At 39.0% G+C, this 72089-nt stretch overlaps 1 protein-coding gene across 1 annotated transcript; it reads right to left on the reverse strand.

Annotated features, from left to right (window-relative positions):
- Nucleotides 1–5122: 5122 nt before the first annotated feature.
- acsf3 (acyl-CoA synthetase family member 3) lies at nucleotides 5123–37068 on the reverse strand. The gene is made up of 10 exons (XM_023332613.1): nucleotides 37012–37068; nucleotides 35426–36247; nucleotides 32778–32933; nucleotides 28391–28545; nucleotides 26429–26574; nucleotides 22306–22403; nucleotides 21003–21129; nucleotides 10374–10508; nucleotides 9787–9898; nucleotides 5123–6460 (listed from the first exon to the last, which is right to left on the reverse strand). The coding sequence occupies exons 2-10, from the start codon at nucleotides 36149–36151 to the stop codon at nucleotides 6346–6348; spliced, it is 1770 nt and encodes a 589-aa protein (XP_023188381.1). The 5' UTR covers nucleotides 36152–36247; nucleotides 37012–37068; the 3' UTR covers nucleotides 5123–6345.
- Between the last annotated feature and the right edge of the window lie 35021 nt (nucleotides 37069–72089).

Raw genomic sequence — 72089 nt, forward strand, 5'->3', positions numbered from 1 at the left:
ACTTCATAAAGGTAAAGTCAGAGGAATAATTTTGTATTGTATTTGTATGTTTCTTTTTTTTATATAGACTTTAAATCAAACATCCACCATCACACCATCATTCATCCTTTAATGATTGAAAATGTCCAAACAAAAATGTTCTGCCAGTTTATCAAAGAGTTTGATGCACAACATATGTACACCCCTTCTAATGCACAACATGGGTCAAAAATGACCCGCATTCATTTTCCATGTTATTTCATGCTGACTGAGTTTTTCTTTGCTCTGTGTTTCGAAATCAATTCATTTTATGATTGAATATTCCAAGTATTCTTTAAATATATTGTTTTTAATTACCACAGATCATTAATTAATTTTTTTTATTTCCTACTTTATGAACAAAAATAATTTTTATATTACTATACATGGGTCATCCAAGTGTGATTTGAAATTAAATGTCTTAATACTATAAAAAACAATGTTTCAAGTAATTACTTTAGCAGTGAATGGGGCCAAACAGTTATTTATTTAATACTTGCAACACGTTTGTCATTTTATCACACATACACATAAATCCTGATAACAGATAACAGCTATTGAACTGAACTTTATCTGTGGTTGAACAACTGTAAACTGGTGAAATGTGACCAAACAAAATAAAACACAACTGAATACATTAGTAGAACACAAACTGCCATCTCAATTTTTGCATGCCTCACAAATGATCACTAATTTTTTGTGCTCCTTGCACACCGGCCTAGTGCACTGGGAACACCAGCTGCTGGCTTTTCTGTCTTTCGAAACTGGGCAGATCGCGCACCTCTTCCTCTTCCTTTGGCCCTCCTGTCTGATGTCCTCTTGTAGCTGAGTGGTGGCTGTGTCTTTTTTTAACCCACACCTTCCCATTGCCTCAATAATATGCTTCTGGAGTTTGGGTGTGCCCTCCATGCGCCTCTTCATATGTGGCATGACGAGCTCTTTGCCCAGCTCCTTGATAAATAGTCGCCGTGCATTATTTGCACCACCCATATAATCAGGGTGATGTGCACTGAAGTTGGTGTAGGCATTGAGTGTGGCAACATCCAGCATATTGTACCAGAGAACCATGGGCCACCTCCTTGTTCTCCGCAGACATGTGTAGGTGCTAACCATTTGATCCATTGTGTCCACTCCTCCTTTCGTTTTATTGTAGTACTGGATCACTTCTGGTTTCTTCTTCTGACTGCTGCTATCCACTGCTTTGTCATCATGCATGGTGCTCAGTAGGACAACAGCCTTTCCTTTCTTCTGCACATAGCTCACCATGGTCATGTTGCCATGGAATCCAAATTCCGAGCTATGAAGCTCCCGTGATTTGGATGGCTTCATGATAGATGGTATGTCAGGCTTGTTCTGGCGAAGAGTCCCAACGATGGTCAGATTGTTCTTGAGGAACTTCTCAGCCAGAGGGACACTGGTGAAAAAGTTGTCCATTGTCCATGTAGAATTACAAAAACTGTGCTTGTTCATAACTTAAGAAAGAAAAAATAAAAATGATGATTTGTGGTAAACAAAAACAAGATATTTACTGCATATCTGGAAAAGTAAATGATAAAATTAATTTATTTCAAAAGTATATCATAGAAACACTCAACCATACATGAAGTAACCTGGAAAATGAATGCAGGTCGTTTTTGACCCATTTTGTGCATTAGAAGGGTAGTGATACAAAAAGGGTTTTTGTTCAAAAAGTAAGAAAGGAAAAAATTAATTAAGGATGTATGATGATCAAAAACAAGTTAATTGAGGAATACCTTGAATACTGAATGATGAAATTTATTTATTGCAAAGATATAGAAGATAAAAACTCAGCCGGGTCACTTTTGACCCATGTTTTGCATCAAAGGGTTAATGCTACAGGGAAAGATTGCCCATCACAGCGACATTTTCAGGCCTCAAGCGATGCTGCTAGTAAGACTGAAAACGCATTGTGGAACATCTCAATGACACTCAGCAATAAGAGGCGGGGAAGAAAAACAGTAAGACAGTCGTAGAATAAGAAAAAGAGTAAAATGTCAACGAAGAAAAGGCAGCATGAAAACAGAGAGCGATTCAGAGGAAGTTTCACAGGAGTGAAGCCCAAGGCTGAGCCAGTGAGGTGTAAGTAGCTTTAGAATAAACATGAGCTCCATATAAACAACAACCTGCCAGTACAAGCATCGGTTAAGCACCCACACAGGCCTAGTGGCACTCTGAATCCACTCATGTGTGTATGTAAACTTGGGTGTCCCTGGGGCTGATGAGCCTTCCCTGTCATCCTCCCATCACTCTGGCTCTCTGCCCACTTACATTCATAAAGTCTGTCATGTTGATCAACTAGCCGCAGGCACAGGGCCTTTTGTGACTGTCAAAAGTGTGCATGTAAATGTTTGACTGTATAATTATAGCCCCATTTTCTGTTTGCTTCTGGAATGTAAAACAGCACAGCGGCGTATGAACGCTTTGCCATGAATCCAGAAGCTACTGTGTTTGTTTGTCTCGCTACTTGAGTCTGACCTGTTTATTATTCAGTTTAAAGAGAAGAGGGAGGGACTTTGTTCTCCTCCAGAATCATTCATGATGGATGGCTTTCATGTTCAGAGAAGAGTGGCAGGCAGAGAGATGTCTGCGGAGTTGCAGCGAGAGGATGTGTGTCAAAATAACATAAAATATACGTCCAAATCCTCAGAGAGAGCGCTGCTACATTGCTGACCTCTGCATTGTGAATCAGGCTCTACAAACAGTGATGATCTAAGCATGTTTTAAAATTGCTTTGTACATGTACACTATAGGCCAAAAGATGGGAAGCGACTTTAACTTCACAACATGGAAAATCTGTTTGGGAAACATTTACTGCAATACTCAGTAAATTTGAATAGAAGATCTTAGAGCCAGGATTGAAAAGATTTACAAGAGTCATGACTTCAATGCAATAGTTACAAAAAAAGAAGAAGAAAAAAACCACTTTGCTCATTGTGTTTTGATGTGCACAATATGAGTAAGTGGCCAACGCGTCCCTGAACAAATCTAGTTCAAAATCTAAAATACTGTATCATGCTTTACTCAATGTTTAAAGTTGTACAAAACCTTTTTCTTATTTGTGAAATCACAAACATGAAGCATTTTGGGGCTTTGCTTTTGCATCAAGTTGACCAGAAAATGAGATCAGAATAGAAATACGCCTCAGAGCACCTTCATAAACAAAAATGTAACATTAAATAAAACATGTTAGCATATGACATCATGGGAAGTATTTTGTATAATTTTGATGGGACATACATTTCCGATATTTTCTGTGAGCTTCTGTCTTTAGAGTTCTCTACAGCCGACCGTCTCCCTCAACTGAGCACCAAACCCTCTTCATCCTTCATAACCTCTATGAAGGTTCTCTGTAGTTTTTTCTTCCTCAGAGGAAAACCAGACGCAAAAAAACACAAAACCTCACCAAGCATTTCTGATCTAGTTTCTAAAAACTAATCGTACAAGTAACTTTTCAGCAAGATACAAGGACTTGTTTTAAGTTAATAATTCCTTAGAATGGATGAAAAATTACTAGTTCCACTGGCAAATTATTTCACTTATAAGATGGGAAAATGTCTTATTAAGTGAACTAATCTGCCAGTGGAACTAGTACTTTTAAGCTTTTATTTACTTAAAACAAGCTCCTATATTGTGCAGAAAAGTTACCTACGAGGTAGTTTTGTCTTATTTCAGGTGCTCTAAGGTATTTGCACTAGACCAAAAATAGTTGGTAAGATTTTGCATTTTTACAGTGTGTGAACGAAAAACTCACTCAATTTGTAGCCTTTGATGGGACATGATCACTATTCAGACCTTGCAGGCAGGGTTGCATTCGATGTGAAAACACAACCACAAAGACACACACTCTCTTTCCGAATCTTAGTAAAACCAAAACATTTTTGAAAAACCTTTTGCACTCCATTGACACTCTCTCTGTCTCTCTGCCCTAAACAACCTCGACGGCATCCCTACTGGCCCCACCCTCCAGGACCCTAGAGCCCAATAAGCAGCCATCTGTAGACAACCTCTTTCACTACGCTCCAGCAAACAAAGGCAGAAGGTGGTTGAATGCGTGTGTCGAGGAGACAAAAAGAAGAGGTGAAGGCAGTTCAAGGGTACAAGAGCAGTGCCCTTCGACTGTCTGATCCCCCCCTCCACTCCTCCTTGACATCGAAAAACCTCCTCAGCACAACCTTCACACACACACACGAGATGTTTCTGCATACCCAGGCCTCCTTCCAGTGGCTCCAGCCGAGGACCTGAGTGTCTTGCTAGGTGGGGAACCTGAGGGGCATTGGAGCTGTCCTCTGACTCCTCATCCATCCTACCCTGCCAGCCCACAGATCGATAGCACTGCTCTCTTAATCAGGTCTCTGGTGGCTGTGGGCGAACGAGTGTGTGTATGTGTGTGTGGACAGGAGGCTGTATCAGCTGGGGGTTGCACTTCTATATCTTTCCATCTTCAGCTCCCTGCCCATTCATCATGACATGACTGTTTATCTCAACCTGATTTCTGTTCTACTTCGTCACCAACTTCACTTTGCATCACTTACTCAAAACTCCATGAATATCTTCTTCCCATCCTTCCCCTCCTACCAACTTTCTCTCGTTATCGCTTCATTCTGGTATAAAGTTTTTTCTCCACTTTCAGTCATTTCCTCACACACACCGTCTACTCTGGCAGCGTGCCACAGCTCATTCAGAAGGAGTCTGGCAGCCGAGGTGATCCGTGCGCCGCAACAATCTGCTGTGACTTGTGATGAAGACAGAAGAGGCGAAGTATTGGATAAATTGAGAAGAGAATGGATGAGAGGCGAGGAGAGCGAGCGGGGTGAGAGGGTTAGTCAGATGGAGTGTGGGGCATCCAGCTGTGGTGTTTTGCCTTGCTGCAGAAGCTGTTTTTGAGCTCTCATCACACCTGTGTAGCCAAATTTATACACACACACACACACCCCCACACTCCCACACATTGAGGAAGCCAGTGTAACAACATGCACAGGAGACAAACGTGTAAAAAAAGTTGGTAACTTTAGACACATTCCCAAAAATTTTTAATTACCACATCTGTTTTATGTACAGATATTCAAGTGAATCAATCTGTGTGTTTTTTTTTTTTTTTTTACAAAGACAAAGTAGTTTTCTCTAATTTAGAACAAGATTATCTGTTGTTAATTTATTCGTGTGTAGCACCATATCATCTTGATAAAACCATGATGGCTTCAGGAGCAGCGAATCCTACAATAGTGCCGACTGCCGTCATTCATTTCTTCTGAACTTTTTTCCTTTACATTAAATTAATCATTTGTTTTTTTTAAAGAGATATTGCAAGTAAAGCCCATTGCAAAACTATTTTTTTCTACATAAAACTTAAATCCCAAAAGTTGATCCTATAAAGTTTCACGCTGCCATGTGTTATGAATCCAATGCAAAATGTCCTGTGTAAATACTAAAGATTTATAGGGGTTTATGTTATTGAATAAATCTATGATGGAAAGGTAATGTGTTAAAAATTAACAATGTAGCTTCTGCTTAAATTAAACCACTTGGAAAGGTTTTCATATTTCATTAACTTTTTCACATGTTGGCACATTATAACTACAAACTTCAATGTATTTTAATGGGGTCTAGATCCAGTAGAAGTGGAGGGAAAATCTCAAAAGTGAGGCCTGACATTAGTGAACAACCATCATCATGAAGACCAAGGAACACAGCAGGAGAAAGTTGTGAAATTTAAAGCAGAGTTAGGTTAGAAAACAATATCTGGATGTTCAAACATGTCTTCACCTAAAATGTCAGAGCAAATGGAGAATGGCGCTCACTCACCATATTCCAATTAAATATGTTTGTGTTTCACAAAATGTGAAAAAGTTAAAGAATGAAACTGCTTGCTTAGGCTTTAGCAAAAAGTCCATCCTTTTCAGAACCAGTTTAGAGAATTAGCAAACATTTCAAGTCAAGGAAGAGAATACACAAAGTATTTTTTAAAACCTTTTGTCACATAACACACATTTTTGGAAACAGATTTGAATACTTCTTCTTTCTTTCCAAATTGCAAACCAATTTTTAACACACTGCCCTCATCATGGAGCGACTTTATTCTGCTTCATCAAAGTCTTTTAAACACCAACTGTAATAGTTGGGAGAAACAAGACCAGATTTGTCTCTATGGCAGTTTTGGTGAGTTGGTTTCCAGTGAATATTAACCATTGTTCTGTTTCCTTTCACTACATTATTGTGAAACGTCTGTCTGATCTGGAAGGAATATCCTGGAAGAGATGTGTACTTGAAGAAACAAGTTTCACTTTCACAAACATCAAAGACGTCCAGTCACGGAAAAAAGTGTCGCAGGAGGTCCTTCTTGTTGACTTTCCCCATCTGATTCCTCGGCATTTCCTCCACCAAGACCAGGCCTGTCGGGATGATGTAGGGCGCCATGTGCTGCCTGCAATAAACAAGACGCTTTACACACAGATGACTGTTTAGGGGGGAAAATGCAAAAAAGAATAAACAGTCATAAGGAGCACAAGGCTGACAAATATACCAACGTGAATGGGTGAGGGCGCACACTAATGCAACATCAAAACAACACAAAAATAAAAACAATTGCCAAAACAAAGGCTTGCCCCATGGCAGAGTAGTTGAGATAAGGAAAGAAACGTCCTTCATGTGCTCTGAAGCTCTCTGCCTTAATATCCCCAATTCCCTTCCAGACACAGACAATTCCCGTCATACAAAGCAACATAATCAAAACGAGATGAAAAAAACCTCAGCAAATAATAAAGAGAAAAACAGAAGGCTGTGATAATTAAAAGTGTTTTATTTTTCGGTTTTCACTGGTTGGCTGTTGTGTCGAGTCTTTAAGCCTGGAGCAGTTTTTATTATCTTCTAACCTAGTTTGTTTGTTTGCGTGTTATTGTGTGTGCTGCTGTTGTGTGAGTGAACATAATGAGTCATACGGCTGCCATCAAACACTCCTTTCAGCAGATGTCTCCGTCTGTCTGACTCAGGGAGGAGAGTCTGAGTAAATGTGCATGCATACATGTCTCTGTAACATGGCTTGCTCATGTCACCAATTTCTTCCGGGCAGCCGGGGTGTGTGAGTGTGTGTGCACGTCGCCATCAGAGCACAGTGGGTGTGATTCAGATTCAGAGTGACAGCTGAAGCCAGGGCACTGAAGAGTGAGCATCCATCTCCTTGTTTATGTCTCATTTTATCTGCCTCCGTTTCCTCCACACTCTCGACTCGGCAACGTGTTGGCACAGCGGCTCCGCTGGCAGGACCCCCGGCTGTGAACGCTGTGCCATGCGTATGTTTGTAGTTCAGCCCCAACGTGTCAACCTGGGTCACCGGCAGCGGTGCTAATCTACCAGACTGGAGCAGCGGGATCTAACATCTAGACTCCGTATGGAGCCGTCGGCCTGGACAAACCTGAGCTCGTACAGAATGTAAACAGGGAATGTCACTAATGGGATTCCTGTAAATATGAGTGGTTAGAAAAATAACACATTTTTTTTAAAGTGTTTTTTTTTCTTATTTGCCAGTATTGTGTTAATCAAAAAGGTCAGGTAACTAAATCGTTTACTATTGGCTGTAATTACAAATATAAGAATGATTTAAATTTTGAAAACAAAGAAACACAAATAAAGACTCTGCATTTGTGTTCAGAATTTTAAGGACAGAGATTAATTTGATACATACTCTGTAACAGAACTGGAAACCAGACAAGGCAGGGAAGGACAGCATTTTTCAGAGCTATTTCCAAAAGACCCACCTGATCTTTGGAGGAGCTGTACAGCTCAGGTCGTATGTCTAGGATTTAGTATTTGCTATATAACCTAACCCCGCAGTAACCTGTTTCCACTACTTTACTCCCCTCCTGTGTTCTGTCTTCTTGGTGTGCTCACTTATGTTCTCTAATAAAACCTCTGAGGCCTTCACGCAACAGCTGTACTTCTATTGAGATAATAATTACACACAAATGGACTCAACTAAATAGGTGACTTCTGAAGACATTCTGTTTTCATAGATTTCATTTTGTAGCATCAGGATGAAGCAGGTTTATTCCAAATGAAGAACTTTTTTTTTAAATTCTTCTTTGCCAAACATTTTGGTAAATATGTAAAATTTACCCCCTACTTCAAAGTCATGGCTGGGCATACAACTTCTTCAAAGTGCTGCCGGTCCGGTGATGCACATGTGAGACTAAACTGTACACACTAATAACATTTAAACATTTTTTAAAATGTAGCACACCAATTATTGTTGATCACTTGGGACCAACAACTGGAAAACAGTTCAAACATTAAAAGGAACAATCCCAATGATATGTAAACGTCATCACAAAAAACATGTTTCTTCATTATTCCAGAATGGATAATTCTTATCATAATTTCTTTTCACTGTAACAATAAACTGATCATCCAGAAGTAAAGATGATGAAATTGATGGAAAAGATAAAAAAAACTACAGTGTTTGTGTGGAAGCTACAATCAGCTTCAGACAAAACAAACTCCACTGACATTCAGAAAAGGAGGATGAAATATTTGACATCCACAGCAATCTACTGTTTGCTTATCTTCCCCTTTTTTCTCTTCGTTCTCCTTATTAATCCGACTGCGGCTTCTTATTCTTGCACATATTTTTCAATTACTGAGAGAACTTCAGGGTCAGTGAGAGGGAAACCGAGAGCTGGACTTCTCTGTATTAGCGGCTTCTGTTTGGCTTCCATGAATAACAGCACAGTATCAAATAAAAACACACCTCTGTGATAGTGGGATATGGTGGTCTGTTGCTGTTGCAGGCTTAGGATGATGGATTGGTCAGAAGTTATTTAGGTCACAGGCTCCTCTGGTGGTGCGAGTCTGAGTCAAACTGTGGCCACAGTTTGAAAGAGAGCAGGTGGTAAACTTTCTAGACTTTGAGTACTAAAACAACTTCCACTTAACTTATTTTGTTCCTCCACTCCAGATATATTAACCTATAATTAGTAAATATTGAAATATGGAGCATGAAAATCTGAATCGTGGCTGGAGCATTTTTTTGCTTGCCATATATTAAAATATATAGCAAAAAATTCTCTAACGTAAACTGTACTGTCATGCCTGTTTAATCCAGGTTTGAGCCTTACAGCTTAATAACCAGAAACCAATTTGTTAGTTTGACTTTTTTAGTCAGTTTTTTCCAAACATAGCTCACCATTTTCATGTAAAAAAACCTTCCATTTCTTTGTTTCTTTATTTTATTTTCTTATTTTATTGTTTACCAGTTTTCGATAAAACAAGCTGCACATGTTGTTTCTCAGTTTTCTGTCATAGGTTAAGCACAAAAAAATCTAAATTTTTCAAATAAAACTCTGTTGTAGCTGTTATTGAGTACAATACTATCGTAGTTGGTAGAGCTACAATAATAATGGCTATAGCCAAAGCGCTCCAAATCATTTTATTAAATTTAATTTGTGAAGATTTGTATAATGACTTTATTTTAAATAGGGTTATGTTTTTACCTCATTGATAATTTCTGTGTTTAATCGGTATTACTCAGATTGAAAAAGATCTTCTGATATTTGTGCATGAAGGCTTGTTTCATTTCCTGTGCCAAAAATAGACTCTTTTTTTCATTTCACAAAAAAGAGTAAATAACCCCGTTGCCTGAAAAGGTCATCATCTAAATGAATCATATATTTATAGTGATTCTTAAAGTCTGCATAGATGAAACAAATCTGAAAAGCTAAGTAATAAATGATATGGAGCTCAGACTGAAGACATTACCTTGCCCAGGTCTTTAATTCTGGTAGAGTTAAACGCCGGCCTTTCTGCAGCTGCACCACGGCCGTGACCTTTTGACCCCACGTAGCATCTTTAGCGCCAATCACAGCCACATCTAAGTCACAAAAACAAACAGAAATACTTTAATGAAATAATTGCTGAATTAATGAATTTGTTTACAAAATCTAAAAATAAGAAGTTTGACAAATCAAATATAAACTGCATTGAAATTACATTTTCTTAAAGAAAAAAAAATGGAGATCTTAATAATCAAATAATCAAAACGTATTTTGCTCGATAACTACTTTCATAAGTGCCATCAATATAACTTGTACTTTTAGGAACTGAGTAAAATCAGGTAACACTATACTCAGCTGATATTAACCAGGTGATTAGAGAAGCTATCTGCTCAGATAATGTGCAAAAGATGCTTACAAAGTGCAAACTGTTACTTTTAAACAGAGTTACTTTAATAAAGAGATAGATAGTAGGGCGACCTTTCAGCCAGCTGACCAACAATGCGCATTGAGTAATTTAGAATTAACAACAACAAAACAATTGCTTTCAATGAAAGTTTGCACAGTACTTACCAACGATGTCTGGATGAGCCAGTAGGTGTCGCTCCACTTCGAGGGCGCTGATCTTATAGCCACCACTCTTGATGATGTCGACGCTGCTGCGGCCCAAGATCCAGTAGACGCCATCTTTATAGACTGTTGTGTCTCCTAAGACAGAAATGCAAAAGGACACGGCGTGGCACAATGAAAGTAACAAAAATGATTGCAGCCAATCATTTGCTCAGGGAAAGATTAGTGTAGAAGACAGGAAGATCGATTTAAAGAGATGTAATTTTGCTGTATATTTTTGGCACAGGGAAAAGATTCAGGTTCAAAATTAAATCTTTTTACTCAAAAATGGATTTCCATGCCATAGTAACACTTATATTCTGGTTGTGCTTAAAACAGGTCAACAGTGTTTACACTTTCAGCAGCTTCTGGCTTCATTAAACACAAGGAATTATTTGACTCAGGGAGAAATCTCAGTAAAAATATACTAAACGAAAAAAAAAAAACAGAGCAGTGCATGTGAATAACATAAATATAAGAAAGCCAGACATTTGTATCTTTAGGTAAGGAAGTGTGTGATTATGTGTGTGTGAGGCAGAGAAAGTCGGAGTGCAGCGAATGGATGAATCTTTAAGGTCCCCCGACATCCTCCAGATGCACACACACATAGGTGTCTGGGGGCCAGGTGTAGCAGAGTAAAGTATGTGGGATAAGGGACGCAGCTGGGTCTGGGAAAAACGAGAGGAGGAAGTGGGTCAGTATGGATGAGTGGAGAGTGAGAAAAGGAGAGAAAAATGGACAGAGGTGGTGATGAAAAAAAAGATGGAATGGGAAGATGTCCTTTTAGGTTATTACAGGTGCTACTTTCAGGACAGCTGGTACCAGGAGGATGGATGTGATCGAGACACGGCGGTGGAGATAAGCAGAGTGTCGGAGTTAAGAACCGGTTTGAGGAGTCACCATTCACCCGAAGCTGCAGCTGAACACTGGGTGGAGAACAAAAGAGTCCAAGTCCAAACACCGTTTCCTTCTGCTAAGCCTAAACCCATGTCTAGAGCGGAATAATGCTTTGTCATGGCAACATCAACGGCGATATCACAATCGGAAAGGTCTGCTTAGATGCAGTACTTGTTGCCACGGACTAAAATTTAGATTTTTGGTGACACTCATTTGAACAAACTTTTGCTTTAGTTCACACCCAGAGCTGATACCGGGCCAGGTTTTTCGATTCATAAAATGCATAGGTGTGGTTTGTGGTCTGTTAAAAAACTTGTTTTGTACTCTGACCAAAAAAACAAAACAAAAACAAACAGCAAAAAAAATCAGATTTATTAAAACTTTGGTCTTTGCCTGAAATGGAGGAGTTCAAATGTCTTGAGAGGTGATGGAAGAAAACCAGTATGGTCAGTTGTGATATGAATTTATTGGTTAATCAAAGTTCATGAACAATGACCATAAGTTATGGATCATGGACAAAAGAACAAGTGTAAACAGATTTCCATCTAGAGTATCACAGCTTTGCTTAGATAATAAACATCTTCATCATTCAGAGGGAGCTCAGTGTGGAGCCAAAGCTTCCTCACATCAAGGAAAATCAGAGAATGTGCTTTAAACAAGGAAAGGTTTTTGAAAGTTTGCCAGACATTGGATGATACTCCTGGGAACACCTAGAACTCACTAGAACAACAACATATGCACATTTTATATAACTTGAGGTCCCTTTAAAGAGGCTGAAATGTGTTGCTGGAGTCCTGGTTTCCCTTCTAAACAGTCACCTCAATGTCTCCAATAAGAAGATATTAAGATGGATGGATCCATGAATACAACCCAAAATAGCTTTTTTCCTCTACTTGCCTTGCATTCTAATGTAGTTTTTAGGATCAAATTGTGGGGAAGCAGTCTTACAGAAAGTCTAATTACTTCTTATAGCGATATAATAAGCCAGATAAGGATGTGCTTGATGTTCCTTTTGTTTTTGATTTGAATTTCATAAAAAGCCTCAAAGCAGAATGATCTCTAGATTTACATCTTAATTTTCATTAGAAGCAAACAAGATGTAATATGGTAATTTTCTTTCTATAGCTGTGCTTTTTGAAAGGCTTAAATACCTTTGAAATATGAAAGCAACCTATTTCTTCCATAATCAACTTATCATACAATACCATTCTTTTGTTTTCCCTAGCCTGATAGGAATCAAGTATTTTTTTTCAATGGAGTATACAAGTTCTTGGCAGCCTAACATTGAAATATTGAGCCAATAAGGGAATGAAACATGTAGGAATAATATAGCATTTTATCTGCACACTCTGTTTGGTGTCATTGCAGGTTTATCCTATTAGTATTTAGTTTACATCTCTCTATCCGCCTTGCTGTATATAGCAGCATGTTTTCAGTTTCTCACGCTCCAGCGTCTGACCCTCCCTCTCTCTCTCTCACGCGCAGACATTTATTTTCTTCCTTTAATCTCATTCTTACCCTTCATTTTTACCTTTCTACATCTCAAACGTCTCTCACACCTCTGTCTTCCTATCTCCTCTTCCTCCCCTCTTGCTGCTCCACCTCAGCATCAATACAGGGCCCATCTGTTCCCATACATCATGCACTTCATTTCAGTTTATTAGCTGGGATAAATCATAAATATTTCATTATACATCACAGGCGGCTGTCGCTAGCACACCGACAATTTATCACCACTGCCCTCTCTGCCGGCTTGCCACGGCGGCTATAAGCTTTCCAGTCTATTAAACAAGATTGATACAGTGTGTAAATTTAGATATTGGGAATTTCTTCACAGACCACTGCCTCACACCGATAGGCTGGGGAAAGAGAGGGAGGATGGGAGAAGAAGGGAGGCGCCGGCTGGGTGTTAACACCACAATCAGGGTAGTTACAGTCGCTCCTTCCTTTGGATGAGGGATAAAAGAAAAAGAAAAGCACGAGATTCATTGTGCTGAGCTATGTAGCTCTTATTTTATGCAAACAGATATAGGAAAATGATCAGTACATATGTACAATGATAAACCGTTTGTGTAAAAGAGAAAACATGAATAAAAAAGATATACATACATTTGGTTTAAAGGAAAGAGAAGGGATTTCTGAAGTAATTCTGGACAAAATGGGTGAGCGAAAGACCTGAAGACAACAGAACTGCAATGAGTTTGAAGTACTAATACAAGACTCTTTGACCTTGTCTCTGTGAGTAGAGGGAAGGAGCAAAAGATGTTTGGAGAAACATACAAGTGGGAAAAGCGATTGGAGAACACAGACTGATAAAAGAGAAAAAGAAGAATGGGGAAGAGATTTTTGGGAACTGTGTTACTGGGACGTACACACACATGACATACTCTCTCTCACACACACAAACACACACACACAATCACCACTTCAGGCATCAGAGAGTCTGCCATTATGTGTTATGGCGTCTGAGGCAGATATGGCCGAATGGCTTTCTTAATTAAAACGATAAGAAGCCTAATTGCACTGGGCTTTCATCTCATTCTGAGGCATTAAAGAAAGCGAAGGCGCGTAGTGTGGATAAAATAAAGAAATAAAAACAGATCAAGAATTTAACTGAGGACGGAGGGCACGGAAAACTTTGTGTCGTCTTTCATAGAACAGAGAAATTCAGCCGCCTCTGTGAAACACGTGTTCAGTTTGGGTTTGACCAAAACGACAACAAATCGCTGTCGAATTACTTCAAGTCATGATTTTTGTTTATTGCAAGAAAAGAGTAACTCACATTTCTAAAAGAAAAAAAAATCCTTTATTAACAGCTGGGGAGTTTTTAACAACAACACATGACCTTCATACTGTTGAATTTTATGAAAAATCTAAATTGAGTGCGCGCCTAACATTCTCGAAAAATAATCCAAACAAAAAAGAATGAATAAAAGTTAGAATAACTTAGAATAACAATCTGATTTGTTTTTCCAAGGACACAGATTTAGACAGGTGTGAATAAAAATTCTTAGATTTAAAAACATCATATAAATTTTAATAGTAAATTAAATCTGTCTTCAGAATTTGTAAGTCTAAACACTTCTCTTATTGTTTTGGTAAAATCTTTCTGTGATTTATAATTGATTGAAGACAGCTTTTGTCTGATTATCTCTTTTATATTTGAGTGATTTATTTAATTTACAGATTTCTTTCTCACAATTTCTCACATTGTTATAATCTGCATCTAATGTTTTAATATAACATGTTTTGTATATTACATTTATGAGAGGTAATTCTTCATTTTCCAATGAAAACTAATTCTAGTTATTTTACCAACCCTCCATGCTAATTGGCAGCCTGGTAAGGGTTTGTAAACAGCGTAAAAAAAGCAAAACGTTACTCCAGTCGGCAAAAATCTCCCACTGAAAAATTTTGAAAAATAAAGTTTCATAAGAGCTTAACTTGTGTAAAAAGTTTTTGTTGCCTCTAAAACTGAAAACAAAGATTTAACGAGACTCATAAGGAAAAAAATTTGATAACTTCAAACCTTTGCAAACAAATAAAAAAAACAAACATTTGAACTGGAGAGGGAAATGGCATTTTGTGGATGCTTACACCTAACTCATTTAAAATGACACACAAACACAGAAACAGCCTAGACAACTTGAGTTTCTTTGTCAAAAAGAGTCTGGAAGTAAAGGGCAGAGGGTGACATCTGACAAAGGCCAACATAACAAAAACATTTCAGCCTGCTGGCGTTATTCTGCTGCAGGTGTCCACACAGGAGAGACACAACTAAACATTCACAAAACACTTGTGGAGCTGTCAGGACACTGGACACCGAAGAGCTTCAGATCAGCTTATTAAAAAATAAATACACAGAAACAAGTGTTTCTGAGTCAGACTGCTCTGCTTGCAGCCTCTATTTATCTAGTCCATTGTTTGTGTGCACACCTCAGTTACCTTTCTGTACATTAAAACATGTCGACGGTCACAATGAATCTAATTTCTCACTGAAAAAAAAATTTAAAATAGAGAAATTAGAGGAATACGTCAGTGTTTTATGTTGTTAGAGCACTTCACTTTTTCTAGATTTAGTTTCTTAGAGCTTTAGTCCAACTCGTATTAAAATTCTAATCACATATGACAATGTGGAACATCTTTTTTGATAGTAATCCAAAGTCATTAAAGACAGAAAAACAAAGAAATAAAAAATCACATTTACGTTACTATTCAGGCTGTAATCTGTCCTAAAGCTGCATTATAGTACACAGCATCTAATTTGATATACTGTGCGTTACCTCTGAATGCATGGCATTAAAGCATCAACACAAGATTACAACAGTATTAGCTGCAAGCTTGTGACCTGCAAGAGAAAATAAGGCATCTTTGTATGGACAGACATGTTGAGTCTGAGTCCTGCAGCATCTAGAGATATAAGTGAGCAAGCATAAAGCTGGGCCCTCTCTGACGTTTTAGGAACAGCAGACTTATCTGAGCAAAGATGTTAGAGGTCTAAATGTGAGCCATGCTTCTTCTCAGATCATAAACACTTTGCATATATGAATATTAATGTTCCACATTAAAGCCTGATGCCGAGATGGAGAAGTTAATGAGGATAAATAACAGACAGCCAGGCAGTGAAATCTCAGCACTGACATTATTCATCATCCTTAACTTTTGTCACAGCTCCTTTTTTAGTAATTAATATCATACAAGAAGGCACTTTGCACTCGGATGAGTGATCTAATTTGTTTAATATAATGAAATTAAAGGAGCTCGAATTGCTTTATGTTAATGTTTCTGATTATACCCATTGCCGGGGTTGCCTTCCCAGCAGCAGATAACAGACTTAACTTGAGGATGGATGCATGTCTCAGAACTGCGTGTTCATCAAGGAAACTATTTAACTGTAGTTTGCATGCAGCTACTCCGGACTTAATCACACAAACCTGATCTCAGTCGGGAGATGGAGAAAGAAGGAGACTGTTATGATGCCAGAGCTCTGAGATGACAAATCTGTAAACTTTCTTTTTTAATCAAGACACTTTTCAATCTCTTCGCTTGAGACCTGATGAATAACTGTGAGAGGAGATTAAAAACAGGAGAGAATGAAGGCTCAGTAAAAGTCGCTTCTACAGTTCGCAACAATAGCCGGCGCAGCTGGCTGCCTGCAGACGCAGCTCCCGTCATGTGTGTTTGTCTGTGTATATTTGCTGTAACCGATTAAGGATCCGTGCTTGAAGAACCCATGGATCATCAGTTGGGCTTTCTACAATGGCTGGATGTGGTTCTGTCGATGTTCTCCGCGTTCTTCTGCTACTTTTTATACTCTTGGTTGCGGAGAACCTCGCCGAGCGGAGTAGCGGCATTGTTTGCTCGCGTGAACGGCTGATTGCGCTGTGTGGGCCTCTGCTGCTGCTCGGAGACGGGCCTGTGGTCCCGGAGGAGTTACGGAGGAGACGACGGGGCTGCGGGTCTGGAGTTAAACGGAGGTAGAAGAGGAGACGGCGCAGGCCAGCGGTACCGGCGATTATTGTGGGGAACGTGAGGTCTTGGGAAATAGGACAGACGAACTCACGGCGCTGGTTAGGACCCAGAAGGAGTACTGGGAGTACAGTATGTCTGCTTCACGGAAACCTGGCTGCACTCGCTTATTCCGGAATACAGCGTGGAGGTCCCTGGATTTTTCTTGGTGCGCGGGGACAGGGACTTTTCCAAGAGTCGGAAGAAGAGGGGCGGCGGGATTGCACTTATGTGAGAGGTGGTGTAATCCCGGTCATGTTAACATGAAGGAACAGATTTGTAGCCCGGACATTGAACTTCTGACTGTGGGAATGCGGCCGTGTTATTTACCGAGGGAGTTTACGTCCGCCATTTTGATCGCTGTTTACACCCCCCCATCAGCTGATGCAGCGGTGGCCTGTGACGTCATCAGCTCTGCCACAGCCAAACTCCAGACTCAACACCTGGACGTTGTTATTGTGTCTTGTCTCTTGTCTTGTCTTGTCTCTATGCTGTAACTAGGAAGTAATTTCCCTGCTGGGATGAATAAAGTACTTCTATTCTATTCTATTCTATTCTATTCTATTCTATTCTATTCAATGAAGTTCAGAGGCTGACGTGGGGTGATGTTTAACTAGATGTACCTGCAAGTGGTTTTAATAAAACATGGATCCCCATGTGTTGACATCGTTGCAGTAAACGTTATAGGAAGAGCTGGCTTGAACAATGCTGCCAGTGATGGTGGTGGGGGGTGCTGGATGTTGAATAAATCCCCACTGGGAGCTCAAACATTAGAGGACACAGTGCAACTCAAGGTGAAATATGACATCTTTGGGAAGAATGACGGCAAGGAAAAGGGGAGAGTGAAATGAGAAAATGAGTACAAGAGCTCAAGAGAAAATTGTGGATAAAAAAGAGGTAAGGTCACGTAGCTAGTTTGCCAGTATTTTAGATATTTCAAACAAAAAAATAATCAATAATTACTGTCATTGACTGATATGAAAGACTTAAGTTTTTCAAACATATTGCCAGACTTAGGCACAGACCTCTGTCTTTTTGCAAAGAGTGAACCTTGAAAATCTGTGATCTTTTACACTTTTCAAAACATTCAGCATGCCCATAACATTAGTCAGGTAGATAAACCTAAATATATTCTAATTCTAGCTCTTACATGATCCAGATGGCTCAGATTAATAGGTTCTGTTGGAATAAGCAATTAGGAGTGTGAAACTGAGGTAAAGTGACAAAGATTAACCCTCTTGTTAACATTTCTGCCCTTGAGCCCGAGTCTCTCTTAGTTAATTAAATGAGACCTCAGATAAGGCCTGGCTAATAGTCAGCCCCCAAAGCTCAACTTCTTCCTCACTCCCTTCCTCAAACAGTCATCTTAATTTATCACTGAAACACAAAACTTTCTACCTGCTACTCTTGATTAGTTCGCTCCAGCTAAAGCCAAACTTAAAGCATCTCTTTAATTTTGTTTCCCCAGTCACTTCTGCTGTTGCCAACCACATAACAAAAGCTTTCCCCATTTCTAATCGACTGATTTTAAGCTGTGGTCAGTGGACAGACTCCAGAGTGGAGCACAAAAGGAGAGTTAAAAAAAATGAGGGGGAGATCGATAGACTCAAAGATGTTTGTGAAGATGAGTGGAAGGAGAGCAGCCAGGTGACAGCTTCCCTATAGAGCTGCCAATCATGCACGCAGCACCTGCTGACTCTAAAGAAGACACCTCTGACCAGCTGAGAACGTATTGATCTGAAGTCCCACGTTCCGACCGCACTGTTCCTCTGCCGTCTTGTTTACCCCGGCTTTTTATTCACCTTGTCAGCCGTATGCTCTTGTCAGACTTTATCTTTTACTTTGTGCCAGCCGCACAGTGCCGACATCCTCGTCAATGAAAGAGTTCAAGCCGTTTTTGCTCTTCCAGCTCAGAGAAACTCAGTTTTAAGTTGCGGTCCTAGTGAGTATAACAGAACTGGACAGTTAGAGTTAATTTTAACGTATTTTAAAGAAATGGTTTAACACCAACCAGCTTTCCCAACAATGATATCACATTTCAAATCATAGCAATGTTTAATGTTTCCCATGCGCAAGTGGGATATATTATAATTGTTGTTTTAAAGGCCATTAGTTTGTTAATTATATAGTTTTGTGTTCACAGTGATACTTGTAGTGTAGTGGTGCATCAATACATCAAACTCTCATGAGACCAATATAATTTCTGGTCTGATGACATGACAAAATCATGTCACAAAAAATATGTAATGGTAGCGAGGGCTTCTTCATAGTTTCATTCATCATGGTGACGATACCTGGATAGGACTTTGTGAAATAGCCTTCAAATAGACAACAAATATTATATTTCACTATAAGAAGTCATTCCCACCCTAATTTTAAATTAAAACCATACAAATCAGCACTCATCCATTCACAGATCACCATGGAGGATGTTGAAAAAGTTAGACATCCTCCCTAACTTTACAAATATGAGGGTAATAAAAGATCAAGTGAATTCTCAAGTTCATGCTGCAGTCTCTAAGTGTCAAGTTTGAAAGGAGGTGTAAGAAAGAGGTGTAAGGGTAAAAGGTATGAGGTAGTGAGGGGTGACAAGAAGCTAAGAAAGAGAGTTCAGATTGTCTGAAATGTTTCTCTCTGCCAATATATAAACACGAAGAAGGTAACCCAGACAAACTTACTGGAAAGTGGAAAAATATAATTTAACAAACTGCTGACTCAGAAAAAAATCCTAAAAAGGTACAATGAATATGAATACTTTTGCAAGGCACCATTGATTTCCAAGCATTTGATTTTCTTTTAACAGTAATCTGAATTCAAAGCTAAAGAAAATGCATAACATATATATTTTTTTACAACTGTACACATTTCTCTATGTAATAGACGTGTTGATATGTTCCCATCAGTAAAACAGCCACTACAGCTGTAGATTATTAAGTGTGACTCTACATAAAGTGATCTTCGTTTTACTTCACACAGCTATCCTTGCATCACTTTTGGATGCTAATCATAAAATGGATCTCAGTTACTCGCTTTTAAACACTGAAATTAAGTGAAAGGATGTGAGATTTGTGAGCGCTTTAACTCACAAATCAAAGCATAAAAGGCAAAAAAAAACATTCTCCTTGAACCTTGAATGTTTAAGCATTCCTCCTACTTTATAAAACCATGCGTGTGTGCATGATGTGACTGTATGAGCTGGGTGGCTAAGGAAGATGTCAGATACCTTCCTACAGAGCAGTCCACACAGTGTCTGTGGCGGTGTGGCTTGAGGGACCGGTCTGTGGGGAGCTGATTGCAGTGGTTCTCATTATGTGGCCGCTGGCTGTAATGGAGTGTGACAGCAACGTGCTGTGCTCTGGATCTCTGTCCTTCCAGCCTGCAAAGCCAATTAAACACACTTTGCCCTTCTCTCCCGACTGCCTGGCCCTGCTCTGCTCTCAATCACTCCATCCTTTCGCGCTGCCTTCCCACCGCCACCCCAGTCCCGTCCTGTCTGACTCCTCCTCCACCGTCTTTGTACGAGGTTCTTTCGAAAATCCCCGGCAGCCACATCTCCAAGCTCAAAAATTACTCCGTCTGTAAAAAATCCACTTGCATCTGCCCTTCTCGACCCTCTGCACCCCAAATCCTTCCTGTGCCAGGTTAAAGCACGTCTCTAAGTGGCTTTACAGTGAAACACGGCTCCTTTTTGGGGCCGAAGACAGAAGTGGTGGCCTGCAGGGAGGAAAAGCCTCAGATGACAGCTTCTCTCTATGCTACCACACACATACTAGAAGGGAAAAAAAAAGTTGAGGCAGAGAGCTCTACTTGGTTCCTGAAGACCCAGAGCAGTCACAGCCACTTAGGAGGAAAAATGCCCTGTAGCGCCAAAAACACACATACTCCATTTATCACTCCCTCATAGTGCCCTAAAATGTGAGCACACACACCATTCCCACAAGCCTAATGTGTGTGTTTACCACCTGAACTGCTCTCCTGGTTTTTACGTGTCTAAATGAAAGTCCAGCCTGCAACATGAGTTAAAAGCTCCTCCATCTCTCCTCCTGCAGTGAATTGCTCCGACTGCACAGATCATGTAGCTGCAATTGTTAGAAGTATGAAATCCCCTTTTTCCAGAGTGTGTGTGAATAAGCATGTGGACATAATGAAAACAAAGTGTGGCATAGGAAGGGGAAGACGGCTTGGTACCCGTTTTGAACCAGCCATCATCAGTAAAAGCCTCTCTGGTCTCCTGAGGTCGGTTCCAGTACTCCTTAAAAACAGTCGGACCTCGCACCAGCAGCTCGCCCTCTTTACCCTCAAGACCTGGACGTACCTGTGATATATTCAAAACAGAGAAAAGAGAAGAAATAAAATGTTTGAATGGACCAGAGAGTGGCTTAAACAAGTTTATTAATCTATCTGAGGCTGTCATATGATACAATATTAAGAAACTGACAGACACTGGTGAGACTAACCTCCTTTTCAAGCTAGAGAGTACTGTTTCTTTTTAGCAGTGCAGGTATTTTTATAACAACTTGCATTCAAAAAGACAAGTTACCAGCAAGCTTTCTGATGTTGCTTTGAACAGTGGCAGCTGAAAACAGATCATTAGATGAGCAGATATCACCTTGGAGTTAAACAACTCCACCACAGATAGGAGAAAGAATAACAGATGAGCTGTATGTGAACTTTAATTCTGGTTTTACAGAAAGTGAAGGTGTCTGTGCTTCTTTACTGCATCAGCCTTAACACACTGCCAAGAAGGATATATATATGCAGTGATCCCAGGGAGGGAACTTTACTGCTCATTAAGCTGAGAAGGGTCATGTCTAAATAAGGGTGTTTGCTTTGATACATAGAAATAATGTTGTAATATTTTAGAGGGACTCAAAAGTACAACTTCTGCCAAAGAGCTGGTAGAATATTTATTTAGAAAAAAAAGGAGAAACTGTTAAAATGATTTAAATGGTTGATGCAACCTAAAAAAACATTTTCTTGCCTTTGCTACTTTGAAATGTTGAAGGAACTTCTAATAAGCTTTCAATTAAAAAAAATATTTTTACAGTGCAATGATTGAGTTTTAATTAAACAACCCTAAAACACAGTTATGTACTCTTTAGTTTTATTGCTGCTTTGTAAATTGGTTTTCAGGTTGTCAGTGCTTTGCTTAGTGATTTTTCATGTGCAACACAAAATTATTAAAGTCAACTTCAAGTTAGACACAAAGAGTATCACTAAATGATTTTTTTTCTAACATGAAGAAAAGTATTTAAAAAATCCTGCCTCCATGTAAACCATGCCTTATTTTTATTTGATGTAAATATTTTAACGTTAGAGTGATGTGCTATTATGATTTCCTCCTGTCTAGTATACATCACATGTAGAGTCGCTATACATAATCTATACATATACAGATTCCTGAAAAGCCTTTAAAGTCATCTAGAATACTTTTAATTTAAAACCTGTCTGTGGATGGATTGCTTCATTATAATGACTCGTATTGATTTACCTGAGTCTCTTTGTGATTTCCTTCAGCAATCACAGTGTTGGTTGTGTTATTCATGACAATTCGAACCTCTACGTCTGGAAGAGGCAGCCCAACAGCTCCTGTCAACGTTGAAACAAAAGCATGCAAAAAAAAGAATATGATTTTTTTTCTTCTAAAAACACAAAAAAAGAGAATAAATGACAGAGTGTTCACTGACAACCTTCAGTTAAGCATTTCTCAAGTAGCAGGCAGTCTGCTCCTCCAAGATGACATTAACCTCCATCCTCTGGGCATAACTGGTCACTAAAAGGTTTGCTGAGCTTGTAAAACTGGAAGCAATTCGTCTCAGTCAACACAAGCCAGCTCACTTTGACAGTAATGGGAATTTCTGGGCCATGCCTGATGCAGCTTTTTTCCCTCTTTAACAACATCAAGAAAAGCTAAAATAATAGAACAGTTGGGACATTTGTCTTGGGTTGCACTTATTTTCTTCTGAAAAAACATCTGACTGCACAGTGCAATTTATTCCTTCAGTCTTAACTACTGCTGAGTGCCTGACAGGCTTTTTCACTGAAGAACAACTGCAAAACGATTCCGATTTGACAAGTAAACAAACACAATAACCTGCTGTAAAAACTGTGTACAAATGCATGAAATATCATCTGTTCCCAGATTTACTGACATCACCTGCATTTTCCATTCTTGTGTGTTTGCAAATGTGACCTTTAAAGTTAAGTAATTATAACAACGAGTGAACCAGAAAGGTCTCAGTGCTGTTCTCCGTCCATTTGTTTAGATGAGTGTGTTCGAGCTCGCCTTGGGCTGCGACACGATTTCAGAGACAGCGGCTCTCCAAATGAAGAGCAGCTCAGGTCCTGATTACAGAATGAGTTTCTCACTTCATATTGATCTAATCAATTCAGGTCCTGAATGAGGGACTGGAGTTGAATGGATCAATATGAGAACCAACTGAGCACAAAAGTAACCAGACCACTTCCAATGGATTACCAGGGTCATTAACAAGTCCGAGTCAGGCGAACTGAATCTGACAAAGTCTTAGTCCAAACAGCGCTTAAAGCTCGGGAAAAACTGAACTTAAGTTAATTAAGTCCTAAAATGTAAGTTGGTTTAAGAATTATTATACATGTTGGAGGTCAGACTGTCAACAAACGACATAAACCCAATATTTTTCAGGATGGTGCTTAGTCCCTTATATCAGAAACTTACAAATTCACACATATTAATGTGCTTATTTTTTATTCTTGTTTAGTCTATTGTTAGATGTGGATGTTTGTTTATCGATCTCTGTGAAGTACACATAAACACAAACCACAGTCTCTGTATTTCACGTAGCTGTGCTGCAATGTCTAAAAATAAGAAAATAGGAGGTCAGATGGTCTGACAGAATAAAGTAGAGATTGGCACAGTTGCATCACCGTTTCAGCAACTGGAAAGATGTGTAACAAAACAAGCTGTTTTGTGCAATAGCTTCACTGTCTCCTAACAAATGTTTCTACACTTTTACAGCTTAAGTTGTTCATTGGTGGCAAATGCTATCCACTAGTCAAATTATACTTTCAGAGAATAATAAATAAAACATTGAAATTAAAAAGATCAAACTGCAAGGGTGCCTTGCAATTAAAGGGACCCAAATACCCTTTCACTGCAAAAAAAAAAATAAAATTAAAGGATACTTAAAAAAAAAGCTAAATAAATTTATAACCTCTTCACTCTCTACAGCTGGATCTGTTATCATCTGAACACCCTTACATTTTACTTGAATGTCTTTTTTAGTCCTCTTCTGCCCCCTTTTTTTTACTTTAACAAGATTAAGTTTCTTTTAGATATCAGGCAAAATATAAATAAAACCACAGGAAAAAAGAAACTTTTCTGAAAATAAAAATCTTGCCATTGATTTATGTCTGGCAGAGAGTTTTGCTTTAGCTTTTTACTTCACTGCTATTCTACAAACACTAGGAGATAATGAGTCATTGAAGAACTTCCCATCATGGTCTCTTAGACGATAATATTAAAGCAAAACCAATATTGAAAACCAATGAACACACTCACTACACAAATGGTTACAACATAACTATCGAAAATAACTAAATTGATCTACAATCTAGTCATGTTTAAAGGAAAGGTTAATGGGAAGATTGAAGAAATATTTTTTCTAACTTCTTCCAGAGGTTAGTTGTGCTGAAGAAAAATGTCCATCCTCACAAACACTGCTACGTAGAACCACATCTCTTCATCTACTTCTGCTTCTTGTTATCTTTATATTAGCTAGCATGTTATTCAGCCACCATCCATTACCTTGCTAATGAACAGGAGTTTGATGTGAAAATGTATTGTGGAGTCTAGAGGACCAAAAAAAGGATAGAAAACCAAAATAAGAGCAAAAAAATGTAAAAAATAAGAAAAGGGCAGCAGAGTTTGATAATACAGAAGATGGATCAAACGAGTATGAAATAATCCTGCATGCTTACATCTCGACAAGGGAAACATGACCTAGAAACCAATACTATTGTTAGCAGGCTTTAAAACGGCACAAATATGCAGCAAATTTAGGCCAGTCTGATGATTTAAATATGTGGAAATTAATTTAGAAATTTCTGTGAATAAAGTGCGTTTTTGTTATGTTTCACATGGTTGGTTGTGTGCATAAAAAAGAAAATAAAGCAGGTGTTAGGATGAGGGAGAGGACGGCTTCGGCTCACTCCTCTTGGAAGAGTGGTTCCTGTGGTTGCTATTGATCGGTTTTAACCTACTTAAAGATGAGACAGGAACACACCGACTGAAACAGGCACAAGCTCATTCCTGCACGCACACTAACACACCCCCACACACACACGCACACGCAACCGAGGCCGCGGAAACATCAATACAACCGCAGACTTCTTAAAGACATTCCTAATAATCACCTGAGAGGAATCAAACAGTCTGCTCAGTTTTTGCCAAACAACAAATAAACAAAACAAAACCACAACAAGAGAGCAGACAGAGGATTACCCAATCCACTTGCAAGCTAATTAGCTTTACCTGTACAATAGTTGTTGACTGGGGATGGAGATGGTGAGGAAGGAGAAGTAGAGAGGATGACAGGCGAAGGCAGGGGAAGAGAGCAATCAACACGAGTCTGACCTCATTTTTAGACCTAGCTTTTGTTTGTGAGAGTGAGGGAGGTGAGGTTGGGATTGAGGGGTTTTACCTGACATGACAACAGAGAAAACTGCTTGTGATAAACAAAACACACAAAGTAGAAATGCTCGAGGAAGGAGTCTTAAAAATTTAATGACATAAAACAGAGTGGCATGATGTGAACCCACTTCTGTATGCAAACACAACATACAACTGATAGTCTGTTTTGTTAGGAAGCACCGATCGCATTTTCTCCTTAGGATTAATGTTGTTACAGCTAAAGAATTGATTCCTGAATAGCTGAATAGCTATATACAGATGGTTTTTGAGAGTGCAGCAGCTGAATGACAACAGTAGTGGTTATATAACAAATCATCACTCATTCAACACTTTTACCTCTGCAGAAACAGTTGAAGTTATACATTTATATAGCACTTTATTGTGATGACATTTTCCTCTGAGGTTGAAAAGAGGCTGAACATTTACTGGAATTTTGGAAATATTCCATATTGAAAACTTTTCTCGGATATTATGTGCACATATGGGATTTAAGTAGGACAGATGTATACATTTTGTTCTGTCATAGGCAGACATGAATGAAAAAATCCTACTATTTGGAAGTAAAACTTAATCAGATTTTAAATAATTTCATTTAATGATCAATCATTTCCATGAACATGAATGTTGAGTTAAAGACTCCTCAATATGCGAGCCCATCCATTCAAAGGTTAAACTTTGTGATGGACTATTTCACATTATGGTAAATCTGCTTCTCTATAAGCCTTTTTTTTTTTTTACTAATTCCTCACTTTTATTCCTAGAACCTTTTAAATGTTCTGAAGACAAATTGTTCAACAGTAAAGAAGAAGACAAAAACAATCCTCTATACTTTTAATTTTTTATGAATGAATTTACAAAAAAACAAACGCAAGTATTCGAGGAACTTTGCGTGTCTAAAAAAATGTAATTACAAGAGCATGTGGACGCAACCAAGCCTCTGTACCTGCGATCCTTGGGCCCTTCAGAGGGTTGGACAGTGCCATGCCGATCTCGGTCATGCCGTAGCGTTCCAGCAGCATGTGTCCTGTGATCTCCTCCCAGCGCTGCAGGGTGGGCAGAGGCAGAGCAGCTGAGCCTGAAACCATCAATCTGATAGAGGGAAAAAACAGAAACCTCCAAATAAAGCTATCAATTTCTCAGGGGGAAAGACATATAAATTACAGCAGGACAAGGAATAAAATACTGTCAGCAGAAAGGCAATACAATAAAATGAAATCAGTAGAAACAACATAACCACTAAAAAAAAAAAAGAACCAAACGGTAATAATAACCAATGGATGCACTACGGATTTAATAAAAAGAGCCTAAGTCTTACTACAGAAGCTAATAGCGTGTACTATACAGCGTTAAGAGTAACAGTATACTAGTGATTGTTTCCCCTTTAATCCCAGTGTCTGTCAATGTGCCTGCAGCAGCTGTTTTGATGAAGGCTCATTGAAACAGTTTAAGGAACTTTACAACCCTTAAATTAATTGGAAGCACCAATTAATGACAAAATGTCACCCTTACTGTGCAGTAAATCAACCAAAACTAAATCAGCTCAAGTATCTAAGAAGTAAAAAAAAAAAGACAAACTTTGACTCAATGTTGGGCATACTACTGTAATATCTGGACAATAAGCCGTTACTTTTTTCACATGCTTTGAATACTGTGATACGGCTAATAAACAGCCCTTTACCAACAGGTTTGGAAAGACTGGACTACTGCATGATGAAGAGAAGAGGACAAGCTAATGGGCGAAGTTGCCCCGAGATGAAAATGACATTGAGAGCGACAACAAAAGAGAGCCTAAGGAAGTGTGTATGAGTCTGTTGAGCTCTGATACTGAAGAAGACGACTTCAATGGTTTTATTAGTCTGGTAGGCTAATGTATTATTTTAATAGTCTTTAATAGTCTACAAATTATTCTCTTAAACAACAAACTTCACAATATTGCATATTTCTGTTTATATTTATATGTTAGAAAGACATGATTGTCTCCCAAAAAAGATTTACAAAGTACACTAAGATAATTTTTTCTACAATGGATGTTGAACCATATTAATTTATAATAGATTAAAAAAAAACACAACTGACTCTAACCAAGTAGCATTCACAAATACTAAGGCAAAAACAGTGAAAGAGTGTAAAAATGGTGAATAAAACAGCAATGAATGAAAGTATCTTGAATCTTAAATTCAAGTAAAAATAGGACGGACTTATTTTTAGTGTTTTCCTAAAATACATTTTTACAAATGTGAAAAAACAAACTGCAAACGGAATATAATACAGAGAAATACAGATCACAAAAACTTTAATTATACTTTTGTAAGTTAACTAGATATACAATGGGGGAAACAAATATTTCAACAACAAACCAGTAATTTATTTATTCCTATGCTATGCTATGCTATGCAGACACCCAGTCTGCACCAGTGAAGATTCAGTCATCTACGCTTGCTGAATGCTTGGAGTGGCTGACATACCAGCGGCAGTCCAACCTTTTTCTGATTAACTACAAAATAACTAATTGACCACTTGAGGGCACTCAGACACTGTGGATGGGACATTGACCTTTCAGTCACTGATAGGCTTACGATCAATTAGCCAGAAAAAAGGAAAAAACATGGCGAGACCACAGAAAAACATAAACGATTTTGTCTTCATGGAGAAGCACAGTATTTAGTTTGTAGCTAATTCTGACACACTTGAATTGTATATATGAAGAGGAGGCATCAGTAGATATGACAAGACTGGATCTTTCATCAGTTGTTCTCAATTCCTTCAAATTTGGACCAAGATAACAATAATTTTATATTAACCAACGTAAAAAGATGAGAAATTGTGTGAAAGCAGCTTTATATTTTCTACAACCTTCCAACTTTTTTGGATAATAATCAGATTTAGACGATCCCAAGATAAGTACCTGATTCTCTCCTTGCAAACTGCTTTGACAAAATCCTTGACATGAGGCTGTGTGAAGTGCTGATCATAGTACTGGATGAGCTTTGAGTAAATAGTTGGCACGGCCATGAACACATTAACCACTGGAGCCTTGAAGCTGAGGAGCATCTCCCACACCTGGGAACACAGGGAGAGAACGAGTCAGGCAGAGATAAGGAGAATGCATTGCTGAAAAGGGAGAAAAGGAAAATGATAAGGAAAGGTTAAGAGAGAAGCAGCGACTGCAACAAAGGGGCAATGAAAACTAAATTATAACATCCAGATTTATTCCATTAGTGCTGCAGAAAAAAATGACATTTTTTTCCCCTTTCATTTGATGTAAATGGCAGAGTAAAGTCCACGGCAGCCTCATATTAAACCTGTCAACACAATGTCAGAAAAAGACAAAAAAAGTCAAGCTTTGTAAAGGTCAGGAGGAGGGAAAACGCCAACTGCTGAAGGGCAGAGCAGCAACAACGACCAAAACAAAGACCTGCTGTACCGCCACTTTTGACAAATGGGTGAAGTTAAGAATGTCTGCATTTTAACATAAAAAGAAAATCTGTCATAATGCACACTAAAAGCCAATAATTTAGATGTTAAAGAATAGACACCTTAAAAATAACCACTTAATAGAGGCTTTTTATGAGGCATTTGTTGGCTGAAAAGAAGCTTATTTACTTTTGGAATTTTGTTGGACCACTTATTGAATTCATAATGATGTTAGAATAATTTACCAATAAATCAACATAGTTTAATTTAATTAACTCTAACTCTGTGTCATACCAATCCCTATATTATCTAATCAGTTTTCATTGTGATATTTAAGCATCAGAGAACACAATTGTACCAGAAACAAGTATTGATATCTTTTTACACACAAATATCACAATTTCTTTTTCATGTGAGCCTTGATGGCTGAACGGCGACATGATTTAAACTTAGGTGTAAAAATGCTGAACCACATAATTAACTGCGAAGCATCACTTTAACATTTAAAATACACCCACTAAAGGTTTGACTATCAATTCATCTTCATCACTCATGGCAGTGATTTTATAGCTGTCCAAAAAACTCCCTTTATAACTTTATTGGAGGACATACACATTTTGAAATGCCTTTTGAATATGACAAAAAATCACTTTTTCCAAGTATACCCTGAACTTCTATGAGGATCCATCAGCGCAGGAGATGGAAGGACAAGATGAAGAACAGTTTCTCTGACGTTTCTCTCCTTCAGGAGAAAAATGCTGCTCCTTCACTCCCCTCTCATTTCACTTTACGTATCTTCACTTCTTCTGTGTTCATTCTGCTTTAATTTACCAAGTGCTTCATCTTCATTCCCCACACCCTTCCCTGACCCCACATCCTTCCCTCATATTTTTTTTTTTCTCTTGCTATCTAACATTCAGTTACCTTCTCTCTACATTTCGTAATTTCTTGCTCCGCTGCCCCTGCAGTCTCTCCCATATACATACCTGGATATGTACTCACACAGAGAAAAATGCAGACTCTCCTATCATCACTTCCACTTTCAGTGACACCAGATATTCTGTAATGTGCTTCCACTTTTTCCTTCAAATAACCTCATCATTGACTCACCTAGTCTATTATCCATGAAACCTCACCTGAGTTTTTTTGTTTTTTTTTTACCTCTCATAAACAACTATAACAAACACATGAAGAATAAGATAAGTTGATAACATCACCAGAAGCTGATCTAAAAGCTGGAGAGCATCAAGACTAAAACTGTTCTCATACAAAGAGAAGAATTATTAACTGAGCGTGCTCAGACCACTCTGGGTGGTGTCTGTCAAGTGCACTGAAGCGCTTCCACCAAGTTCACTCCAGAGTGGAGGGGAAAGTAATTTATGTCTATCAAGGAGCTGGTCTCCACCTAGGGGACGAGATCTACTGAAAACCCAAAGCTGCAGCCTGCATCCTGAACAACATTGCCTTGTTGAAAGCTCAGCTTTGAGCGAGGGATATCAGTTCACCAAAACTTGACCTGTTCTAGGACAAGCTGCCACAGTTTGGAATAATGTTTTATACTTGCTACTTTAGATTTCACAAAAAATTTACAATCAGTTAAGCACTTTAGAAATGATCAGTCTTTCTAATTTTCTCGACTGGTCTGAAGATGCAAAGTTTCAAAAAGTATTTGTGGAACTTTCAAGATCGGCTTTATGGTATCCCTTTTAATAAAGACCGTCACTGTCTGGCAGTGCAGCAATCAGGATTGTTGAATGAGTATCCAGGAGAACAGCAGCAAATTTACCTTCACAAGTGGAGCATTATGGCTTTTGCTGTAGAATGACACCATAAAAACCTCACAAGCAGCTGCCAAAATTCCCCTCACAAAGCCACCGCAGCTCCACACAGGAGTTGGACACCCCAAAGGCTCCAAGCCCAGACACCATCCAACAGCAACAATGTTGACAAGAGCAAAACCAAAAGCCTCCCATCACCACCAAGTGAAGGATTAAAGGAGCAAAAACTTTTTTCTACATTTGCCACATTTCAAATCTAAGTTTAGCCCTTTTTTGACAAAGGAAATCTGAAATAAAAGCTTTTTTACATTATTATTGTTGACCTGAGACTGACAGGAAGAATACTTTATCTCTCCCTTTGTGCAGAGAAACTCAAAACATAAATTTTTTAATCCATAAAAAAGACCTTCATTTATTTTTTGGGGTTAGTAAAAATTCCACAATCTATTTATATTCTCTGGGAATTAAGGAACCTGCTTGACATTTGCTTCTCCTAAAATCAATGTTTGATCTGAAACCCAGAACAGTTGAATGTGGAAAATTTCAAATTGTCCAAACTTGAATAGGTCAGAACCTTGAACAAAAATTGGAAAGCGGGGTTGGCCAGTAAAGGCTTAATGTCTACATCTAAAGAAACTTCTATATTTGGATTCAAACATTTTTTTTTATGGGTTTGTGCCACGAGCATCAACACATTGAAACTCTCAGTCATGGTTAGTAAGATTGGAAAAGATGAATATCTGAACTAAAACATTAAAACTTGACACTCACCGCAATTTATCAATTGTAGTTTAATTTTTTTGCAACAAAAAACTTTATAATGTATTTAAACACGACCATAAAGGACTGCAAAGAAATTACTTTTAATTGGATATTTGAAAATGTACTCTCCAAGTGGCATAATATGTCAAATATTTTGCTGCCTTGTACAAAATGAATGCTGCTCTCTTTAACCTTAATGCACACTGAAACTGCATTGGTCGCTGTGATCAGACCTCCAGTCCAGCTCTGAGGGACGGTATAGAGAATATAGATTCAGACATATAAACTTGAGTTGAACTGCAGAAGGAGTAGCTCAGGGTTTCCAGGCTGAGTGCTCATCAATCATTCATCAAGGCTACTTTGTAAAAAGTCGTTGCTTTTAGGAATGCATTGCACCGACTCCTTATCTCTGCATCTTCTGGAATTTCTTACATCTCAGCACCTGCTGTGAATATTATAAAAGGTGCTGTTATCCTCAGTCTGTTCTGTGACAGTACATTTGTTTTATTTAATTACCAAATAGCACACAGTGGGATTTTTTTTTCAAATATAATTTTTATTTCTAAGTTAAAATGGACTAAATATAATAGATCACTCTGCTGCTCAGGTTAGCCTTCAAAGAGCTCAAACCATACAAAGGCTATTGTTCTCATTATCAAAGTACTGGAACGTCAGGAGGGAATAAAAGTCTTTTTTTGTGGACCACGAGTCTGTGGAATAAAGCAATCAAAATCAATCTTTTTTTTTGTTACAAGAAAAACAAAACTAGACATGCAGGACTAGTTTTGGTCGGGAGAAATAAATTATATCTGAAACCGTGTTTCTATGTGCCAAACCCTTTCTTTTTTGGCTATTTCAATAAAGAATTACACTTGTATTTATCAGAAAAGATGCAAGTAACCTATTTTAAACCAACTCCTACCCACACACACATACCTCACCCCTCTTTCAGGGCCAAATAAGCACTATCATCCTTCAATGTCATCTCATCGATTGATCTGCTGCTTAAGCCCCTGCCGTGAGTCGGCATTGGTCACATACAAAGCCACACAGGGCAATTCATCACTGAGCACCGACCGCTTAGTTTGACAGTCAGGAGGAGAGCAGGAGGAGAGGGAATAAGAGGAGATCCTTATAAAGGGGAAGAGGGAGAAGAGATGAAACAAGGACAAGTGGGGGAAAAAATGAAAACAGGGAGACTGAAAAATGAAGAGTGAAAAACAAAGAGTGACAGAAAAAGACCCGATATGAAAACATTTGAGAATGCTTAAGTGCAGAATTGTATAACAGCTCACAGAGGTAAAGTGTAACTTAAAGAGCGCACAGAGAGGTTCAGACCTTCTGAGGCTGGAATTCAGGAAGCATGACGCAGGTGGCTCCCACCCACAGGGGGCACAGCAGCTTGTTAACGACGCCGTGAACGTGGTGGAGTGGCAAGGTGTGGAGGATGACATCATCTTTAGACCACGCCCACTCAGAAACCAAACACTGGACCTAAGGCGGTAGAGAGGAAGGGACAGAGAGGAAATCAGAATGTAATGATTCATATCAAAGCCACAGACATTTACAACACTAACCCCATGTAAGGTGATACACATGAAAGAAAATAGCAAACATATGCTTTAATATCAACTAGTAGAGATTAACAGCTTTCATGCATTACTCTCGTTAGTCTTTAAAAAATCCTACGTCTATCTAAGAGACAAGTGCGCGTTCAGCATTCATGTGGATGAACAGAATGAATTTCATTTACAATAGAGAGTGAACGCTCTCTATTGCTGTATCTTGAAAATGCTTTCAAGATACAGCAGATTTCAATAGTCAACATCTTTCTTGAGTGTCTTGTAAATGTATTCAGTGGTTTTGATCTCTAATCTTCCTAAACTTCTTCTGTAAATGTACCCACATTTCATCCGCTGTGTGGAGCAACACCAAGTCAAAGCCACAATCTCCAGGAAGGCTCTTGTTGGAGATAAAATTATTATTTAATCTTTGAAGCGGTTATTTATTGCAGTGTTATGTGCAAATAGAGCAAAGATAACAATTAGTGAAGTCAAAACCACTAAAAATTTAATATTTATCTTTTATGTCATGGAAAGCAAATGACTATACCACTTCATCCCATCATGAAGTCACAACACTGTAACAGCAATAAGAACAAAATTATAAACAAGCATTTTCAAAGCAGTAGTCGTAATTTAATTTGTCTTTAACTTGTCTTTCCAGACTGATGAGAACAAAGGTTATTTATTTGTCTTGAACTGTACATGATCGATCACAATACCATTTCAAATGCAAATCAGCAGATTACAACTGCAGGATATAAAAGCTAATATGTTCAAGGATAATATTAGGGATAAGGATAACACACAGATAATATTTAATAACTTAATTTAATTTGTTCCTTCATCACCACAAGCTTTGGAAAATGAAAAAGTATTCTTGTTTAGGTGAAAGAAAGAGAGGAAGCAACAGATCTCATGATTAGTCGCTGTGCAGTGAATTTGAACTGGAAAACTGAGCTGGTAAAATATCTTCATCTCCTTGTTGCAAGCATAACATTGGTTGTTTTCTACAAGATCTGAATAAAAGATATTTGATATTTAAAGAAACACACTTGTTTTATTTCTGGATTTTGAGCAACAACACAAACCATCTAGATCAAAGTGAAGTATTACACACATTAAAGGATTAATTTTCAGCAGTTCCTGGTAACATTGATGACATTTTGTGCAGCGCCTCATGACGAAGCAACATCATGCACCAGGACATTGTCTCAGTGCCTCTTAGTGATTCAAGTAACGTAATTGCAGGTTTTTCAGCCGTCTACTTTTCATTGCCGTCAGGACTGTAGATACAAAAGCCAGGAACACTAAACTTAATATTTCTTCAATCAAATTAATTTACCAACAGCACCTTCCAAGAATCCTGACAACCTGACGGCCTTCACTTCCAGGAAATCAATCACTCACTAATTTTTCTGGGACAGTCAGAGACAACCGATGCTCTGCCTCTATTCAGGGTGATTTTATTAAGGAGGCTGTGGACAAATAGGCCTGATTGGACAAAAATATTCAGACTATTTCTCTGTGGACTCTTAATGGTATAAAAACAGAATTCTAATGAGAGTTTCTGAATGTTTCGTTTATTAAAAAAGATGGGAGATATATAGTTTTACTCTGGATTGAGCAACTTATGCAACTTATAAACTAAGGAAATCTGACGGGACATGGGTGTTCTGACTTTGCTGCTTAGATAACAATGTTTATTTAGAAATCTGTCAATTAAAAAAAAAGATTAACTTACATTATAAAACCTATTACATAATTCATACTGAAATTACAGTGGATGCAGCAAGATAACCCTGTGATAAACCACCGCAGACAAATCAGTAAAGTAAAAACTATTTCTAATCACTGTTTTCAAAGTTGAATGTGTTTCTATTTAGTGTTAGTTATTAACACCATCATACTGTTTTTAGTAATGTTATTTTTTCCTGATATATGTTTTGTTGATGTTCTGAAACATTTAAAAATGGTAGAGAAAAAGAAAAAACTTGTGTTTTGACTGCACTGATCTACCATCTGCCACTCTAGACAGTGATCTGCAATTCCAGTCCTCCAGTTCAAATGTTCTGCAACTTTAGGATGCATTCCTGCTCTAATATTACTAAATCAAATGAATGGTTCATGGCCAGGCCTTTGCAAGATCTGCTGACATGCCAAGGAGGTAACTCAGGATTTTGCTTCAGGTGTGGGAGCTGAGATGGATCCAAAAGTTGCAAGACAGTGGCACTTAGACACTAGATTTGCTGATTCTTGTTGTAACAAAACAAAAATTGTATTTTCTTTTTCATATAAATTTGTTCATTCTTTTATTATACTATGTTCAATAAAGTCAACGTTAAACTCAAAACAGATTTGTGATAAATGCAAGTCAATTAAAAAAAAAATAAATAAATAAAAGGTTCATAGGTGACTACCTACCATTGCTTGGATGCTGCTGTGTGTATGCAGAACCCCTTTGGGACGGCCCGTGGTGCCACTGGTGTAGATGATCATAGCCGGTCGATCAGCCCAGTCCGTGTTAGCGTTCTCCTCTTCTCTTGAAGGTGTACCAATGTCATCTACAGTGTCCAGGTCCGATGTAGGAGGGAGCGTTAGACATGGAAGCCCCAGCTTCTGTGCCAGCGGTTCAAGGGTCTCTGCATAAGGACGTGCTGCCACCAGCAGTGAACTCTGGGAATCAGTGATGATGTACTCCAGTTCTGAAAGAGGGTGTTTTCGGTAAAGTGGTACCGCTGTGCCGCCACTCATCCAGGCTGCCCACTGTGCCACTACGTAGGAAGCATCATTTGGACACAGGAAGGATATTCGTCTTCCATCAAGACACCCAAAGCCAGAATTTAATGCTGCACTGATTCTACTGGCAAGACTTAAGCTGCTGCAGTACAGCTGCTTGTAGCTGTGACTCCCACTGCTGTCTACGATTGCAAGCGTTTCCCCAAACCCAGGAGCTCTAGTAAAGACAGGCCTGGTATTTGTCCTTGAGGATGGTGCAGTAGTCCATCTGTAAGCGCTTTTCTGAACTAGAATTCCCAGTGACCACCATCCTGGATATAAAGGGTGAATCTTTTTGGAGTAACTTGCTTTCCAGTGAAGAAAGGTCCTCCGTAGAGGGTGTTTGGTGAAGGTAAACAGCTCTGACAGCATGTTTAAATTTTACCCCCTCAAAACCTACTGGAGTTTGCATGTCAAGACAGCTCCATCCACAGCAGTGACCATCTAATTCTAATCTCAAACATCAACCTGGAAGATGAGAAGAAAAAAATATTTCTGTTTGGTTTTAGCAGAATTAAAACATGACTATTTATTCTGGGTTATTATACTAGGTTGATTTCTTCAGAGTATTTTATTGTAAAGACAAAAAAGGTACAAAATAAAAACTTGCACATTTTGAGGGGGCAAAGCAATAATCATGAACAGATGATCACAATGAATAGCCATGTTTTTGCTCTTTTTACAAATGAATTCTGTGTGACTGTAGATGCTGTGAGGAGCAAATTAATCAAATAAAGCAAGTTTAATGCACAAGGACAAGAGTTATTTCTCCTAGTGTGTTGTTGTGTGGTACTAACAGAATGAATGCGATTTATTTTGTGGATGCCTTTTTTCAGTATATTTATTTATTTATTTTTGTTTGCTGCAAACCAATTTCCCCTTGGGATGTGAATAAAAAGTTGAAGATCACTCTTACAGCCGTGGAAGCAACAACATAATGTATCAGGATTTCTCGCATTATTATTATGCGGTCGCTATTTAACGTGACAGTGAGAAAACAGCACAGGAGTAGCTGCTCCTTTAACCTGTCATTGCCTCAGCTGTACCCTGTGCAGTTGACACAAGCACGTTTTATCTGATCTAAATACGAACGCAAACAATTATGGAGGGCAGAAAGATGTCATTCCGACAGAAAACAAAATCTGAAGATTGCGTAATGATTTCAGAACCCACTTATGATCACATCTCCTGAGACAAATCGTTTATTATTCAAGGTTTCACTCTCAACTTACCCCACAGCAAAGTGAAGGACGGTGCAGCGCCAATATGTTGCCGGTAGGAAACAAGCGAGCACGGAACCATTCATTTCCAGTGAAAGGAAGTAGCACATATTATTCAAGTATTTAGTGATAGATAGATAGATAGATAGATAGATAGATAGATAGATAGATAGATAGATAGATAGATAGATAGATAGATAGATAGATAGATAGATAGATAGATAGATAGATAGATAGATAGATAGATAGATAGATAGATAGATAGATAGATAGATAGATAGATAGATAGATAGACTATAGAAAACATTAGAAAAGAACATACACAGAATACACATTAAATTAATCAAGAAATATACCTTGAAAATAAGAACTTAAAGATTTTATTTTAAAACATTTAATTTGAAGTTCATTCTTGCACTGTGTGCTTTTCTCAGTAGAGAAATAAACTTTAAACCACTGTTTGAATATATGACCTGCAGTAATCCGAGTTTGGCCTGACATCCTCAAAAATGAAAAATTGATATCAGCCTGAAAGCTCTAGTCATTGGGACTTAAATAACAAGTCACATGTATTATGCCTTGCAACTTGATGCTGTATTTTCTTTACTAGTTCATGTTCTTTTCCATAGCAGTGCCTAATTACCAAGTATCACATTCCTTTAATCATTTTCACATTTTGTCATGTTACAACTGACTTCAATGTGTTTTTTGGTATGTTAGGTGATAAAACAAGACATAATGGAAAGTAGAAGAAAAAGTCTACATGGTTTTCAAAAATGTTTTACCAATAAAAATCAGAAAGCTGTTTGTTTGGGTGTGTTCGTGCACCAAACCCTTTTCTTTGATACTCCCAAATAAGATACAATGCCACCAACTGCCTTCAGAAGTGAACTACATCTGGTGGAGAACAGAAGTAAACAAACACAATTATGTGGATCAAGAAACATATCTCAGTGTCTAGGAAAAAGTTGTTTAAAATTGGCTAAGAAATAAAACAATGTCCCAAATTATAAAGTTTTTTCGTTCAATTAAACTTTCAAAAATGGAAAGATAATGCAGGAAGCCTTAAAAAACAAAACTTTTTGGCCTCCAAACTGCCTAAAAGTTTCGTTTTCTGTGTGTGGCAGAAAACTAAACTGTCTTCTCCCTGAACACATCAACCATATGGTTAAGAAAATGACAGAGGAGCACACTTGCAATTTTTGCCACACTTCAATAACATCTTCATTTAATGTTCTAAGGAGTAATGCAAATGTACTCCACACTTTTCAGATATTTGTTTGTAGAAAAAAAAATTAAAAATCATCTTCATCATTTTCCTTTCTGCTTTACAATACACTACATTGTGTTGGTCTAGCACATGAAATTGAAATAAAACATAAAGACATTTCTGGATCGCTTGTGACAAAATGTGAACAAGTTATAGAGATATGAGTGCTTTCTCAAAGCACGGTATACTGTGTTCTTGTGCTAAAATCTTCACTCATCATACAGAAAGCCTCTTTTTGATTGTATATTTGCACTTTGAAATCTGTTGTACAAACATAAAGATTATTTAAGAAAACACCCAGACATTTTGGCTGAGCAGACATCAGCAACTGAGAGGTTGAGAGTTTGATTCCAGTTCCTCATCATTCTAACTCACACTCACATGTTTGTATCAAGAGACATATAAGGGAAACAAATCTCCTTAAACAGACCACAGTAATAGAATAAGCTATACAGAGAATAAGAGAGTAATATCAACGTAACTTTGATTCTGCTGATATGTGCCGCCCCTGTTTAATGCTGCTTTTTTCATAGCTACAAAAGAGCCATCGGTTTGTGACTTTTGGAGTTTTGCCTCACTAGAAGCAAATTTAGATTATAAGTTTAGTCTTCTAATTATTCCATTGTACTTGGTGCAATCCTCTTTAGTGCTTCTTGCAGACCCACACACTTTATATCCTTAATAATTACAGATTTGTTAAAATCACTGGAGCTTTCTGTTACTTTGTGGATGCTGGCAAAACCCCACACCCTGCAGCTTCACTGGTGCACCACAGAACCAAGGATGCGAGTGAAGGGAGGCAGTGCAACGTCTATGCAGCCACCACACACACACGGTGCTGCCTTTGGCCTCAGATCACATGCCAGTTCTTTCACTTAGCGTGCCAACTAGCTTGGCTGGCTCCATCATCGCAGTGCAAGTGGGCACATTCAGCCGCCAGCTGGCAGTCGCGGACCTTCAGTAAGAGAATGGTACAGGCATGGCACACGTTCAAAAAGTTTTCTCTTCCCTCCCCAAACCCCCTACTCTGCAGAAGAGGATGGCATGTTCCTAACGAAATTGGAGGCTTTGTTTGAGAGAACCCCCCTCCACTCACAGGAATAGTATCGTCAAAGACCACTCCACTCCCATTTTTAGGGAAAAGCTGCAATTTCTATCCCTGCCTGCACCACTGTTGCTTCAGGAAATATTTTAATAGTGGGAAATTTTCACAGTCCTTGGCCTCTTTTTTCGATGCAAATGGCACGTTTTGTCAGGATTCTGCGTAAAAGTAACCAAATCTCCGAGGAAAGACAAAAGCAAAGGCGACTCGAGTTTTTGGATTCGTTTCCTGGACGTTGGCCATATCTTCATCGTATATGTCGAGGGGACTGGAATCTGAGCCAAACAGAGATTTATTTACAATTATTGGAACTATGCAAAGAGGGAAGAAGAGTAGAGGGTGAAAACGAGCACCACGTATACGTCTGTAATGGAAAAGAAAGGTATGGGTTGCATAAGGACTAGAGGAGGTAATCGGGCCGACACTGCTGCCGCAGTGACCTGGTGCCAGCGTATTTTTCAGAAAACAACACCTTAAACAGTCTCGCCGCTGATGGGTAGAACGACCGCAAGCTGGCGCCAACTCTCATCTTCGAATAGGATTGCATTTGAGAACCAAAGAAAAAAAACAAAACGTAGACCCCCCACAGATCTTCGAGAGAGGCTGAGAGGGTAACACAAACCGTAGGGAGTACCCAAGCATGTGTCAGGTTGGCATCAGTGTGAGAATGTCTTGGCAAGCTCTCGGCTCTCTCCCCTCCCACCTCGGCTCACACACAAACACACTGTTGCCCTGCTTGGAACACATGGTACATCAGCAGCGGCATCTGGCCACGCTGACTCCTGGCAGCTGCGCTTCGTCTTCGCCAGTTGGGCGTCTTGGCACTGCCACTTCATCAACTACCTGTGGCTCCTCCTGGGTAAAAAGGCGAGCAATGAATTATTCCAAGGCTGCAGCTGCAAACTTGACTTTCATCCAAGAGTTTCACTGTAAACATATGAGCGCTTCGGTGAACACATGCCACCCACATACTGATGCGCAGTTGACAACATGGCTTGTGTTTTGCACAATATGATGTGATGCCCTCATGTTACGGCTTGGGTGTTTTGCGATGCAAAAGATCTTCTCTTTGATGACCCTACAGTTATAAAGTGAACTGCAAAGAAAAAAATCTTTCAGGATTTGGGAGCTTATTTACAAAACTGATTTGAGTCCCTGAAGCAGTTCAAAAATTATCAAATATTCCAAAGTACAAAATGGGACTTTATTTGGACCTTATAACTTTCAGACCAACCAGGGGGTCGACTCATAATTTCATTATTGAAATTAACAAATGTATGGAAAACCTATAAACCTTGAAATAACATCCTTGTAGCTTTTCTGAACTTTTCCTCTGTACATTTTTGACCAGTGCCTCCAAAGACAGCTGGAAGATACAAACACCTCTGTCTGGACTATTTATTCACTCTGATTTTTCTTGCACAGCCACCTTCAGATGGAAGGGTTCAAAGATCAATGTTCAATTCTGAAATCAACCCTGTTCAGTTTATCTGGAAGCAAAAAATTCTGGTTGCCACTATTGGTAGACTAGTGTATGTTTTTGTTCATACAAGAAGCAAAATAAGAGATTTGTGAAAGTGAAAGTTGAAATGAAAGTTTTATGAAAGTTTTAAATTGGTTTCTGTATTTTTCATACTTGGCTTTCAGTGTCTTGAGAACTGCATGATGCAATCTGATCTCAAATGTTAATGTATTTCCTGCCTCATTTTATTAGAAAATCAGGTTGTTTTAGCTATACCAACTTTCTGACATCATCTGCCACTCACATTTACCTCTAGATTTTTTTTCTATGGGTGTTAGTCACATGATGGTTACCCAGGGGGGAGTTTCCCCCCCATCTGTGTCAGTCTGACCCATTTTAGCCTTTGGCCATGTCCAACTGTTCTATGCCCCAAACATATGTGGGGTGGCAGGGGGATAAGCGAACCGTCGCCATACGGGACCTGCAGACACACACTGCTGATACAAGACTGGACCCCAGTTTTCTGTGTGTGACCTTTCCAAAGCACCTCTTGAACTGAATGTATTTTTAAATGTTGTACATGTGATTATCTGCACAAATGAAATGAATCTTCTTTGCTGACTTCTTTAGTTTATTTAATTTTCTGCTTTGTCTTTTGTATTAAAATTTTAGGCCGACCTTTCCCTTGTGTCTCTCAGCCAATACCTGCCCCAGGCTCTTGATTTGTTCATCAGACTGGCTTTGCTTTCTTTTGGTAAATTATAACTTGAGCCAGTGAGGGCAGGATTGGCCTGTCAGAGGATAAACTGGGGTATTTTCAAAATGGTCCATGTTGGCAGATGAGATGGTTTCATTGCACAGAGCCTAGAGCCACTGGGGACGCAGGGGTGTGAGGCACATATGGGCAAACAGTCTGCTGATGAGCTGCTTACATGAGCCTCTCATCATGGCCTCAGAGAGTTGTCTCCACCAGAGGATTTGGAAGAGCTGCGTGTTGGAGGAAGATTTTTAGATGGAAATGTTCTTCCTTCTTTTTTTTAAAAAAAAAAACAGGCTCAGATCAAATGTGGGCAGCGGTTAGAAACAAAACTATGAAAATGAAACCTGTTTGTTTGTTAATAGGACCATAGTTTCTTTAAATATTATATATGGACAAAGAGTAAAAATAAGATGGATTTATTTATTTAACTTAAATAAATCACCTCTAACTTCTTGACCTATTGACTGTGACAAGATACAAAATGCTCCAGCATTTTTTCGATGGCTTTCCACTAATGCCTTATTGATTCTCTTCTTTCCCCTTTAACTTCAATATGTAAGGATGGAAACTATTCGGCTTGCTGGGCAGTGATGCAGGCCTTCCGTCTTCAGTCAAAAGCTCTAATCTGTTTTCGCAATAAAATCTCGCCAATAATTAGATCTCATTCAAAAATACATATCAGTCATATCCTTGCACAATAAAGTTAATGTTTTAACTGCAATAGTAACTCCCACTGATGCAAAATGCATACGTTTACTGCAAACTTCAAAGCAGTGGCAAAAAAATTCTGCAAAAACTGTGTAAAAATATGAATGTTTCCCAAAATGCTTTTCTGCGTGAGAGCAATAAATAAATAAATAAAATAATAATAATAACATATTTTTCATCCTCTGCGCAATTTTTGAAAAACTTTATTCAGTCCTGGCCAGCCATCTGTCTTGGTCCATTTTCTACAAACAGTCAGCCATGTACACACACATACACACGCCCACACTCACCCTTGGCCAACGCACACGGGTTGACAAACACACGCACACACACGCCCCTACACACACGGTGAAGCTGCCAGGCTGCTTGGGTGGTGTGCTGTTCACTGGGAGACAGTGCCATATGCTGTCTAGCATCCCAGGGAGGGCAGAGCCTGCTGCTCTGCTGTTGTCCTGACTCTCAGGGAAACCCGGTGCACTGCAGCACCTCATTTACTGCTAGTCCGCACACTTACCTTACTGTGTTTACACACTCATTAGATTTTATGACAAGGTAGATTTCAGTATTGATGATGCTTTTGTAGGGAGACCAGTCAAAGTACACACTTAAAGCTTTTCTCAAAACTAACTATGATTCACGGCAAAATAAAACCCCATAAATGCTGCAAAATATGATCAAATGAGTTTGATTATTAACCTAATGAATATGAGTCCTTGGAACTGCACTGTATTTGCCCTGGAAATGGCTGTAGTATATTAAAATAAATGGTTTTGAAATGGGTTTGACTCTGAATATGACTGCATTGAACAGATTGTTTTTACTGTAATAAACTGAACTGTGATCTACCTACAGTAAACCTATTTACTTTTACTGTAAAGTGTTCTGAGGTTAGTTAAGCTGCAAACTGAAAGTGACAAAAACAAGGAAGATTGAAAAAGTCCAAAGTCCAAAGTATTATACCAACTATTTGTCTCAACGAAACCACACCTTTTGAAATAAACAAACAAAAATCATTTGTACACTGTAACATAAGGCCAACAAGTCATTTCATTTTAATTCTTAGATGGATAGTTTATGCTTATTTGAAGTACATTTCAGTGTAATAAGTATTGTCAAGAAAATCCGAGCTCATCCCACTTCCCCATGCTGGAGATTTTAGTTTAACAGTAATAATAAATAAAGTTATCTTTAAAATGAATCACTCAAGTGACATCAAGGCCCAACAGTAGACTTAAGTGTCAATAAAATAAATCTGGTTGTGTGTGTTGTTTTTGTCTCATGCAAACTTTGCTTTAATTCTACTTTTTTCTATCTAATCATAAGAAATCATAGTCAGACAGAGAGAGTCATGAAACAGGAAAAGCAGGTTTCCTGGAAAAAGAGGAAGTAAGTTCCAGCCTGCAGATTTATAAAAAATAGCTGAGACTATTCCTTATTTTAAATCATGAAAGTTTAAAGAATGAAATCTAAACATTTTGGTAATTTGATAAGATTCAAAGTAAAATACTTATATTAATATTGGTTTACTTGTAATAATATTTACACGAACATTTGTGGGAACAGTTACAAGAAAAACAAGTAACTGTAACTTTGGCATCAAATAATTAGAATCATGTATTATTCTTGGTTTCTTTTCAGAAAAACATCTGTAATAACTCACATTAGGATTATAATAAGTATAATTAATAAGTTATGGTTATAAAATCATAAATGAATGATAAATCAGAGAAGCTGAAGAAAATAAATGTGATATAAGTTATGGTTATAAAATTATAAATGAATGCTAAATCAGAGAAGCTAAAGAAAATAAATGTGATATAAATGTGATTTTGACATTGAACTTGAAATGGTGTAAAAAGGTGTAACTGCAATTAAACATCACTGATATGTTGGAGGTAGAGAGTAGGTGAAAGGTGAAAGGCAAGGAACTAACAGGAGAGCAGAGATGATCAACGCCTTATTTAGAGAGTAGGTGAAAGGTTGTGCAGGCAATGGACATAGGAGGTTGAGCAACCCTGAGACATTAGCACAGACATCAGGAAATGTCTGTAAGACAGTGATGGATATGAGATCATCTGTCTGAGCAGTCAGAAACCCTATAAAAGGTGAGTGCAAAAGAGGAACCGTTCGTTGGATCCTCCGGGCAGCTTCGAGCCAAGATCGAGATGGACAAAGAACTCTGCAGCTGAAGAAGAGCCGGGGCCACGGAGCCGAAGACTGTCCGGCCATGGGGACCAACCCGTCAGCCCCACAACCTGTGGCTTCAAATCGCACTTCTCTCATCGGCTGGGTTCAGACCCCAAAGACAAAGATGAAGACAAAGGCAAAGACAAAGAAGAAGAACTGGTGCCTTCCTTCCTGCCAGCACCAAGTCCTGTGTGACCTCACCATCCATGCGGAGAGGAGGCTCATCAGACCTACAGAGATTCCTGCCTTCGCTGATCAACATCTTCCTCCTGCTGCAACACCTTCTTCATCATCAGACCTGCGGAGATCCTGGCCTTCATCGATCGGCGTCTTCCTCCTGCTGCAACACCTTCTTCATCATCAGACCTGCGGAGATCCTGGCCTTCATCGATCGGCGTCTTCCTCCTGCTGCAACACCTTCTTCATCATCAGACCTGCGGAGATCCTGGCCTTCATCGATCGGCGTCTTCCTCCTGCTGCAACACCTTCTTCATCATCAGACCTGCGGAGATCCTGGCCTTCATCGATCGGCGTCTTCCTCCTGCTGCAGCACCTTCTTCGTCGTCGTGCCAGGTCTGGGGTTCGAGGCGCCAGGCTCCGTCCGTCTCTCTCAAAGGTTCCTTTTTTAGTTCTCAGTGTCAGCAGTAGGGAAAGATAGACTAGATGATTGATTTTACTTATTTGATTATTTCTGCTACTGAATTAAGCTGTACTGACCCTTGCAAAAATGCCTTACTAATAAAATATTTAGCATAAAGAAAATCTAAAAGATGTTGTGGACATTCAGTTAATGAGTCACCTTAAAGTTCTTTGATGGTTGTAAAATAGCTGTGATGTTTGATTCTGGAGAGGAAAAAGTTTAAAATGTTTTTAAGTTGCTGGTAGCCCAAATTTAAAACGTCATCCTTGGGACTCGCCCGAGTCACTAAAACCTACCTGGTTCAATAACAAATGCAAGTTGTAAAATAAGAGAACGAGCGACCGTTAACAGGTGTGCTCTGTGAAACTAGTTGGCTGTAGGCTGCTCAGTCTGGCTAATTCACAGAGGGAAGAAGGGTGAGACACCTGGATGTAGGCCGTTAAAAATCAGGTGAATCGTTTCTCGAAACCAGCTTAAACAGAGTTTACTTCAGTTCTGGACAGGGTAAATCCCGGCAGATTTAGGAAACTCAATTAACCCGTTAGATGGAGAGCTGGTAGCACATCTCCCCTCTCAGAAGAGGAAGTACGAGAGTGAGAGAGCAGAGACAGAAAGGAGGGGGGTGTTGCGCAACAACAAGTGGCGCCCAACGTGGGGCCCAGACTAACGGAGTAGGAGGGCCCTATGCCAAGTCAGTGAAAACAGATGTGAGGATCTGAATAGCTCACTTGGTTTGTTAACTCTTAGGGAATAGAGTTAATGGTGACTGATATGGCCGTCAGTCACAACCCTTGCAGTAACTGTATGGCATACAGGTGAGGGAAAGCTTCTACTGAGGATAAATGACCGGATCCAGACAGTGAAGCTAGTAGCCAACATAGTCTAGACCCATCCCTGCTCGAAGCGCAAAGAGAGGCTTTGGGGGATAGACAACTCGAACCGACAGAGAGACGGAGTGATGGATGATCACTTCGAGGAGGAAAATCTGGGGAAGAAACCGGAGGAAGCCGGCCGCCCAGATCGTTTGGAAAAGGAGGAGACCTCAACAGAACTGCATCAACTTTCTACACAGCTACTGTGACTCAGACCTGAAGCAAGGGGGGACGTTGGTTCCAAGAATGAGGAACTGAAACATCAACCCCTGACAAAGGAAAGTTGGCTCAGTCTTGCTGGAGTGGTTCGTGATGTAATGCTGACAAGAAAAGAAAAGACCAGCCTGCAAGCATGCACAAGAAACACAGAAAAGTATCATCAGCTGACGATGGATGAGGAAGCACACCGCGTCCTCCACTGCAGCCATCGAGAAGACATCCGGCAACAGAGGAACAAACACCAGCAGCTGACATCATCACACAGACGCAGACATGGTTAAAGACATCCTGCTGGACCCGGAGCTTGAAATTGGGCCAGCACAACCCACCAGTAAGAAACGACCGCAAGCGACATCTGAGAAGCCAGGACAACTGGAAGGGGCAATCTACACCGATGGATCCAGAAAGGGGTCCGACCAGTCGGCATACTGGGGATTTATTCTGAAGCAAGATGGCAAAGAGAGATGCCGTCAGAAAGGAAAAGCTCCCGGTAGTGCTCAAGCCGGAGAAGTAACGGCAGTACTGGAAGGATTGCTGGAGCTGGTGAAAAGGAAAATCAAGAGTGCCAGACCCGAGAGAAGCAGCTTGAGAGTGCGAGAGGGAAACAAGTAGCTCATCACAACTTATGGAAGAAGAAAGCAGAACTGAGGCTCCGCCCGAAACTTGAGGTGCAGCGACAAGGCGCACACCTGAGAAGAAGCCCTATGGAGGGGCAAAGATGACGACCTTTCGTGCCACTAAGAAAGGTTGTCTCTGCCGGTGTCGAGGTGGGACAGAACACCTAAGGACAGGTGGTCCTAGAGTAGCACGGGGACCAGGTAGTACGGTGCGTGCATAAGGCCCTCGAATATGCAGGCGTGCTACACCCCCGTGAAGAACTGAGCAAGCAGGACTGCTGGATGTCCCTTCAGCCCATCCGATGCAGCTGTGTGACTTTGAGGTATGTGGTCGATACGCAGGGCACCCAGGGCAGCGGATGGAAGGTTTGTTCATCAAGAGCACAGTCCCATGGGGTTCAGTCTGCATGGATGTAGCAGAGCCAATGGGGATAACAGGAAAGAGAGGTGAGAAGTACCTCTTGGTGCTGATGGACACAGTGACAACTGCTAGAAGAGCAGGTCTTCCCCTGCAGAGGAACTCCGTTCACGTCACAGAAAGCAGGGAGGCGAAGACACTTCTCCTTTTTGCTCAGAGGAGGAAAAGGGAAGTTGCAGCTCAAAGTGTCACTGAAAACAGGGCAGAGAGTTTGGATTAAAGCTCAAGATCGGCCTGCAGCTACGGGGATCAAGCTGAGATTCAACGCCCAAGATTTTGTAAAGTAAGTACTGAACTTCAACACAGTACTACTGATGAAGAAAGGGGTCCATGAGGAAGCAGTGCTCAAGCCAGTTCTTAGCTACAGCGAACCAGAACATTATGAGAAGATGGCCAGAGAATCAAGCACCATGCCATCCTACAGTAGACTGGCCACTATTACAGGAAGGTTGCCGTTCAAAGAACAACTTCAAGGCTTTGGACTGGGAGGGCCGTGAAGAAATTGGATTATGCTAAAGAAGAACTCCTGTCACAACCTGATGGATTAAAATGGAAAAGGATCATGATTACGGATAAAGCGTCATGATGCTTATGCTTTTTGCTTTGCTCTGCTGAACAGCCAGAGTTTTTTTTTTTTGAGGCCTTCTGTCTCAGCCCATCTTCCCTAAAGAACCATCCCACATCCTGAAGAACTGACAGTTCATCCAGCGAAGGTTCCTGTAGAAGAATCAAAGCGATCCAAGTTTTCTTCGACATTCATCACCTCATGGGGGAAATCAAAACTCCAAGGAGGGGGTGTCAAGAGAAGTGGAGTTTTGATGACTACACTGAGCCCTCTGTGACAACTGAGGATGAAGAATCTGCATCTTCACATCCCAGACGAACATCTTCTCTTTCCAGGGGATGAGGACGGCGAACTGCAGGAGGGTGATGGACTCCCAGCATGTGAAAGGTCTGACCTCGTGGAGGGGGTGTCAAGAAAATCCGAGCTCATCCCACTTCCCCATGCTGGAGATTTTAGTTTAACAGTAATAATAAATAAAGTTATCTTTAAAATGAATCACTCAAGTGACATCAAGGCCCAACAGTAGACTTAAGTGTCAATAAAATAAATCTGGTTGTGTGTGTTGTTTTTGTCTCATGCAAACTTTGCTTTAATTCTACTTTTTTCTATCTAATCATAAGAAATCATAGTCAGACAGAGAGAGTCATGAAACAGGAAAAGCAGGTTTCCTGGAAAAAGAGGAAGTAAGTTCCAGCCTGCAGATTTATAAAAAATAGCTGAGACTATTCCTTATTTTAAATCATGAAAGTTTAAAGAATGAAATCTAAACATTTTGGTAATTTGATAAGATTCAAAGTAAAATACTTATATTAATATTGGTTTACTTGTAATAATATTTACACGAACATTTGTGGGAACAGTTACAAGAAAAACAAGTAACTGTAACTTTGGCATCAAATAATTAGAATCATGTATTATTCTTGGTTTCTTTTCAGAAAAACATCTGTAATAACTCACATTAGGATTATAATAAGTATAATTAATAAGTTATGGTTATAAAATCATAAATGAATGATAAATCAGAGAAGCTGAAGAAAATAAATGTGATATAAGTTATGGTTATAAAATTATAAATGAATGCTAAATCAGAGAAGCTAAAGAAAATAAATGTGATATAAATGTGATTTTGACATTGAACTTGAAATGGTGTAAAAAGGTGTAACTGCAATTAAACATCACTGATATGTTGGAGGTAGAGAGTAGGTGAAAGGTGAAAGGCAAGGAACTAACAGGAGAGCAGAGATGATCAACGCCTTATTTAGAGAGTAGGTGAAAGGTTGTGCAGGCAATGGACATAGGAGGTTGAGCAACCCTGAGACATTAGCACAGACATCAGGAAATGTCTGTAAGACAGTGATGGATATGAGATCATCTGTCTGAGCAGTCAGAAACCCTATAAAAGGTGAGTGCAAAAGAGGAACCGTTTGTTGGATCCTCCGGGCAGCTTCGAGCCAAGATCGAGATGGACAAAGAACTCTGCAGCTGAAGAAGAGCCGGGGCCACGGAGCCGAAGACTGTCCGGCCATGGGGACCAACCCGTCAGCCCCACAACCTGTGGCTTCAAATCGCACTTCTCTCATCGGCTGGGTTCAGACCCCAAAGACAAAGATGAAGACAAAGGCAAAGACAAAGAAGAAGAACTGGTGCCTTCCTTCCTGCCAGCACCAAGTCCTGTGTGACCTCACCATCCATGCGGAGAGGAGGCTCATCAGACCTACAGAGATTCCTGCCTTCGCTGATCAACATCTTCCTCCTGCTGCAACACCTTCTTCATCATCAGACCTGCGGAGATCCTGGCCTTCATCGATCGGCGTCTTCCTCCTGCTGCAACACCTTCTTCATCATCAGACCTGCGGAGATCCTGGCCTTCATCGATCGGCGTCTTCCTCCTGCTGCAACACCTTCTTCATCATCAGACCTGCGGAGATCCTGGCCTTCATCGATCGGCGTCTTCCTCCTGCTGCAACACCTTCTTCATCATCAGACCTGCGGAGATCCTGGCCTTCATCGATCGGCGTCTTCCTCCTGCTGCAGCACCTTCTTCGTCGTCGTGCCAGGTCTGGGGTTCGAGGCGCCAGGCTCCGTCCGTCTCTCTCAAAGGTTCCTTTTTTAGTTCTCAGTGTCAGCAGTAGGGAAAGATAGACTAGATGATTGATTTTACTTATTTGATTATTTCTGCTACTGAATTAAGCTGTACTGACCCTTGCAAAAATGCCTTACTAATAAAATATTTAGCATAAAGAAAATCTAAAAGATGTTGTGGACATTCAGTTAATGAGTCACCTTAAAGTTCTTTGATGGTTGTAAAATAGCTGTGATGTTTGATTCTGGAGAGGAAAAAGTTTAAAATGTTTTTAAGTTGCTGGTAGCCCAAATTTAAAACGTCATCCTTGGGACTCGCCCGAGTCACTAAAACCTACCTGGTTCAATAACAAATGCAAGTTGTAAAATAAGAGAACGAGCGACCGTTAACAGGTGTGCTCTGTGAAACTAGTTGGCTGTAGGCTGCTCAGTCTGGCTAATTCACAGAGGGAAGAAGGGTGAGACACCTGGATGTAGGCCGTTAAAAATCAGGTGAATCGTTTCTCGAAACCAGCTTAAACAGAGTTTACTTCAGTTCTGGACAGGGTAAATCCCGGCAGATTTAGGAAACTCAATTAACCCGTTAGATGGAGAGCTGGTAGCACATCTCCCCTCTCAGAAGAGGAAGTACGAGAGTGAGAGAGCAGAGACAGAAAGGAGGGGGGTGTTGCGCAACAACAGTATCAGTGATCAGCAATGGAAACTGTCAGAACAATCTCTGTTTAGAGAAACAACTAACTTTGACAGAGCCAATCTGAAGTTAGACTGCATCAGCAGCACCAACAAGATGTCGCCTTTTCATGTTTGTGTGTTTTACTATAAAGGCATCAAGAATTTTGTCCATCAAAACCTATAGATGGCATATGAGCTGAGCTCTGTTGCAGCTCATGTTAAAAATGTATCGCAAAATCAAAGATTGAAGCAATTGCAGTTGGCAGAACCTAGGAATGCAAAGTATTGCAGTTTAAAAATCCAAAGCATTATATCATTTAAACCAAGACGACTTAAATACATCTGCATTGGAACAGGTCTCAGTTTCACTAACTCCCCTGAGAGATTTTCTCCAAACTGTAATTGAGCTCTTTCTGATATATACTAATGGAATGATGCTGCATGCTCATAAGTATCCCACATAACGCTAGAATAAACCACCCACAATATGCTTGCAATGTAAACTGCTGTAGTGATATATTCAAACATAATTAGACCCAGCTCATGGAGGACTCTAGTGCCTCTGGACATCTGCAAGTGAAAAATGCTTACAAACTTTTAAAATGTCGTTGTTCTGTCTTACCATGAGAAAGAAATAGACTTTTTCGCTCTTATGTTTTAGAGAAGAGACAGACAGGAAAGACGGGGCATTAATATCAGAGTGCAAAGTACTGGAAAGAGTTTGTTTAGATATCTCTGGGTGTCAGAGCAAATGGGTGTATCGGTTAAAAAGAAGAGCGAGCGGGTTTCGGCGTGTGTCTTTGCATTGACTTGAGGGGTAAAAGACGCGTGTTCGGAATGTATCTTATCTGTGTGTTCATTACTACTTTGCATTTCAGGCAGAGAGCTTGGGTGCTCCACTAAATCGCAGGAAGGATTGTTAGACACGCGTGTTATTAATTTTTTCAGGGTCCCTGTGGCGTCTGTATGAATCTTAATGCTGCTGACTGGGCTGGAGCTCTATCGACTTTCTTTAAAATATGAAGAAGCTTTGCTGGAAGCGCCTGGGGTCATTAGCTGAAGAGTAGGCGCAAATCCCTCACCGAGGCTGCTCTGGCTTCGCCATGTTAAATGTGCTCTTAAAATATTCATAATCATACTCCTGACTGCACTCACTAACACACAACGACACGCTTGCACGCACACACAAATGCACACAGACAATGCACCAGGGACATAAGAGGATCAATATTAAAATGTATTCCTGTTTTGGTGTGCGGTTAATTAGCTGCGGTTCCTTTAAACCATGAAGTTTGAGAACAGATTAACAGTATCTTTTGTGGACAAGACAATATTTACTTTTGGCATGTATGAGATGCATATTAGAAGGCGTTGATATAAAAAACTGAAAATGGTGCATCTTTAATACCTTTTTACCAATGAATGGTAGAAAGCAGGACAACTGGTTGCTTATGTTTTTGTTAGACAGTAACTTCTGCTGCTGAGTGCTCCAGTTGCTTGCATATTTTTATGTTTATTTATCACTGCCAATTTGCATCAAATTAGCATAAAATATATACAAATTGGGACAAATGAAATGCTGAATTTACACATTTTATTGTTAGCTGAGCTGGCATCTGTATTCTCTTATTTAATTAGATCTAAAAAAAAATTAATGGTTGTTTTTTTTAAGTAATTAAATATTAGTAGTTAAAAATAGATTTATTTCTCTCTGAATGGAAATTAATTGGGTTTGATCAGAGTGAAGTAAAAAAACAAAGATGGCTTGCTCCCATGCCTGCCTTTTTTTTTTAAAACTGATACTTATGAGTTGGTAATATGAGCTCTTAGGTTTTCATCCCCTGCCAGAAAATGTTATTTTTGGAAATATTTTGAAACAATATTAAAACTTTGTTGGCTGGGTGAAGCCATTTATTATTAAAACAATTGTTTTCTCTAATCAGATTATAATCACAACAAAAAAACACCAACATGACCCTGAAGTTACATAGCTTTCAACATCAATAAGAATATACGAACGTATGAGTACATCTGTTTATTTTGAGCTTTTTCTTTTAGTGATTTCAGCTCTAAACTCCTTTTCTAAGTTATAATCTTCCCCCATTTTTTTCAATCAACAAAATAAGATATAGATGTTTTGAAACAAAATTTAGAGTGTGCAAAATTAATATTCTGGAAGAATGTACATAAAACATTTACTTAGATGGTATGACATTTCTATTAGATGGCCATGCACGATACAGAAAACTGACCCAAAACCAGATGTGTTTTTCCTTTTAACATGTTGACAACAGAAGAGAGTGTTGGCCTTCATGTCACACCACCACATCATTCACACACTAATTTCTCAGCATGGATAACCACATTTTAGACTGACATCTACACAAAACAGATTGCTGCACAGCCAAAAACTGCCAGGTACACGCTCACCTACGGGGAAACAAACACACACACCATCCAATATCAACACACTTTTTATTTTGCTGCTTTCCACATACATTGTATTATAACTCACAAAGAAGGCAGAAGATAGTGAAATGCTGAAGAACCTACACTTTTTGTAGATTATCATGTCATTTTTTTTGCACTGATCAATCACTCATCGCTGCATGAACTCATTCAATCTTTTTTCACACAGTGATTAAGTGAATATAACATGCACTCTGATGAAGGTATGAATGTTTCCACTCTGAAACACGACTCATCATTCAAATAAAAAGCATTTCATGCAGGTTTAATAATTTTCATTTGACGCTCAAGGCATCTACATTTTTAAGCACAGGATTTTGAGGTTGTGGCTTCAGTGCCTTGATAAAATATTCACATTACCTCAAGTTTCATGCTTTGTTTTGCCATAACCATTGACTTCAGATTGTTTTATTGAAATTTTATGCAAAAGGCCATTATAATTTACTGCAGAATAGTGACATGGAAGGAGGATGGTTTCCAACATTTATTAATTTATTTATTTTACAAATAAAGATGTAGAAAAGTGGGACTTGCATTTGCAATCAGCTTGCTTTCCTCAGATTGCACTAAATAAAATCAAATCCCAACACCTGTCTTCAGATGTTACCTTATTAGTAAATTGAGTGCACCTGTGTGTAATTTAATCTCAGTATAAATGGAGCTGTTTTGCAGAAAGACTCTGTGCCATTAATGAACACCAGTGAAGAAGATATTATGAAGATTTGGGGAGGGTGGGCATGGAGACCACGCACAAGACATAGAAAAGTTTTATACAGATGTTAAACTTGGGCTTAGGATCCAATGTTGGTAGAGACTGTGAATAAGAAGCTGAAAGAAGCTTGTTCTCTGAAAGGCAGCTACAATAAGCTCCCAATAGTTTGACACAAGCCATACGGGGGACACAATAAACATGTGAAAAAAAATTATTCTGGTCAGAAGAGACCAAAATGTAACTTTTGGCTGCTATCCCAAAAACTGGGCAGTAAAAAAATTTACTTGAAAGTTCACCTGGGACACGCTATCCCTACCTGAAACATGGTGATGTCAGCATCATACTGTAAAAAAATCAGTTCAATCCAACCATGCACATATTCCTGATGTTTATTTTCTGATATCACCAGAAAACAGTAGCCATGCTTTTTTGCACAAGAAGCTGAACAAAAAAGAGCCGTAAATATTTGTACAACAGAACGATCTTATTTGAAATATGCATTAGCTGAACATAATCTCTGTGACAAAAGCTTTTCTTTTTTTTAACCACCAATGTACTTTGAACAGGGGTTAAGTTACAGCAGCTCAAAGGACTCCAACATGTCTGGGACAGGTGCTGTGATGGAGACGGGGACTAAACAACCATGTTTGCTACAGAAAGGAGACAGCTTGCCTAATAGATGCCTGTTTGTGTGGCACATGGCTGGACAATAGATCAGGCTTGGCAGATGTAGAGGGGTGGAACTTGATTATGTTCTAGTGAAAGTCACTGAGATCAATCGTAAAATAACAGCAGAATTTGGCAAGTAAATTAGTAAATCAGTGTCCATTTTAGATTATTCAATAATAATAATAAATAAAATATTAAGTTGATATTTACATGCATAAAAACAATGAAGAGAGATGCTTTATTAATTTATGGTTCAATCATTGTCTTTATCTACAAGTAATGCCATAGAATGAGACAAACAGATTCTTCATATTTACCACTCTACAGTATTTATATCTTGGTTCCTCAAAGTCTAATTTGTTTCATGCTGAAACAGATGTCAGTCCAGTGAGATTTTTGGACAATATTTATAGTTATGTAGCATTCCTTAGTTCATTATCATAATTTACTATATAACTCTGAGTGGAGATTACAGCTCTACAATAACTTGTTTAAATTCAAATGTTGACCTTCACAAAAAGTGGTTAAATGTATGACATCATTTATTAATTTGTATCATAATTATATCACTGCGATATGATATGAAATTTATCATAACATGCCTTGATTACGGTAACAATGTTTTCATATATTTCTCATATCACAAAACCAAAAAGATGAAACATTTAGCCTAACCTGTCAAGATCATATTATACCTCACTTTTGGCACCTAATCTTGATGCTTTACTGAACTGATCACACCAGGTTGCTCTGGATTTTTGGGAAATTTAGCAACTGGAGCTTTGACCCTATGGAAAAGTTCTGGATAAAGCATGTTTAGTCTACTATAAAGAAATTGTTCTGCTACACAAATATCAAAGCAATGATCCAGTACTAACATTACTTTGCGAAGAATTGGAGTAAGTCTGATTGAGTCGCCTGTCCGACCTCTTGGGGTCACTCATCGACTGTGCGTAGAACAAAGTGGTTAGGCAAATATTGTGATAAGAGATTGTGGCAGTAGCACATAATTTCATCACACTGTGCAAACAACATGTACAACAATTTGATCATAAATAAAAACACTTCATCTCTACATGACAAGACTTGACGTGTCACTGAGTTTAATTTCTTTCTTTTGATCAAAGTAAACAGCTATTTTGGGAGTGGAGGGGTTGCAATAAGGGTCCTGAAATAGTGACTATATTTGAGCCAAGAAGGAGAAGAAATTATATTACTTTTCTGTTCGGATCTTTGGTAGCAGGAAAAATGAGTCTGTGAAGACCTGTCCATACAACGCTCACATAAGAACAATTAGATTCTATGTTGGAGAGGCATTATTGTAGAAACAGAAATGTTTGTCCTAAATGCCTCTCAGTTTACAGCAGCCTTCACTCCAGAGTGGTTTATTGTTGTATTCTGTCACAATGAGAAAATGAAATAAAATAAACCTGATACCAGTTCTGTAATAGTGATTATGGAACAAATGGGACAGTTAGTACTTTACTTGAAGTCTGACTGATGATGTAGTTAACATTTGAGTATTTATTGTACTTAAACATTAAAGCAGCGGAAACAAGAGGATTTTCTTATGGGAGGAACATTTAACTTTCTCCAAGGAAGGGCTTAATCAAAGTCTTACTCATGATACCACCCTTTCAGTGTTACATATTGATCTGCGTGCAGCTTAATGTTGGTCTTTACGGCTACATTGTGGTTAGACAAGCCAGTAGGAAAACTACTTACTGCAGCCCAGTCTTACAACTGATTCAATCCATTAAGTGAGTATTGAAATTGTGGTCACTCTCCACAATGCCTGGTCATTATATATGACTACAAATTGAATTATTCACAATGCAATTCAGTTATAAGGGGCATGTAAAAAACAGATGAAGATTAATGTTTTCCTGAGCCCACAATGCATCACATCCATACATTAACATCAAACTGGGAATCATGACATGAGGCTATTGTTGCAGACTCTTACATAAGAGTAAAATAGCTTTGTGTGTGTGTGTGTGTGTGTGTGTGTGCTTATGAGAAAGTGGTTGCTGTGTGACTTGGCCCCCCATCAGATTTTCTAAAGCACTGTGAAATCAGAAATTTAACGCTTTGCTGTCGTGAAGGTGTCCCGTCTGATACGTCTTCCTGTCCTGTAATTGTTTGTTTATTGGGCCTTGCTTAAAAAGCAATAATCTGATGGTCTCTGTGAGCCCTGGGTGGCAGCCCTCATGCTGTGTGGAGGTCACAAGATGTCAATTAGCAAAAGTGGAAAGATAAATCATAAAGCCAGAAAATAGAACAGAGTCGGTGAAAAACACATGCAGCATTTAAGCATTTGTAAAATCTTAATGCATAAATTTTCTGCTTTGTTAGTCTCCTGTTAGGGGGCAGTTTATGTTGACCTTAACAGCCGTAAATAGGTGATGGGTTGGTGGCAGCACAGTCCACACCAACACTGACTGACCGCAGGGGTCACAACCGAAGTGACCTTTTAACCTTTTTTTTTTCTGGGCTCCATTGTCCACCTTCACTCTGGTCCATTTGCTCTTCAATGCCCCTCCTTTGTTCGGACTAATTCACAACACGGGCAAGCAGTGGGAGAAACATGGCGGGGCATAACGTTTCGGATAATGGGATGACAAGCGGAGGAGACATTAAAGACCTGAGCAAAAAGATGGGGCAATTTAGCAATTCAGGAAGAGACTGAGGGAGGAGCTAACTGAGGTCAGAAACAGCCAGGGTGTGAAGGTAACTGACAGGGAGGAGTTACTCCAACTCTTACTAGAAACTCAAGGTTACAAAAAATTAAGTTGGAAGTCAGTCAAGTTGATCTTATCTATTACAAAACAGAATCAGAGATAGATAGATAGATAGATAGATAGATAGATAGATAGATAGATAGATAGATAGATAGATAGATAGATAGATAGATAGATAGATAGATAGATAGATAGATATGAGGCTCTGAGAGCAGGTGTGAAAGGAGACTAATTTAGTCATACACTTGTGGTCCGAATAAGACCTCTTTCATGAAAACACACATCGTCACACACCCTCTGACATGGTACCAATCATCTGTTCTCATTGCCCAGACTACTTCAGCCCTTCTATGCATACGCGTGTGTGCGCACGTACCCAGGCATACATGCCATATGGACTCAAACGCCTGTCAGTTGAAGGAAGAAAAAAATGCCAATGCCTAATGAATAATTCAACTTAAGCCGCAAGTTCACCTAAACTTTAGCAGATCGCTCACAGTTTCTGACACCCTTTAGATGTCATTTTGCCTTTTGACGTTTATTCTCCCCCTTCTGATTATAGAGGAAAGCAAACCCCTATTTTTTGAAGACATTTTGAAACTAAAAATATCCGCATTTCACTATGATTGATTTGTTTTGTTCCAAAAATATAAAAGCACATGAAAAAGGGGAAATTTTAAAAGTTTAACTGCAAAAACATAATTGTGAATGTAAGTATGTGCAGTTCAGTGTTATTAACAGCTTTTGCATTTGTTTTATAATGGTAAACTGCAATGGGATAAACATTGATCCTTTTTTATATTGACAAAATTTGACCATGAAAAAACTGAATGGGAATTTGGTCTAACAAACATATTAACACATTTTATATGAACTTGTGAATATGTATTTAAACTGTTTTGCACGTCCACTTTCATCTATTTTTTGCTTTCGAAATGCCATTTTAATAGGCAACTTAGTTGAAATGGCTTGGAAAATAAAATACATGTTGATACAAATAAAGACTGCTTCAATGTTATAAATTACATTATGAAATTCCTGCTCAACCTTTGAATCTTCATTCCCAAAACTATAAAATTAACTCAGATATCAGTTACATATTGAATTCATTTATAATAAATAGAATAATAAAATATTTAAATTTTAGTGTCTAGAAACAAGGAAAAAAATTGCAGGTTTTCCTTTCTTTTCTTTTAATAATGCTAGACAAATAAATAAACATCAACAGAATCCAGAACACTTTATTTCCTGTGGTTAACAGGATAACATTTTTTGGTAATCAGTCAAATTTGTCAATAAAAAAGTTTCAGGTACAATCTTCCACATAGTGACTAGGCTGACTGTAAACACATGAAGTAAACTACGTTAACGGTAGCCAGTAAAAATAAAAACTAAACCACTACAAGGAGAATCCATTCATTCCTGATGTCGATCCAGAGTGGTACAATACATGCTAATGAGCTGTTTGAAGCCTGAGCCACGCCGCAGAGCTCACACTGAGTTGAAATGTGTGAGATGAGTGTGAAATCTGATAGAGGAAACAGACAGACAGTAGGAGACTCTGCCCCCAGGCCTTGAGATCTCACCAAAGCCGATATGCAGAACAGCGAAGGAAATGTGTCTCTACATACTACTTTGTAGATGTAGGTGTGTGTGTGTGCGTGTGTGTGTGAGTGCTTATTTGAAAATGGCAGATGCCAGACCTCTCAAACCCACCCCCGCTTCAGGACCACCTGTTGGACCGGGGCCATCTGGAGGGCGGTCCGTCTCCCTGCAAAGGTCTGACCCAGCATGCTGACCAATGATACATGATCACACCACATGACAGGAAACGTGCTGAATGTCGAGTATTCATCTTTCTTTCTTCGCCCCTACATCTTTCTTTTTCATTTAAAGTCTCTGCCTCTGGTTCGTTCTAGAAATCAAACTAAAATTATTTGTGTGATCAAAAAATTGTTACAGAAGTTACAAAAAGAGGAACCAAACAGTCATTTTCACTTTTTTCCCCCAGGCTTAAGAGTTGCCTAATTTTCATCTTGACTGAAAAAATAGACCACACAGAAGTTAAAGACAAAAGCCATTAAGTAGTCTCCATCTGGGCAACAAAACACAAGATGCATGTTGTTTGCTGTGTGGCCAGCTGAATACTCTGGGTGATACAAAAAAGGATGATGTTGCAAATCTAAATGGTTTTGTTTTTTCATTAGCTATTTGTTGCTGATTTTCACCAGCAGTTCTATAGTTTGCTTAATACAAAAGTGACCTCATAATACTACACAGTTGCTTAGTTTTATTGTTTTATACCCTAATAGAGATTTCTAAATAATTCACCAGCTGGAAACCAAGCATCTGATTTCCCATTTTGTCACTGAATGCAGCATTTCAATACACTTGTCATTACAAAAGCAAACTTTAAATATTGGATAAATTACGACAAACACATTTTGAGATGAATATGAATGATCTGTGACCCTCCAGATGGTTATTATGTAGCGTCTGCTTTCCTTTCTGTGCTTCAAATACTCCCTCAAGCACCTTACAGCTAACTCACATTATGAAAAAGATGTTTATAAGACGGATATAATCACTTTTATTGTGTTTCTGCTGGTCTTCAAATTGTTGTTTTAAAACCTTTTTTGTGAGACCTTAGAGTGAGTAAATTTATACACATTAAGTAAAATGATCTGTTCAGCTGAATCCTAGTCCATGTATTTTAACTAATCAAAATAAAGCATTTCTAGCTATAAAGGCATTAGCCTTGTTGGTGTAATTAGGTGCCATTTCAGGGTCAAAATGTTGTGTTTTAAAGGCTTAAATTGCATAAATTCTGTATGATCAGACTCTTTTGGAGTTATTGTTTGGTGTGAGATCTTGTACATACTCTATTTAGTTCAGTATGTAGTTTTGTATTATGAAACATTTACATTTACTGTGGCAAAGTTTACATTAAAATAGCTCTTTATGTGTGGAAACCTGCGGAAGGAAAAAAACACTTTTTTTTAAAAAGGGCATCTTATATATAATATTGATGTTTTTTTTAAAAAAATTTTATTTACTTTCTCCCATATTGTAATGTTATTCCCACATCAAAATCATACATGGAGCGTTGATTTGATTCTTTCATGCATTGCTTGAGAAATCCTTGAATCTCCCATGTCAGCCAATCAGTGATCCCTAAACGTTTGTTCATACCAATTGTCACAAATTTGTATCAGCAAACATTTATTTACATAAAGTTATTCCTCTGAGCTGCAGTCTCCAGTCAAGCTGCGCCCACAGTCCTCCACCATGGCTTCCCCACTCATCTCCATCAGACTAGCGGCAGCAGCAATTAGCAAACACCTGGTGGGACTGTGCGCCTGCTCAGCTCATCATACGAACCATTCCTCAGTTCAGCACTCCTGACGATGGTTATAAACGGCGTAATGAAAAAGAATTGTTGTGAAGGCAGAGTGTCAGAAACAGTAAGAGCTTATTTAAGAGGAAGAGACCCAATTTCTAGATGTCGAATTATAGAGTTAAATTTATTTTAAGTTGTGTTTGATATATAAAGCATTTTTATAACAACTTTTACTTGATTGTGCTATAAAATGGTAGCAGGTGGCTGGAAAATACCTAATGCTGCCCCTTTAAGTGTGAAAGCTCAGTTTATGCTCCCAGCGTGTGTGTAAAATACGGTGCATCTGTAAATCTACACCTAAATTTCTTCGGTCAGCTAATTTTTGATGTAACATTTTTCGATGTGCTGAAAGTATTTCTGACGTTTTTCTCTTTGATAAGTCTGACCTAAATAAATATAAATAAACATAAATAAACGACGGACTAATCGGTTCTTGTAGCCACTGAATCCAAGTGCATTTTATTCTTTATAGTTGTTCTCAATTTAAAAACACTGCTCATATTTTCTTCCATTTTATCTTTACAACAGAATAATTTTCTCTTTCAGTGATGTTTCAGTTTGTGGATACAGCCAATAAAATGTGAATGTTAAAATACCTCAAATTGCATGTGGAATACACACACCACAATTTCCACCTTATGCCTAATGGTTTTTAAAAGTTAATTCATTTTTTACTGACTCTCACATTCAATGTTTTGCAAAGCTACCTACCAAAATAAATTGCTGCAGTCTTTTACTTACCACGTTCATGGGGACTGTGTTGAGTTAAAAGCTCTTTTTGGCCAAGAGTGCATTTAATATAGAATCCCTGCCGAGAAAGTTTGAATACTATTCACACAACTGTCAAAAATTGAAATCTGATGTTAGAAAAATGAATGCCTTGTGAACAATAGAGCGGTTTGAATGAATGTAGAAAATTGCCGTGGCTTGGTGTTTCTTTTTGAGCTGATGCTTTTTGGCTTCAAAGAGAAGTGGTAAAACCATTGAGTAGATGTAAAGAGAGGCCTTAAAATGTGAAGGAAGTGTAATTATTTGACATACATATTTTGACTTATTGCAGGTGAAGTGAATATAGCACCTATGTTTCACTAGTCTTGCAAATGTATGTCATGAAAACATAAAATGTAACAAAACACTGCAATGTCCCTATGAGGATGAAATATGTTTCATGATAAAGTCAAGCTTTTTCTTGACGATATACCAGATGCTTTATATTGTCAGGTTTAAAATGCAGAAGTTTGAAATGTGTAAATTATTCAGAATTCACTGACTGGCAAATGTCAAGTAAAAGATTATGAAATAAATTACAGGTAAAAATTTTTTAAATGTATAGAATCTTCAAAAATCAGATGCTATACATAGAAGTTGATCAAATGTTTGCATCTGCAATGCAATTTATTAACCCAATTAAACCAGAATAACGTGTTTATTCAGAAAAATATTTTTCATCATTTAATCCTGCGGTTGATTACACTGAATGAATTTCAATTTTTACTACAAAAAAAAAATACATTTTGCAATTACACCAAAGATAATAACAAACTGGACGGTTTATTTTATGACCAGAAACCAAAATTCAATTTGTACTAATAATTACTTCTGTTTTTGGACTTATTCTCTCTAAACAGCAGGTTTCCTCCTTTTTGATTAAGTTTACTTCAAGGAGTGGAGCAATATGCAGCATCTCCAGTCATGCAGCTCATCCTGAAACTAGTTGTGGTGGATCTTTGGTTTTGCTTAAAATGGGTCTTTCCTCTTTACTGTTGCCCTGGACTCCTGGTTTCTTTGATAGATTATCTTTTTCTAACTGGCACTAACCTCTAAGTTAATATAGCATGAGAGGATTCATAATTGGGTGGAAAGTCTCTGTGTTCTGGATTGAAATGTGAATATGAATCCAGTGACTGAACTAAACTAAACTAAACTAAACTGAACTCAAACAGTGTTATCAGTAATATTAGTTGAACTATCCTGAATAGAATATAATATAATAGAATATAATAGAATTACTTTATTCATCCCAGCAGGGAAATTATTTCGCAGTTACAGCATAGAGACAAGACACACAACAAGCACCACTGAGTAGCAATTGTAGACAAAATAAAAATAAAATATAACATGCTGTCAATATAAAAAAGCAACTTAGAGCAGTCCTTGCAAAGATTCAAAATGCAGAACAGTATGTATATGTAAATATATGTACAGCAAGTGTGCCGCAGTGCAGTTGTGCAAAATTGGACTGATTAGTGCAGAACAATGATTTAGCTTTTATTGTACAGTGAGATGGCATGTGGCAGGAAGGATTTCCTGTATCTGTCCCTACGACAGCAGAGCTGGAACAGCCTATGTGAGAAGGTGCTCTGCTGTCTGCCCACTATGTGGTGGAGAGGGAATAAAGCTGAATAAAATTAATCTGAGCTTAACTGAATGAATATCGTGATCCTGTTTAGTGAAATTGAAAGAATTTAAATAAATTCAACTAGATTAAATTGAAGTGAATTTGTTTTAATTGAACTGAACTAAACCAGATTTGTTTCTAAGTATGTTGATTTATACTTAGACTGAATTTAGAAAATATAAGGAAGCTTTTTTTAACTAGGTATTCATTAGTGTTAAATCAGACGTTTTCTGAGGTATTTAGATAAAGATTCATTAACTAACTTTCCATCATATCTCATTTAAAGGTGCCCATTTTTAGGAAAGAAAAAAGTCAGTTTTTGATTTTTTTTTTTAAAGATGAAAAATTCTTAAATTCTGCTAAAATGTTTGTCATGAATTATGTCAGGAATGAATCATGGGTCTTATGCTGAAGAAGCAAAGAACGCCACTATTCATAGGTTAAAGAAGGTTGATCATATCTACCGATGTATAGCCATGATCTCTGAGTGAGGTTTATTCAAATATAGCCCTGTGATGTTGAGCTTTTTTCCTTCATGAATCAAGAATTCAAATGTAGAACAAAAGAGTCAACTCCAACATGATCCCAACAAAACCCAAAAATAAAACAACAAAACAAAGGAACAACACAGCAAAGCCCAAGCACCATGTCACACTTAGCCTGTCCCAACTTTGATGTGTTCTTTGACTGCTTATGAAGCTGTCCATGTGTCACTTAAATGTTGGAGTGTGTCAGCATATGTCTTGGTGTGTGCCACGCCTGCGAGTGTACCGTTCATATACATGTATTTGTATGTGTGTGTGTGGTTATGTGTATGTTATCGCTTGTCTATTTTGGGGTCATATTTGATAAGCCCTTGAGTGATGTGGCAAGATGAAGTGACAGTTTGTCAGAAAGCGGGTCATGGGGCAGTCAGTGCGGAGGCGGCCCTTTGCGCCCGTGCGCTGGGTATAATTAAGCTCTCATTACCATATCAGTCAATTACCAACAACCACTCTGGCTGCTTTCTCTCAGGAATCTACCCTTCTGGACACCAGCTCCAAAGAAGGACAGATTTTTTTTTTCTGGCTGCAGAAGTAATTATTTTTCCTGTCTTTCTCCCTCCTTCGCCTCATTATGATTGCTGCTGGTAAAAACAATGGCTTAGGCTTTTTTTTTTTGGTGTGTTGTGCTGTGTTGTGTTGCTGCGGGCACCATCTGTGGTAGTGATGGGGGGAGGAACAACAATACCCATCCATATGGTCAGGGCATCAGCAGCAGGCTATCTCTGCTCATCAAGTCCTGTCATTGTCATCAGCCAGTGTGCGCATACACCAGTCCATGTTCATCTGTCACACGCGTACACACTCCCACATACACACACACCCCTACACACGCACGCATAGGGACGTGGGACTAATATAGCACAGACATGGCTGTATATTCATTTATGAGGGAAAGATGGGGTTGGATGAGCAGCTGTCTTGACAAACATTAAAATGCTCCAAATACCGAGCAAGTCATTTCCTCAAGGCTTCAGTTCCTCAAAAATGTTGAGCAAATCTTTGATAAAGACAATGACTTATTATGGTATTGATAATCAGATTTCATTCACATTAATGGAATACTTTGCCACCTAACATCAATTCAAATCTGCAATCCTTGATTGGTGTTGGGAGCTTGGGGCTTTTTTAGATGTACCCATCTGCTGTCTCGCACCTTCTAATCTGCAACACAGTCAACACACACACACAGAGATATACACGCCCGCACGCCTACATGTGCACACACACACATACGCCCAAGCCCTCACACAAAGACAGCACTGCTGGTGTCACCATCCTGTCCTACATAATATTTACTCCACCAATACGTTTCTTTTTCAACCTTTAACTCTTCATCGAAATATCCACCACAAATTGTTGTCAGTAGTTATTTTTATTAGTTTCCATGGAGCGGCATTTCTAAATATACATGCCTGTGATTCCTCCAGGTGACATCCAGGGTGCTGGCTCGGCTCATCAAGATTCAAAGAACATGAGAGATGCACTGGAGAGAACTGTACGGGAAAAAGAAAAGAAAAGAAAACCGCTTTACAGACAGGAGGTGTGAGGAGATAGAGAGATATGGGTATTAGATGCAACATACTAATAAGCATGTTATTCTGAAAGAAGACATGTGAGCATGGGCTTGAATGGTGAAAAAAAAGGGGATTACTTGAGAGATCCAGAAGATAGAAAAACAGAGATAGTGAGAGCGGGAATGAGGTTAAGGGAAGGACAAACCTGAAGGCATGCGAGAGCTGAGATAACCAGCTATCCCTTCGTCATCTCACTCCGTGTTTATCTCTGCCTGCCTCTCCCTGTATCTTTCCCATCTCGCTGTCTTACCAAATAATAGAAACTGTGAAACAAAGCCCAGTGTGATTGCTGGTTTTAATTAGTCCTCAGAATCTATAATTACCACAGCTCTCTAACGCACAGACAAAAATCTCCCATCGTTACTTGCAGAACGATCCCGCACTTTTGGATTGACAAAAGTTGCATTTAGCGATTATAATTAACTTAGAAAATCAATTATTTTATCCATGTTTTAATATATTTATTTAATTTAGTGTCTCGATGTACAATACTGTTATCCTTAAATTGTCCCCAAGATTTCAGAGGGATCTGATTAATTGTATTTTCGAAGAGGTATCTGTCATGTTTTCAGATTATTTTTCTCTTTGACTTTGGCTGCCTTGTCATGCATTTCTGCCCTGTATTTGCATGAGTCAAACAACACAAATGCAGACTACGTTAAAAAAATGAGAAACACTAACAAGAGGTGGATTAGAGAAAAGATCCCGGCCTAGAAATCTTACAAAAAGTTTATCGAAAGGAAAAAAACAAAAACTTTTGTCAAGTTTTTTTTTTTGACCTCTTTCTGTGTCTCTTTCTTTTTATTTCTCATGTGATTGGGGAGTGAAGCCTGTCTGCGGTTGCTAATGTAACACAGATCAAAAGGATTTGGATATTGTTTAAAGGATTAACTGAACAATAGACAGGGGAGCCTTAGTCCTCTGTCTCTATTTTGCCTCAGGCAATGAATAAGACAAGCCCTACTTTTCTCCTTCCTCTCCTTTCCATCTTGCCTTCTTTCCTTAATTCACCCGCTGTTTTTCTCCTTTGGCACCCCTCCAGAACTGTCCCCTTCTCTTCTGCAGAGACGGACAATTTCAGGGCCTGCTTGTCCTGATTCTTGTGAACCAATCGTCCTCCATCACTGTCTGCCCTCTGGTCACCTGGCTCCTCACCGCAATGGAGGGGATTTGGGCTTGACAGTTTCGCCCCTGGCGAGGCAAAGACAGTCTGAGGGACAAATAAGAGGGAGGGGGGCTGAGCGGCGTGAAGGGAGTGGGGGGTCGGCAGGTCAGGCGATCGCCTCAGTCAGTTTCAGCCTGGAGACAGCTGGAGTTCCTCTCACCTCTGTGCTTGTGGGGGGATCCGTCCGGCTCCTACAGCCACTGACAACCAAGACCTTGACTTTAAACATGACCGGAGAGTTGGTGGTTTTACCAAGACAGGGACAGCCATTAGTGTGGCTCAAATCGTTAAAAAAAAAAAGAGAATCACAGCAATGAAGGAGAAGTTAATCTCTGTAGACTAAAATAATATTGATTGCAAGGTTAATCCAAAACATGTTCCAATATAGAAATACAATAAAAAATGAAGTTAAAAGAAAGAGCCAGAAGCACTAAACCAACGCTCTTTAAACTTTACTTCTTGTGTCTGACTTTTGGAAAGTGCGGCACAAGCCCGGCAGCTGTGTTTTGCATCTTTGATTGTCTTACACATATTTCCTTTTTATCAAACCTCCTGAAAGGTATAATTATGTCGGCCCCATTGAAATATCACCGGCGTGTTCACTCGTGTTCGTACGGTGCTCGGCACATATAATTTAATTTGAATTCATTACTCCCCCTCCTGTCAGTTAATATATTCATGACTTCCAATTCCCTCAGAGCTGTCCCACCACCTGGAGTGTCCTCCCTCATCTGTGTCATGCCTCCCCCTTTTTTCCTCCCCTGTCCTTCCTCTTCCTCGCCCTTCCTGGCCCCTATGGGATCCCTGGGGGCCCATGAAGGGGTGTTAGGGCCAGGGTCATAAAGGCTGGGGTGGTGGGGGGGTGGGGTGTCTCCGCTGTCATTAGGGTGCAGTGGAATGTGTTAGCAAGGACCAGCTGGGACCAGTCAGCTCCATCCCATCCTTCTCTCTGCTGGTGCTGCTGGTGTGTGTGCGTGTGTGGGCGTGTGTGTGTGTGTGTGTGTGTGTGTGCGTGTGTGTGTGTGTGTGTGTGTGTGTGTGTGTGTGTGTGTGGTAGTGAGATGGTGACACCTGCAAACAACAGTGATGAGGTGGCATAGATGCCTATTCACACAGCCAAACTCTGTGCTGCTCTGCAACAACATTGTTTTCTGTTTTTCTGACTGAGGTGAAACCTTGAGTGACGTGAGTTTGCCAGGCCCAATATTAGCATTCCAATGTTTTATTTCCATCTTTATTTCAAGAATAATAATAAAAAAGGCTTTACAGCATCAACTCTTTTCTTCCTTTTAGAAATCCCAGTTTTCAATGTGTGAAGGAGATCTGAATTGGAAGTGGCAAAGACTGATTTGGTTTGGATGACTGTGAAAACACTTTCAAGTTACATCTACTTGCCACTTCCTTTTCTTATCTCCTTCAGTTTTAGGAAAAGATGCATTATTTATGCTTTGGCAAAATATTACATCATTAAATGCAAACCGAGATGTCATGTTTCCTTTCAGATTCATATTTTCAGCTTCAAACTGCTCCTCTCCTTTTTCATATTCTCCATCTTTCATGTTGCACCTTTGTAGCAGACTCTCAGCCGACACTGACTGGAAATGTCCCTTATGTGTTTGGTGAATATTTTATGGTAGGGATCAGCTCGAAGTTTGATCGTTGCAGGGTGCTGCTGTTGGAGTTCAAAAGAGATGGTGGGTTTTTCTGACAGTCAGTCACACAGAGAGAGAGATGCAGAGAGAGACAGAAAAAGCAAGGGAGAGAGAAAAAAATCTGGTGTATGAGAGGAAAACAGGGAGAGAGCCCTGAAAGAGAGCCCTGCTTAGTTCAGATTCAGGACCACTAGTTTGGTGGACAGCTCCTTAAAACTTCAACACCACTAGAGAAAATGACTGCTTTAGATTTTATCTCACAAAATGTTTTTTTTCTTCCCTCAAATTATCATTATTATTTTTATTACAGCAAAATAACAATATTTGAAAAAACAAACATTTCCAAAATAAATTTTGTTCTTTGTTTACTTTGTAGGAGCATTTCATTTGAGCAATTTTTACACTTTTAAGCTATTTCTTTACCCTTTGGCCAAAACAAATGAACAGAAATACTAAAAAATAAAAATAAAAATAAATACTGTCTATTATCGACATCACATCTGGGATTTTAAACCTCTTTACTTGCAAATTTGAGGTTTCAAACAGAGCCAAACCACATATTAAATCATCATAATTATCACATAATAAATATGGACATTGCAATCACAATGCACTTCTTGGAAATACTGTCTGACAGGCCATTTTGCTTTTGCAGAAAGAGGTGAAACTTTGATGATATCTGATTGGGGCTCAGGATTGGTTTCACATAAGAAGAAAAGCCTGAGACACCTGAACACTTAAAAATAAATTATGTAAGTTCAGAGGGTGCATTAGGGTGTGTGTATTTGACTTGTATGATCTCTGGAGGCCACATTTCTTTATTAATACTCTGCTTGATTGTAACATATGTCCCCAATATGATTCTGTTTTTAAAACTCTCCTTTGGGTGGTTCTCACCCAAATTATTTTTCTGAAGGAGGATGAGAGGTGCAAACCCAGAACCAAACGTAGGCATGTCCAGCCACTATTTACACTTTAATATTTTACTAATTCATCAACACTTTCTTGGAAACATGGCTGCTGTTTTCTCCATTTTCTCCATGTTGGAAAACAACATCTCAATAGAAACACTCCCACAGTTCCTGAGAGAGTATATTCATAGCCAAACGAGGAGCGGTCCAAAGAGTTACATTGTAAATGTTCATCTGCACTTTCTATAGCTTCAAGAGATCCATCTGACTGACAAAACCTGGTATAAACCAAAACCCAGAGTGGATATGGATAATTTGGGTTAACTGCATATGTGTGTTCATGAGTGTGTGTGTCTGTCAGAGGGAGGAGCGGGGGCTTCATTATTAATCAGGGCCCTTTCCTTAGTCTGAACGCTGCTCACACTCCATCGCTTAATGACTGAAAATGAGCCGTAATTATGGGCTGTCAGTCCACTCTCTGGCACCCCCTCTGCTCTCCCATCTCATGGGTCCATGTCCTCCCCTCTGCTGCACCACACCCAGCCTGCCATCACTTAATACCACCCGCTTTTCAACATTTATCTGAGCTATCCGTGCCTGCAAGACTCCTAATCCACTATTAAACCGTTCGGACATCTTTGACATTGACGGCAATTTAGGAAAAAGATTATGAAGACGAAGGCGAGAGGCACAATTTCTTTACACAGAGGTCAGAGTGTGCATTGGAGAACTAAACTTTTTCATGTTGATGCTCAGAGAAAAACATTTATTTAGGTTTAAAGAGAAAGACTAAGCCGATAACAGCAACAACAATAATCATTGGAGATTAAGTATAGATGAAGAGTAGTAACCGCTGCTTCATTTAAATACGTTTCCAGTTTTCTCTGCTATCTGTCCCTTGCCTCTTTTTGTCCCTCCACCTCTTCCTTCTGGTTCTGTGCACTTAAGCTCATCGTTATGCGGAGTGTGGTTTGTCAGAGCTGATGATGAATTTGTTTATGAGTGGAGGGAGCTGATTTCCCCTGAGTGGTCTCTCGCTCTCTCTTTCTATTGCTCTTGTTCTTTCTCTACTTTTCTCTTGATCAACCCAGGCAATCAAAGAAACCCTCTCTTCCTTCACCCGCAGCCCTGGTCCTTCCTGCCCTGTAGGGTGCCTTGACCGTCTGACATTCAGATTTGATTCCAGCCAATGGCGTGCCGGAGAGGTCATTGACCATTTCAGGACACAAAGAGGAATACACTTACAATTGATTTCCCATTATGCTATATTCTTTAAATGTTTTCACATTTCTCCTAGTTTATCCCCTTTCAAAATGTTCAGTAGGTTTGTTGTTTATTTTTTACTTTTACTGCTGCAGCAGCTACCACACCAGGACTGGCAGTGAATGCCTTGAAGCCTGCACACACAGGCATGGAGCACAGTCAAAGAAAACCCTCATTTAAAATTGCCATGAAAGCTCTCCTACATGAGTAATGTGTTGCTTGTTTAAGTCTTCTGTGTCTCTTACAAGACGGCAGGTTTAAAAATGTAGGCATGTTGACGCTACAGAAATTACAAAGCATCTTGTCTGACAGGTCCCCCTCCTGGGCCTTTCAGTATAACCATGCTGTTTGCAATCGGGACATACACACATACACACACACACACACACACACACACACACACACACGCCCGCACACACGCCCGCATACCTCATGACTTCACACAGCCACACACAAATACACACCCTAATATCCCTGTTGGAGGTGGTGGAAGTGCCAGCTATTATCAATTAATCTTTGTTGTGTTTTTTCTCTTGCAGAGAGTGCTACCATATGGTTCGCTGTCAGCCACTGCTTTTAATTTACTCCTTGCGTCTGCTGTGAAAACAGACCGACATCCTATCTGAATTGCTGATTGGAAAGGAGAAGTATGTGCTATGCTGCACTGTACCTATATGGCAACTGATGCGCATGCAATAACTGACAGAAATGAAGATTTCACAATTATATGTAGTGCCGCGACAGCCCACTACGGTTAGGTCAGCAGTATTCCCTCACATTCTGAATTAAAACACAGGAATTTGTAAGAATTTCGGAATATATGTATCTGATTGATTGACCAGTGTCACATACTGAATGTTCTGCTTTAATTACATGTTTATAAATCTATATGATCACAGTGTACCACAATACACTGCAAAATAACTTTAAAAATGCTACACCTTACAAGAGTTAATATATTATATTAAAATTTTAACCTAAATCAGGTTTGTTTATTGAGATTTCCTGATAAAAACCAATTGGACAAGATTTTATGTGACGTACCAACACAAAGTAGCTCATCATTTTAAAGAGACAGGAGCAAGGATAAATTATATTGATGTTTGTTAAACAAATAAAAATTTTACCAGTGTGGTACGTATTTGTTTTCAGGCAATCTGTGTCAATTTAGAAGCGTTTTTTGCTGCTGTTACGTCTGAAGGTCTTTTGGGTGCGTCTCTAACAAGTTTGTACATCTACAGACAAAGAAAATCCGCTAACTCTTTATTTGCAAGAAATAGCTCAAGCAGTTTATTAGAACAATCAGATATATTCAGAGCAAAACATTATGGGCATTCACACCTAGAGAGTGAAATTTCTGCCAATTTCATGGAAATCTTAGCAAAAATTCTCAATTTGATTTTAGTTTTGATTTTAGATTCAAAGATTTTTTAAGTTTCATTTCAAAACTGTGGGGGTTTTTGTATTTCCAGTTATCTTTTTCTAATAATAAAACATCTTTCATGATATGAAGAATATCAGTGTGACAAAAAAGTAAAAGCTAAAAAAAAAAGAAGAAAAAAAATTAGTCACAGGGCAATTACTTTTTCCCACCACTCAATGTTTTGTTCGACTGGATTGTTTAACTGTATCACAAGGAATAAATACAAATGTGTGCATTACTTTAAGATTTTTATGTGCAAATAATAAAATAAGAAAACCATGTGCATTTATCTTACATTTCACCAGCGCTTCACCAACAGTAACTAAGTTTTCAGTTTTTTGCACTGAAAGAAACTGAAAAAAGTGCTGGGGAAGCTGCCATTTTAACAAGAAATCCTCTTACAGTATGCTACTTCTTTCTCTCTTCAAATCTAGATTTGATGCCTCCCTGTATCAGCACTGGTTGTCAAAGTTAGATTAGATATTTTTTGCTTGCAAACATGGAGGATATTCAAGTCATTTCAGAGGCTGAGCAAGTCTTTTGTTTGGAACGGATGTCATTTTCTTTTGAAAGAAATCGACTCACATTAAATCA

This window comes from Xiphophorus maculatus, chromosome 4 (genome assembly GCF_002775205.1).
Source record: "Xiphophorus maculatus strain JP 163 A chromosome 4, X_maculatus-5.0-male, whole genome shotgun sequence".
NCBI lineage: Eukaryota > Metazoa > Chordata > Actinopteri > Cyprinodontiformes > Poeciliidae > Xiphophorus > Xiphophorus maculatus.

What these genes read in the sequence shown, in the direction of transcription:
- acsf3 (XM_023332613.1), bottom strand. Translation starts at nt 36,151, where the DNA reads ATGCTGTCAGAGCTGTTTACCTTCACCAAACACCCTCTACGGAGGACC. An exon ending in TGATGGCTGGTTCAAAACGG is followed by an intron (nt 10,509 to 21,002) that starts GTACCAAGCCGT and finishes TTTCTGTCTTAG; the next exon opens with GAGACACAACAGTCTATAAA. An exon ending in GAATTAAAGACCTGGGCAAG is followed by an intron (nt 6,461 to 9,786) that starts GTAATGTCTTCA and finishes TGTTTATTGCAG; the next exon opens with GCAGCACATGGCGCCCTACA.